Here is a 72,089-nt window from a genome sequence, read left to right as displayed (position 1 = left end):
TTTGACTTTTTTAAGCTTTAGTTAGTGTGTAATGTTGCTGTTTGATCATAAACAACATCTGCAAAGTTACGACGCTCAAAGTTCAATGCAAAGGAGATATTTTCTTTTACAGAAATCGCTTTTTAAACGGCTGCTAGGAACTACAACGAGCTTCTTCCTGGGTTAGTGACATCACAAACCCTCACATTTACATAAACCCCGCCCCTGAGAACACACAACAAAGGGGGCGGGGCCATGTTGAGCTGCTTTAGAGAAGAGGAAGAGTTGTTGTAGTAGAGTGTTGTTGTCATGCCATCATTTTACGCCAAACGAGGGTCAATTCAACACAAAAGATGAACATGACGGCACATGCTAGTGGATGAGTTGAATCAACTCCACAGCAACTACATCAATTTATCCACTAACCATTCAGAAACGTCTAAAAGTTGTAACTTCTTCCTGAGTCTCTCCATCAGTGTCGACTCCGGTTTGAACAATGTAAGGCTGAACACTTTCCTCATTTTGTCTGCGTGAGATTCTCCAGCTTTGTTGTTGTCGAGCTGTTAAAGCTCCGCCCTCTTCTGGAAAGCGGAGCTCATTTGCATTTAAAGGGACACACACAAAAACGGCGTGTTTTTGCTCACACCCAAATACAATAAATGATCTGTGGGGTATTTTGAGCTGAAACTTCACAGACACATTCTGGAGACACCAGAGACTATATTACATCTTGTGAAAGGGGTGTTATATGTCCGCTTTAATCATGCACTCATTTTACTAGACCTGCTTCATTCAGAAAATATCAGAGAGCGAGAGAGAGAGAGTCAACACTCTCAAACCTGCGTCACGTCTGACAAAAATAAACTTCCCAAAGCACCACCTACACACACACACACACACACAACAAAACAGTATGTAGACAACAGAAGCTGTCGTAGGTTCAGTCGAGGGCTGTTCTAACTCACTTCAGAGGAGGATTTCCAGGTTAAAAATACCTACAGCTTCAACAACCACATCTTACAACAGATAACGGCACTCGCTCACAACACTGCATCTACTGCACAGACGCACATGCACGCTTGCGTCACACACACACTGCAAAAAACTCTGTTCTTCCTCAGTATTTCGGTCTTGTTTTCCAGCACAAACATCTAAACATTCTTAAATCAAGAAGAGAAATGACTTAATGTCTTCTAGTAAATGTATCTTGCTTTAAGAATGTTTAGATATTTGTGCAAAAATACTGAGGAAGTATTTTACTTAAAGCCTTTATGTATAATAAATTATATACTTTATTATAATGCACTATATCATTTCATAAATAACTGTAAAATGCATTATAATATTTGCAGAATCCTTGTTAGATCTGAATTTGGTTGTTTGTTGTGTGTTTTAAGGCATTATACTTTCTAAAGGTGTAAGAATTAATAGAGAAGTTTTATAACTGTGCTTACAGTTATTCATTAGACCAATATAAGGTGCATCACAGGCATAATTAATGCATTAAAAATACTGTTATAATGCATTATATTTTAAGGCTTCAAGTAAAGTGTTCCTGATAGAGGTAAATAGTGACACAGACTGCAGAGAGAGGTTATAATAAGAGTTCAACATGAGTCTGTTCTAGGAAATCATTTATCATACTTGAGTGTTTCTCTCCAAGTCTAACCACACACACACACACACACACACACACACACACACACACACACACACAAACAGAGGCTGAACTGACATCAAACAGCTCTGCATAGCCAAAATGACGCACAGACCCACTGATGGGGCGGAGCACACACACACACACACACACACACACACACACACACACACACTTATATACACATATACATATACGCACATGTGGTTTCACAGATGCATCTGCTACACGGAAGATTCTTAAAAACTTTCAAATGTTAACGATCTGTTAAGCATAAAATGTTATGAAGACAATCTCATATTGGAGTTCTGTGAAACACGCGCGGCCCGCTGTGAGATTTGCATATATGCAAATACAGCAAAACACAGAACAACATTCATGAAGAGCAGCAGCCCGTTGAGAATCCATCCTGCAGTTTACCGCTTGTTCTCAATGAGCATGAGTGTATTTGTATACAAGCGTGGGCGTATTTCACTAGTTATATTCAGCTGCTGGTGGGAAATGCGAACTCATTAGAATAGTCATTGTGTGAGTTCTTGTGAATGAGTGTGTGCTGGTAGAAGAGGAAGTGTGCGACCGCAGCGAGAGCTTCACCTGCGCATCTGTGAGACTCTCCAGCGCCTGCAGGACCGACTGCTCCGGCCGCCACGACTGCGACTGCAAACACACAACAACAACAACAACAACAACATCAACATCACAAACCGAGCAGATCTTCAGGGCTCCAAAAGAGTTTACTTTACACTTTAGTTTACAATGAACTGATGCTGCTGAACTGAATCAAGCTGAATAAATGACACTATATACATTGAAATTGATTCATAATTGATGAAATTTCCAAAATCAACATTTATTGAACTGAATTGAATCAACATTGAACAGAATTGAGCTGAATAAATGACACTAGTTAAATTGATTCATAATTGATGAAATTTCAAAAATTAACAGTTATTGAACTCAACTGAATTGAAACTGAAATGAATCGAGCTGGAAAATAATGACACCATTTAAATTGAATTTGAGTCATAATTGATGAAATTTCCAAAATCAACAGTCATTGAACTGAACTGAATTGAAACTGAAATGAATCGAGTTGGAAAATAATGACACCATTTAAATTGAATTTGAGTCATAGTCGACATAATTTGCAACATCAACAGTTATGGAACTTATTTGAATCAACATTAAACAGAATCGAGCTGAATAAATGACACTAGTGAAATTGAAATTGATTCATAATTGATGAAATTTCCAAAATCAACAGTTATTGAACTGAACTGAAACAACACTGAATATGAATTAAGCTGAATAAATGACACTTTTGTCTTTTTAGAGCTGCTTTACAGCTTAAATTGAATTTGATTCATAATTGATGAAATTTGCAGCATAAAGTTATTGAACTGAACTGAATCAACATTAAACTGAATTGATCTAAATGACACTACTGAAACTGAATTTGATTCGTATAGTTGATGAAATTTGCAACATCAACAGTTATTGAACTGAACTGAATCAATATTAAACCGAATCAGGCTGAATAAATGACACTATTGAAATAGAATTTGATTCATAATTGATGAAATTTGCAACATCAACAGTTATTGAACTGAACGGATTCAACAATGAACAGAATCGAGCTGAATAAATGGAAATAGTGAAATTGATTCATAATTGATAAAATTTCCAAAATCATCAGTTACTGAATTGAACTGAATCAAAAAAAAAAAAAAAAAAAAATCACACTATTTAAAATGAATTTGATTCATAATTGATGAAATTTGCAACATCAACAGTTATTGAACTGAACTGAATCAACACTGAATAGAATCGAGCTGAATTGAATTTGAATAATTGATGAAATTTCCAAAATAAAGAGTTATTGAACTGAATTAACACTGAAATGAATCGATCTGAAAAATGACACTATTTGAATTGAATTTGAATAATAACTGATGAAACTTCTAACATCAACAGTTATTGAAATGAACTGAATCAACATTAAACTGAATTGATCTGAATGACACCATTGAAATGAATTTGATTCATAATTGATGAAATTTCCAACATCAACAGAATTGAACAGAATTGAATCAACACTGAATATGAATTAAGCTGAATAATGACACTATTAAAGTTGATTATAGCTGAATTGAACTCATTTCAAAACTGATGAACTTTACACTAATTGAATTGAACTGAACTGCACTTCTGTAGAGCTGCTTTACAGCTGAATCTGAATCTTCTCATATTTGATGAAGTTTGCATCTCTGAGTCGGTTTATTACTGTAAAGCCGCTGTAGAAATAAAGCTGACTCGACTTCACAGTTTGCGATTCCAAAGTCTATTTTAGTATCATGAGGTCTTTAAATATGAAAATGCTATAAAAGAGTGTCATTTATGAGGAGGAGGAGGAGGAGGAGGAGGAGGTGTTATTTACCATCAGTCCGGCTTCAACGGTGGGCATCAGCGTCAGTCTGCTTCCGTCAACCACACCGAAATCCAGCAGTTTTCCTGAGCTTAACCTCCTGGAGACGGAGAACACAATCACTGACATTTCCCATCATGCACCTGACAGACGCATCAGGACATTATTTTCCTGTTTATGGACTGCATGAAGCTACTTGAAATGTTCAATGCTGATTTAAGAAGAATCAATTCAGTAAAACAATCCACATGATTCTGTCAGAATCTGGAATCAATCCTACAGGATCCACACTGGAATACTTACAGGATTCCAGCATAATAAGTTCGAAAATCATACAAATCTTATTTTAGTTCTTTTTAGTTCCCAAAAATCCCATAGGAATCTTAATTGATCTGATTGTTCCTCAAGGGTGTGGATTTGGTTTGAAGTGTTTTATCAGAGTTCTTGTGAAAATTTGTTTTGCAAAATGCATTTTTGTGGCAAACCACACATGCAAAGTTGCAATGAATTAATATGTAACATAATTCCTTGTTTGCATATGAAGTATTTTTATATTATATTTAAGCATCTAAGCTTTTCGCTTTGAAATGTTTATTATCTGCTCGTTTTATCAGACTCTCAATGATTCATGCCATATTTTGGGATATCTGAAAGCCAGGCATTTCCTGATATCAATCATCATTAGAAGAGAACACATTTTACACACAGATGAAAGTATCTTGATCAATTATTCATGAAGGTCCAGAAGCTTGCCCTTATAAAGACGAGGCTCTTTAGATGATTGACGTTTTATGGTGGTGAATTTCTTTAGTAATCACATGAGTTGCACAATTTATCATCGGCTTCGCTCAAATCTTATCACACTTTTGGTGCGTGCTGATGATTCACTCATGAAAAATGAAATAAACGGGCTTCAGTCATGCTGCGAGAACCCATTAAAGCTCTGAGCGCGTGGAATATATCATTCAATAACAACATGGTTTAAATATTAGGGGTTGCACTTGCTAGTATTTATCTATCCCATCCCAAACTACGCCCCTATTATAAAGCTACTTGATCCCGTTAGGAACTGATTCCAAATCAAGACTGGGGATCAGATGAGCGGCGCGTCCCGGACTCACGCGTCTCGGTGCAGCAGCAGCAGTCTGTCTTTGGGAACCCGGAGTCTCTCCGCCAGTCTCCTCTTCAGCCCGTCCACGGTCTCCTCCAGGGGAACGGACAGCTCAAAGCGGGTTCCTGTCGTGGAGTTGATCGATACCTTCATGGATGTGTCGCTGTGGAGGAGTTCCGGACACCGGGACCTGCTGCAGCTCCGCGCCTCGGTGTTCCGCTCCATCCGATAATCCCGTAAAAAGCGTAAAATTCCTTCCACGTCGGTGCTTCTGTGTTTTCGGGATGTCTCCGTGTCCAAAGTCTCGCGCTGCAACAGTAACACGCGAAAAAGACGCGAAAAAAGTCAATATCAACAGGCCATTAGGATCCAAATATTTATATGGGGAAAAGTGCCTGGTTTTCCGCTCGTAGCGCAGCTCTTTTCTCTATAAGCCTAAGCCGATTGCTCGGTCTGCGGTGTGTGCACAGATACTGCTGCTGCTGCTACATTTGTTGCGACTCCGCAGCTGACAGATCCCGCCCACCACCTCAAACAACCAATAGCGTAAGCGCATACGCTTCCCTTCTACGTGCCAGCCAATCAGCTGTCCGCTCGTAACGCCCACATGTACGCAGCGCTCCGCCCACCCACCCTCTCCTATGCGATGGTGACCAATCAGAGTGTCAGCGCAGCGATCATTCATAACAGTGAAACATTTCATTAATTCAAATATGTTCTTATTCCTGGATAGTAATTGGACTGGATTAGACACTGTAATTGATAACATGATACAATTATCACCTCCTTTTAGGGACACACACACACACACACACACACACACACACACACACACATATATATATATATATATATATACACACACACACACACTCATATATGTATATCCAAAAGTTTGGAACCACTAAGATTTTTAATGTTTTTAAAAGAAGTTTCGTCTGCTCACCAAGGCTACATTTATTTAATTAAAAATACAGTAAAAAACGGTAATATTGTGAAATATTATTACAATTTAAAATAACTGTTTTCTATTTGAATATATTTCACAAAGTAATTTATTCCTGTGATGCAAAGCTGAATTTTCAGCATCATTACTCCAGTCTTCAGTGTCACATGATCCTTCAGAAATCATTCTAATATGCTGATCTGCTGCTCAAGAAACATTTAATGTGTACAATTGTACAAAATATTTGTGTACAATATTTTTTTTCAGGATTATTTGATGAATAGAAAGTTCAAAAGAACAGTGTTTATCTGAAATCTAATCTTTTGTAACATTATAAATGTCTTTACTGCCACTTTTGATTGATTTAATGCATCCTTGCTGAATAAAAGTATTCATTTCTTTAATTTCTTTTCAAAAAAATAAAAATAAAAATTCTTACTGACCCCAAACTTTTGAACGGTAGTGTATAATGCTACAGAAGCTTTGTATTTCAGATAAATGCTGTTCTTTTGAACTTTCTATTCATCAAGGAATCCTGAAAAAAAAAGTACACAACTGTTTTCAACATTGAAAATAATCATAAATGTTTCTTGAGCAGCAGATCAGCATATTAGAATGATTTCTGAAGGATCATGTGACACTGAAGACTGGAGTAATGATGCTGAAAATTCAGCTTTGATCACAGGAATAAATTACTTTGTCAAATATATTCAAATAGAAAACAGTTATTTTAAATTATAATAATATTTCACAATATTACTGATTTTTACTGTATTTTTAATTAAATAAATGTAGCCTTGGTGAGCAGATGAAACTTCTTTTAAAAACATTAAAAATCTTAGTGGTTCCAAACTTTATACATATATATGCACTGCCCTCCAAAAGTTTGGAAACGCCCTAGAAAAGTGGGGTTTTGGACAATATTGGCATGAATCCTTTTTAATTTGTGATAATTTTGCACTGATAAGGGACAACACAAACTACAAAAACATATTTTATTACATAAACAGTTTATACATAGAAAAAACTTCCTCAAAATATCCAGCATTAGCAGCTATCAGAACCCAGTTTAGGTCAGATTGGTTCATTGTATTCTAAACTTAATTGGCAATCAATTGTTGAAGCTATTAAGGTGTGCTGACCCAAAAATCTTTTACAAACCTGGGCCAAGATTAAACCAGTGACCAGCATCACAGCTGGCAAAGGGGCATGTCTGACTTTGACATGTATATATTGCCATTATTATGTAATCAAAATGAAAATTAATATTACTGGTCTTCAATGATAATGTCAAGTTACTTTAATGCATTTGCACCAAAAAATGATCAGGATTCATGCTGATATCGTCCAAAACCACACTTTACCAGGAGTGTTTCCAAACTTTTGGAGGGCAGTGTACATGCACAAAAATATATACATACTGTATGTAGCCTTTCTTTCTTTCTTTCTTTCTTTCTTTCTTTCTTTCTTTCTATAATATTTATTAGGGCTGGGTTGAGAATATCATTTCTCGATTCTCGATATCTATTCTTATTTTGATGAACCAATATCAATATATATATATATTTTCACACTGTACCTGATACATATAAAAAATAATCAATATTTAATCAAAGTTCTAGTTTCACGTACAGGGTGAAAAGCAACGGTCCTCGTACTGAGCCTTGTGGTACTCCACACTCCATACCTCTGCATTTACTGCTACAAACCGATAACGGTCAGATAAGTATGATTTGAACCAATGCAATTCCACTAATGCCAACATAATTTTATATATTCAGCAATATTATTGATCTGACTGTACTGACGCTGCTGTGTGAGAACGAAACTGAGCTGGACGATGACATCATCTTTTGCAGAACTGCTTTATAGATGAAAGGAACTAATTAAATAATTGATGATCTTCACAACAGAACTGAATCAGCGCTGAACTGACCTCAGCTGAAAAACTGCCAAAATGGATCATTTTCCTGTTTTGAAACAGTCTGTATTGTATAAATAAAGCTGACTCGACTTGAATGAAGATCAGAATTGAATTGAAAGCTTGTAAATCGCAAATGAATCATGTCCTAATGTTTACATCGCATTTGAACTGTACTGAATAGTTGACAAAGAGGATTACTATGAACACATGAATCCTCCACTTGATCTGTAGAAACTGTGATCTGTCAAACAGGCCTGATGAGTTTATGTGTTTGACCGCATTATCAGCAGTTCTTATGTGATATTTGGACACAGTCAGCAAGAACATGATGAATCATCGCATCCCATGATGCCCTGTTTACCCATCAAGTGTCACTCGTCTGCTGTACTATTTGTCAGGTGTGACTCAAGATCACTTCCTTCTTTTTCCAAGAGCTGCAGAGTTTAGGAATTTGCCAAAGTTATTCTTCACATCGGGTTCATATCTGTAGCGTGTCTGTTCAAGGTTACGGGAGGAGTTTGCTCAAAAACTCAAGCGCGCCGTGCCAAAACGGCTCCGAAAGGAATGTAGAACATTTGTGCAAGTGGAATTCCCAGCCCTGTTCCTGAAACAGAACATTCCGATAGCATGATGCGTGTTGTTTTATGATCGCTTTACAATCCATGCCGGGGTGTATTATGCAAAGGTTACAGTAATACGGGTTACTCACGGGTTAGTCAGAATGTGTGTAAAACACATTGTGATTGTTTTGATAAGCCACAATACGGATCATTGACTGTCACACGTTTCCTCACCAATCACATCCGTCCCAGCTGATGTTCTCTGAACGTTCTTGCAAGGTTCTCTCAAAGTTAAGAACAAATGCTCTTCCAGTAACATTAATAGAACGTTTAGCTTGAATAATGTTCTCAAAATGTTAACACAAAAACACTATTTATACATCATGCATAGAAAGCGTTTTTTAACCTTTTTGTTCTTCTAATGTTTTTTGGCTGGGATTTAAAGGAGCAGTTCACCAAAATAAAACTTGAGTCATTTCCTCACAGTCATGTCTTCTCAAACCGGTGTGCTGTTATCTGCTGAACACAAAAGGAAGATTCTTCACGCAACTCTTTTCAACACATTAACAGTTTTGTGATCACAACGGTCACGCTCCAAAAGAACTAAATGAGCCATATAGGCTCTGTAAAAAATGATTTTTTTGAAGATTATTGCAGTATGTTTTACAAGAAAATATTTCTACTTCAAAATTTGATGGTTAATTCAGTTGTCCTGTGTAACATTTTAGTGGAAACTGTGATACAATGATAAATATGAAGTTCAAAAGAACAGCGTTTATTTGAAATAGAATCTTTTGTAACATTATAAAACTTTTTTTTAATTCAATGTATTGCTTGCGGTTTCTTTGTAATTACTTGTGAAATTAGAAATTTCTGAGTAAGAATAGTTTCAAAGTAAATCCTGCAGCATTTAAATTCATGATACTTTTATGGTGTTTTGTCTTTTTTGGAGCTCGACAGTGATAGTCAAAGTTAAGCAAAATACCTAAAGACATCAAATGCATCTATAATCATCTTCAAAGAACATTTTATTCCAAAAAGGTTCTATTTAGAACTCTAGGGTTCTTGACTCAATTTTAAAGAACATTTTATTCCAAAAACGTTCTATATAGAACTCTAGGGTTCTTGACTCAATTTTAAAGAACATTTTATTCCAAAAACGTTCTATATTGAACTCTAGGGTTCTTGACTCAATTTTAAAGAACATTTTATTCCAGAAAAGTTCTATATAGAACTCTAGGGTTCTTGACTCAATTTTAAAGAATATTTTATTCCAAAAAAGTTCTATATTGAACTCTAGGGTTCTTTTACTCAATTTTAAAGAACATTTTATTCCAAAAAAGCTCTATATAGAACTCTAGGGTTCTTTGAGTCAATTTTAAAGAACATTTTATTCCAAAAACGTTCTATATAGAACTCTAGGGTTCTTGACTCAATTTTAAAGAACATTTTATTCCAGAAAAGTTCTATATAGAACTCTAGGGTTCTTGACTCAATTTTAAAGAACGCTTTATTCCAAAAAAGTTCTATATTGAACTCTAGGGTTCTTGACTCAATTTTAAAGAACGCTTTATTCCAAAAAAGTTCTATATTGAACTCTAGGGTTCTTTTACTCAATTTTAAAGAACATTTTATTCCAAAAACGTTCTATATTGAACTCTAGGGTTCTTGACTCAATTTTAAAGAACATTTTATTCCAAAAACGTTCTATATTGAACTCTAGGGTTCTTGACTCAATTTTAAAGAACATTTTATTCCAGAAAAGCTCTATATAGAACTCTAGGGTTCTTGACTCAATTTTAAAGAATATTTTATTCCAAAAAAGTTCTATATTGAACTCTAGGGTTCTTTTACTCAATTTTAAAGAACATTTTATTCCAAAAAAGCTCTATATAGAACTCTAGGGTTCTTTGAGTCAATTTTAAAGAACATTTTATTCCAAAAACGTTCTATATAGAACTCTAGGGTTCTTGACTCAATTTTAAAGAACATTTTATTCCAAAAACGTTCTATATAGAACTCTAGGGTTCTTGACTCAATTTTAAAGAACATTTTATTCCAAAAACGTTCTATATTGAACTCTAGGGTTCTTGACTCAATTTTAAAGAACATTTTATTCCAGAAAAGTTCTATATAGAACTCTAGGGTTCTTGACTCAATTTTAAAGAACATTTTATTCCAGAAAAGTTCTATATAGAACTCTAGGGTTCTTGACTCAATTTTAAAGAACGCTTTATTCCAAAAAAGTTCTATATTGAACTCTAGGGTTCTTGACTCAATTTTAAAGAACATTTTATTCCAAAAACGTTCTATATTGAACTCTAGGGTTCTTGACTCAATTTTAAAGAACATTTTATTCCAAAAAAGTTCTATATAGAACTCTAGGGTTCTTGACTCAATTTTAAAGAACATTTTATTCCAAAAACGTTCTATATTGAACTCTAGGGTTCTTGACTCAATTTTAAAGAACATTTTATTCCAGAAAAGTTCTATATAGAACTCTAGGGTTCTTGACTCAATTTTAAAGAACATTTTATTCCAAAAAAGTTCTATATTGAACTCTAGGGTTCTTGACTCAATTTTAAAGAACATTTTATTCCAAAAAAGTTCTATATAGAACTCTAGGGTTCTTGACTCAATTTTAAAGAACATTTTATTCCAAAAACGTTCTATATTGAACTCTAGGGTTCTTGACTCAATTTTAAAGAACATTTTATTCCAGAAAAGTTCTATATAGAACTCTAGGGTTCTTGACTCAATTTTAAAGAACATTTTATTCCAAAAAAGTTCTATATAGAACTCTAGGGTTCTTGACTCAATTTTAAAGAACATTTTATTCCAAAAAGGTTCTATTTAGAACTCTAGGGTTCTTGACTCAATTTTAAAGAACATTTTATTCCAAAAACGTTCTATATAGAACTCTAGGGTTCTTTGACTCAATTTTAAAGAACATTTTATTCCAGAAAAGTTCTATATAGAACTCTAGGGTTCTTGACTCAATTTTAAAGAATATTTTATTCCAAAAAAGTTCTATATTGAACTCTAGGGTTCTTTTACTCAATTTTAAAGAACATTTTATTCCAAAAAAGCTCTATATAGAACTCTAGGGTTCTTTGAGTCAATTTTAAAGAACATTTTATTCCAAAAACGTTCTATATAGAACTCTAGGGTTCTTGACTCAATTTTAAAGAACATTTTATTCCAGAAAAGTTCTATATAGAACTCTAGGGTTCTTGACTCAATTTTAAAGAACGCTTTATTCCAAAAAAGTTCTATATTGAACTCTAGGGTTCTTGACTCAATTTTAAAGAACGCTTTATTCCAAAAAAGTTCTATATTGAACTCTAGGGTTCTTTTACTCAATTTTAAAGAACATTTTATTCCAAAAACGTTCTATATTGAACTCTAGGGTTCTTGACTCAATTTTAAAGAACATTTTATTCCAAAAACGTTCTATATTGAACTCTAGGGTTCTTGACTCAATTTTAAAGAACATTTTATTCCAGAAAAGCTCTATATAGAACTCTAGGGTTCTTGACTCAATTTTAAAGAATATTTTATTCCAAAAAAGTTCTATATTGAACTCTAGGGTTCTTTTACTCAATTTTAAAGAACATTTTATTCCAAAAAAGCTCTATATAGAACTCTAGGGTTCTTTGAGTCAATTTTAAAGAACATTTTATTCCAAAAACGTTCTATATAGAACTCTAGGGTTCTTGACTCAATTTTAAAGAACATTTTATTCCAAAAACGTTCTATATTGAACTCTAGGGTTCTTGACTCAATTTTAAAGAACATTTTATTCCAGAAAAGTTCTATATAGAACTCTAGGGTTCTTGACTCAATTTTAAAGAACATTTTATTCCAGAAAAGTTCTATATAGAACTCTAGGGTTCTTGACTCAATTTTAAAGAACATTTTATTCCAGAAAAGTTCTATATAGAACTCTAGGGTTCTTGACTCAATTTTAAAGAACATTTTATTCCAAAAAAGTTCTATATTGAACTCTAGGGTTCTTGACTCAATTTTAAAGAACATTTTATTCCAAAAAAGTTCTATATAGAACTCTAGGGTTCTTGACTCAATTTTAAAGAACATTTTATTCCAAAAACGTTCTATATTGAACTCTAGGGTTCTTGACTCAATTTTAAAGAACATTTTATTCCAGAAAAGTTCTATATAGAACTCTAGGGTTCTTGACTCAATTTTAAAGAACATTTTATTCCAAAAAAGTTCTATATAGAACTCTAGGGTTCTTGACTCAATTTTAAAGAACATTTTATTCCAAAAACGTTCTATATAGAACTCTAGGGTTCTTTGACTCAATTTTAAAGAACATTTTATTCCAGAAAAGTTCTATATAGAACTCTAGGGTTCTTGACTCAATTTTAAAGAATATTTTATTCCAAAAACGTTCTATATTGAACTCTAGGGTTCTTGACTCAATTTTAAAGAATATTTTATTCCAAAAAAGTTCTATATTGAACTCTAGGGTTCTTTTACTCAATTTTAAAGAACATTTTATTCCAAAAAAGCTCTATATAGAACTCTAGGGTTCTTTGAGTCAATTTTAAAGAACATTTTATTCCAAAAACGTTCTATATAGAACTCTAGGGTTCTTGACTCAATTTTAAAGAACATTTTATTCCAAAAACGTTCTATATTGAACTCTAGGGTTCTTGACTCAATTTTAAAGAACATTTTATTCCAGAAAAGTTCTATATAGAACTCTAGGGTTCTTGACTCAATTTTAAAGAACATTTTATTCCAGAAAAGTTCTATATAGAACTCTAGGGTTCTTGACTCAATTTTAAAGAACGCTTTATTCCAAAAAAGTTCTATATTGAACTCTAGGGTTCTTGACTCAATTTTAAAGAACATTTTATTCCAAAAACGTTCTATATAGAACTCTAGGGTTCTTGACTCAATTTTAAAGAACGCTTTATTCCAAAAAAGTTCTATATTGAACTCTAGGGTTCTTGACTCAATTTTAAAGAACATTTTATTCCAAAAACATTCTATATAGAACTCTAGGGTTCTTGACTCAATTTTAAAGAACGCTTTATTCCAAAAAAGTTCTATATTGAACTCTAGGGTTCTTGACTCAATTTTAAAGAACATTTTATTCCAAAAACGTTCTATATAGAACTCTAGGGTTCTTGACTCAATTTTAAAGAACATTTTATTCCAAAAACATTCTATATAGAACTCTAGGGTTCTTGACTCAATTTTAAAGAACGCTTTATTCCAAAAAAGTTCTATATTGAACTCTAGGGTTCTTGACTCAATTTTAAAGAACATTTTATTCCAGAAAAGTTCTATATAGAACTCTAGGGTTCTTGACTCAATTTTAAAGAACATTTTATTCCAGAAAAGTTCTATATAGAACTCTAGGGTTCTTGACTCAATTTTAAAGAATATTTTCTTCCAAAAAAGTTCTATATTGAACTCTAGGGTTCTTTTACTCAATTTTAAAGAACATTTTATTCCAAAAAAGCTCTATATAGAACTCTAGGGTTCTTTGAGTCAATTTTAAAGAACATTTTATTCCAAAAACGTTCTATATAGAACTCTAGGGTTCTTGACTCAATTTTAAAGAACATTTTATTCCAAAAACGTTCTATATAGAACTCTAGGGTTCTTGACTCAATTTTAAAGAACATTTTATTCCAAAAACGTTCTATATTGAACTCTAGGGTTCTTGACTCAATTTTAAAGAACATTTTATTCCAGAAAAGTTCTATATAGAACTCTAGGGTTCTTGACTCAATTTTAAAGAACATTTTATTCCAAAAAAGTTCTATATAGAACTCTAGGGTTCTTGACTCATTTTATTCCAAAAAAGTTCTATACTGAACTCTAGGGTTCCTGACTCAATTTGAAAGAACGCTTTATTCCAAAAAAGTTCTATATTGAACTCTAGGGTTCTTGACTCAATTTTAAAGAACATTTTATTTCAAAAAAGTTCTATATAGAACTCTAGGGTTCTTGACTCGTTTTATTCCAAAAAAGTTCTATACTGAACTCTAGGGTTCCTGACTCAATTTGAAAGAACGCTTTATTCCAAAAAAGTTCTATATTGAACTCTAGGGTTCTTGACTCAATTTTAAAGAACATTTTATTCCAAAAAAGTTCTATATAGAACTCTAGGGTTCTTGACTCATTTTATTCCAAAAAAGTTCTATACTGAACTCTAGGGTACCTGACTCAATTTTAAAGAACATTTTATTCCAGAAAAGTTCTATATAGAACTCTAGGGTTCCTGACTCAATTTTAAAGAACGATTTATTCCAAAATATTAAAAAAAAGGTTCTATATAGAACTCTAGGGTTCCTGACTCAATTTTAAAGAACATTTTATTCCAAAAAAGTTCTATATTGAACTCTAGGGTTCTTGACTCAATTTTAAAGAACATTTTATTCCAGAAAAGTTCTATATAGAACTCTAGGGTTCTTGACTCAATTTTAAAGAACATTTTATTCCAAAAAAGTTCTATACTGAACTCTAGGTTTCTTGACTCCATTTTAAAGATCCCTTTTTTCCAAAAAGGTTCTATTTATAGAGAAATGTCTTAAATGACTCCATAATACTTTCATGTTTAATAGGTTATTACGTTATGTTTATTATGTTTACGAGCTGTTTGGTTCATAAAATGTAACCAAAATAAAAATATTATTAATTAACACTAAATACATAAAATGATCCCATGGTGAGAAGCCCTAAAAGGTTCTATATATATGAAGCGTCTGACGGAACCCTTTAAGCTTCTAAACAGAACCATATATATTATATTATATATTCCATATATTTTCTTCTAAGAGTGAACTGTGATTCTGCTCAGAGAACTGATGCTGAAGAGGGAGACAGATCAGAATATCAGGCCTGTGATTCTTTCACAGACAGTATTAATACAGCATCACTGTGCTTGCAGGTGCTGCACTATTGTAATGCAATCACTGCCGGAGAAGGTCAGTGTGTGTGTTTGGCAGGATTCTGTGGAGGAGTTTGCCAGAGCCGTGACGTCAGAGAGCAGTTCAGCAGAGACACGCCACTGTATTCCCTATCGCAGGATTAAAATAGCGCTGCGCCTCCCCTTCTCTTCCTGCGTCACTCTATTCCCGGCCCACATCCACCTCCTCATCGCTCCCACATGGCTTTCTGTCCAGCTTTCCTCATGTGTTTCTCCCTGATATTTGACAACAAACTCTCAGTTCTGCTCATGATGCATCTCATATCTCTCTGCAAACACAAAGAGTAGCTCCAGTACGGTTATTTTAATATCTAAATATCCTTAATTCAAGATACATTTACTGGAGAAGCAATCATAAATGTTTCTTTCTGCTATGATTATTATTAATGTTGAAAACATCTTCATATTTTTGTGGAAACCGTGACCTATTTTATTTTTCAGGATTCTTTGATGAATAAAGAAGTTCAAAAGCATTTATTTGAGAATCTTTTGCAACATTATAAACGTCTTTACTGTCACTTCTGATCAGTTTAACGCGCTCGTACTGAAGCTCGCAGGAGCCGCTGGTCAAAGGTCAGTTTTGCAGCAGCTGCACATACAGCCGTTTTTGACGCTCCACCTGATAACTTTCACTTCCTGTTTGCTCTTTGATTTCTGTCACTTGAGCAAAACCAGATGAGAACGACTGCAGGTTCTGGACCGAAAGATGCTGTTCGGTGCCGAGCCTCTGCAGATGCATTCCTCTCTCGCTAAATGAAGTGAAACACAATGAAACATTAAGTTGTTTTCATTGTTGCACTGTGTCAAATGATTTCATTAGCACAGGAAGTTGACAGGAAGCCGCTTCAGCCCACGGTTATGAAGACTTCCAGTAATCAGTGTGCGTCGCACATCTGATAGAGCGCTGACTGATGAGGGTGCGTCTCTTGAACTCGAGGGTCACTGACTGTCTGGAGTCCCCGGAGCCACCAGTGACGTGGGATATTTCAAGCATATGCGTATGCATGCATATTTCAGATTTTAGGAGGAACTTTTATGCCAGTCTTGATGTTGTTTTTGGGCTTTTCTCAGTCACACTCTTTGCTATGTTTCACTTGAAACTGGCTTTGCAAAAAAAGCGGGCGAGGATTGAAAAAGAGCCCCACCGTCAAACCAGAGGTGGAAATGAACAGGGGCAAAAATGCTACCATAATTAATAAAAATGCTTCCAAAAACCAAGATATGTTTGAAAAAATTGTCTCTGTATTATCGTTTTTAATATTTATAAGCAATATCACATGAGCACAAGTGCTGTTTTCCTGAATATCAGCACATTTGCAAATGTAATATTGGTTTTATACAACAATTCAATAAACAATAAGTTAATTGGACATTAAGTGACTTACATCTTAGACACAATATTGTCTGGTTTTCCTCTGTTTTGAAAACAAAAATAGCTCCAAACATTAGAGCCATTTCCCGAGCAACACAGTTTCAGTTTCTTCACTGAATAAATCTGCGTTTTTGAATGAATCATTCAAATGAATGACTCGACGACTCACTCAGTCACTTCTGCTTTGTCCCTGAATGAATCAGCCGTTTTGAACAAATTGGTTGAGTGAATGATTCAATGACTCACTTGTTAAGACTACTAGAACAGGTTTTCCTGTTTGAATGTTGATTATTCTCCTCATATTCTCCATTGTTGCAGCTCCTCTCTTCCCAGTCTGTCAGTAACGCTCTGTTTAGTTCCTGTCTCTATGAAGCCCCTCCTTCTGAAAAGCACAATGTGCTCTGATTGGTCGGCTGGAGCAGTGTGTTGTGATTGGTGTTTGGGAAATGTCCCGCCCCTTACCATAACTGCCAGTTTCAACACACTACTAACTAACTCAACCAGGCCCCGCCCCTTTATTCTGTGCATAAATTATTTAAATGAGGTATATTGTGAAGAAAACTCAAGACTACAATGGAGGTGTTTCAGGGAGTTCAGAAACACTGACACTGATATAGAGAATAATAATAATAAGCTTTTTCATGCTCAAACATCAGCATTACACACTGAAGACAGATGAAGAACATGCAGTTTTTAAGGATCACAGTGTATTTTCTGAGGACGCTGCTTAAACAGTGACATTCTGACTAATGATGCTGTTGATCTGAGCAGCACATGATCTTAAATGAAGTGAAACAGTGACACCGTGTGTCAGTCGTAGGAACTGCAGCACTACAGTAGAGAACAAGACTTTTATATAGAATAAAATAGAAAAATAAAATAGAAATTCATGAATTGCTTTTAAAAATCAAAATGAACTTACATGTCCAGGAATCACTGAAAGTGTAATCATACGTCATACGAGCTCATCAGGGGACCTGGAAGAAAACACAGATCTATTAGAGAAAACAGAGCAGGGTTATTATCATCCATAACTAAAGCTGCAAACAAACATCAGATTCTTCTCTTCATTTCAGCTTTTTTCACACAGAAATATTTACAGAAATTTGAATTTCCAGTTAATCAGCAGGTGTTACTGGCTGTTCTTTGAACTATACGCTCTTTTTAAGTTCATTTTATCAAAAGTTTGTTTACGGTTCTCTGATGTGAGTTAAGGGTCACGTGATGTGCAGGTAAACAAATAAAAGAAGCTTTTGTCAGGGTTTTATTTTGATTGTGTTCATTATTAAATTATTTTAATTTTACATTTTTATGATTCAATTCCTTTTAGTGTTTTATTTTTCTATAAAAAAATATTTTTTATGATTAATTCATTTTAGTAAATGTTTTATTTTGATGTTTTTATTTTAAAATATTTTTGTTACATTTTTATGATTCAATTAATTTTAGTAAGTTTTATTTATTTATTTATTTTTCTTCATAAAAATCATTTTAGGCTACAATTTTATGATTTAATTCATTCAATTCATTTTAATATTTTTTATTTTAAAATTACTTTTTCACATTTTATGATTTAATTAATTTTTATTATTTTTTTATTTTTATTTTAAATATATTTTAATTTAACATTTTTATAATTTAATTAATTTGAGTAAATGTTTTATTTTAATTTTTTTATTTTACATTTTATGATTTAATTAATTTTAGTATAAGTGTTTTATTTTTATATTTTGTATTGTAAAATTATTTTAATTTTACATTTTTAGGATTCAATTAATGTTAGTGATTTATTTTGATTGTATTATTTTAAAATGATTTTATCTTACATTTTATGATATAATTCATTTTAGTAAGTGTTTTATTTTTATATTTTTATTCTAAAATAATTTTTATTTTACATTTTTATGATTTAATTAATTTTAGTAAGTGTTTTATTTTTATATTTTTATGATTTAATTAATTTTAGTAAGTGTTTTATTTTGATTGCATTCATTTTAAAATTATTTTAATTTTAGCCTACATTTTTTATAACTAATTATTAGACTGAATTAATTATTCGACCCCTGGTCTGTAGAATGTGGAGTTTCTTTGTAAATGTAAGTTGCATATTTGTATGCAATATTTGTCATCTGCATAACCACTGCCAGTCCCAGAAACTAGTAAATTTCGCAAATAGTTACAAAGAAATGCAACTGAATTAAACATTAAATTTTGAAGTACAAAGACTGAAACCACAGCTAACAATGTGATGAACAAACATTCTTCCAGTAACGTTAACAGAATGTTTGCTCAGTGTTATCTGGCCTTTAATAATGTTCTCAGAACGTTAGTGCAGAAACATTATTTGCACATGTTTTTCTGAAACATTTCAGTAGGGCGTTTGTTTAAATGCTACTTATTTCAGAACGTTCAGAGAACATTGAAAAGTAACGTTTGTACAATGGAATGTTCCCTTAACGTTTGCATAACTAAGAGAAAACGTTTTTAAAACATTCGCCTATAATGTTTGTTTTATCTGAGCATGAGCTGTGTAAATGTGCATCAGTATAAAGTGCACGCGCACCTGCTGCAGTGAAACACCTCGCGCTGCTCGAGCTCTGATTCTCACTGTAGACACACTTCATCTGCAATTCCCAAAATACATGATATTAATTAGAAAGCAAACGTGATTACCATAATTGGCTGTGATTGAACACTGGCGGTTTTGTGAATCAGTGCATTTCTGCAGTGCACAATGAAGCACCATCATCATCATCATCATCCTCCTCTCTGACGCACATCGAGGAGGAATCCCACCGCTCGCATCATCAACCCCCAGTGGGCGTGGCTTCATCTCCAGGCTTCATTCATAAACTCCGGCTGCCATTAGGATGAAATGTAACGCGCCTGCTGGAGCGTCGTGCCATTGGTGAGCGCTTATAACGCGTCCCTCGCGCGGACAGCATGCATTACAAATAGGTGAGTGATTCCCCCATTCACGCGCGCTGATGTTTAGCGACACATCTGGCACTCATCTGTCTGCCTGCATTTAACGCGTTTGATTTAAAATGCATTATTGCATTGAGGACGAAGCGCGCTCTGAATACGCGTCTCTGGGTTCCGCTAAGAATGTAACTGTGTCCGTGATGGTGGAAATGTGTGTTACGCGCGTCTCTCGTGATCATCGACTTTGAAGGAGCGTCATTTCACCGCCCTGCGCGGGACGCGTCGCGATGCATCAACATTTCAAAGCCACTCGATCAAAACAGAAATAGTGACGTAAGCGCCGAACAAACCTCGCGCTTTACCAGCCGCGCGCTGGATTAACTGTAAAACGCTCGTGCCTCAACGAGCAACAAAAGACTGTTGTGTGAGTTTCACACTGCAGAGGAATCATTCACCTCACACTGGCTTTATGTAATGCTCTCAATGCATTCACATGTACAGATCTCATGAAACCAGCTTACATCATCCCATCACACACGTCACTACTGATTTCATTTAGCTGAGGAGTTAATTATTATAACTGACTAGTGATAGACTTGTACATACTGGCCAATGTTTGCATATTCTGAGGTTATTCAAATTTTAAAAAAGTTTAAAAATATTAAATATTGTGCATAATTTATGTTTAGCATAGGCCTATATATAGAGATATATTATTAGAGATGCAACGATATATCGGCCAATAATCGTTATCGGCCGATAAAAGCAAATTTTCACACTATCAGTCGATAGTTTTAAAACAGCAGGGCCGATATATCCTGTCAATCAAGAGAGGGCCGGAAAATGCACCGAATTTGTGCTTTGTGTAACGAAAATGCAACGAAACCAGTTTGATGTTCAATATTGTTAGTAATCATATGAATTAATAACATTCAGTAGTTCATTTAATCTTCATAATTTAATGCGTGTTAATATTAATTTGAGTAATGTGTTTGTTTGTAACTGATAGCAGTTACTCTGAAACAAGTTGATGAAATGGAGAGAATAAAGTTTTTATTTGCATTTCTGTCAAAATATAATAATTAAAAACATAATGATTAATTAATGAAATTATCAGTTTAAAAGAAGGTATAAAAGGCAGAGCCCCCAACCTATCGGTATCGTTATCAGGATCAGCAGAATAATGAACCCTCTACAGCACAGCGCTGCCCTCAGGCAACGGAGAGTTTTCTTAAGCCCTGTGTTTAGTACATTTTTATTTAAATGATTACAACCCATTAGAAAGGTTGAGAAAGTACCAAGGAACAGTCCAGTAAGGTGTGAGAGTCACTATCAAGCACCATTTAAAGGTGGGACATCCTGTTCTGACACATGGTCACAGGAGCACATGGTGTGAGAAGAAGGTGAGATTATTTGCTTTAGTTATCTTATTTAAAAGGACATGAACTGTAAAATATGTGTGTGTGTGTATGAAGGTGTAGAGAAGACTTTTGTCAGGTTTTATGAATTTAATTTATTTTGCATGTTCAGAAATTCAGTTTTTCTTTTCGTTGCCCTGAGGGCAACGTTGTGCGATAAGGTGTACTTTTCGAGGATGTTTTAGACAGTACCTCGCATTGGCCATAATGTGTTATAAGAAGGGAAGATGCAGGTTCCTGGGTGTGCAGAAACACCCAAAGTGATGTGCAACAATTGTAACATAAACCACAATTTCACAGCAGAGAAGAACTGCTTTGTCAAGTTTCGTACGGAGTGAAATCTTATTACATGAAGTACATTATATGGCATGACATGATACAGACATATGCATGTATCAAATTCAATATATCAATGTCTTTCAAGTGTTTCCCCCTTTTTATGTAATGATTTCTTGAAAAATTTTTTTTTTTTTAAATGTGATTTTGATCATTTTCTCTATGCTTCTGTACCACTGTTGCACAACATTGCCCTGAGGCAACAGAAAAAATATTTTGGGGTGTGTTTAATTTAAAAAAAAAAAATTTTAATTAAAATGTTCCCAAATGAACCAAAAATTTTTCATGTGGCATCAACATGTATGCAGTAGAGGGTTAATCGGCTAGTATCCGTGCATCTCTCTCTCTCTCTCTCTCTCTCTCTCTATATATATATATATATATAAAAATGTAAATTCTGGTATTTTATCAGCTAATTTTTACTTTTAGCCTTTACATATATAATAACTATATAAAATATAGGCCATCGTTGCATTAGTCATGTGACATCCTGCTCTCCAGATTTCAGTCATTAATGAAGGCAGCCGGCTGCAGATGTGCAGTGTCCTACTTTTCTGCAGCTCTCAGCACTGCTTCACTGACCGCCACAGCATCCTCCATCAATCCCATAATGCCCCAGATGACATCAGCGGGCATCTCTTGCTCTCCTCCAGGAGTGTGTGTGTGTGTGTGTGTTGGAGCAGTAGTTTTCCTCATGAATACTCAATGTTCCGTTGGACGCTCAGTTTCCCAGCATCACACATGCACAGGAAACATCGGCTCAGTGTTTAATTGCGATTGTGTGTGCGGTTAGAGTTAAAGAGCTCTAATGAATGCAGAATGAAGCGGACGTTTGAGTGTTTTTATGGCTTCTAGTTCACTGGAAGTATGTGTGTGTGTGTGTGTGTGTGTGTGTGAGCTGCATCAGTCCTACCAGAGCGTCACAGTCCGGTGCGTCTTGACCCGTTTCACTTCAGGACACACATCACATGACCTACATCATACAAAAATAATAAAAAATCACATTTATTAACATCAGCATGACCTGCATACATTCAACAATAATATGTAAAAGTATTAATGACATTTAGACTGAGGTGTACGTGATTTAGCAGCCGAACACAGAACACACACTGGGTTAATGTTGCATCACAATTAGCCAAATTACCAAGTGAAGGATGAATGTGTGTCAATATACAGAAGAGTTCGATTCTAGACACAGTCTATGAGAAGTGTTGATTAACTTATTAACTGTGCTGTGCTTAATTGAGTTTATGGTTGTATTGTATGATTTGCATTCAGTGATGCGTTTCTCTGCTGTCTGTGACCCATTAGAACGCACACACACACACACACACACACACACACACACTCACTCACTCACTGTCTGACTGACTGACTCACTCACTGAATGACCCACTCACCGATTCACTCACTCACTCACTTACTCACTCAATGACTGATTCACTCTCTGACTCACTCACTGACTGACTCTCACTGATTCACCCACTCACTGACTCACTGATTCATTCACTCACTGTCTTACTCACTCACTCACTGATTCACTCACTCACTGACTCACTAATTCACTTACTCACTCAATGACTGATTCACTCTCTGACTCACTCACTGACTGACTCTCACTGATTCACCCACTCACTGACTCACTGATTCATTCACTCACTGTCTTACTCACTCACTCACTGATTCACTCACTCACTGACTCACTAATTCACTTACTCACTCAATGACTGATTCACTCTCTGACTCACTCACTGACTGACTCTCACTGATTCACCCACTCACTGACTTACTGATTCATTCACTCACTGTCTTACTCACTCACTCACTGATTCACTGATTCACTGACTCACTTACTCACTGATTCACTTACTCACTCACTGACTGACTCACTCACTGATTCACTCACTCACTCACTGACTCACTTGCTTACTCGCTTACTCACTCACTCACTGACTGACTCATTAACTCACTGATTCACTCACTCACTCAGTCACTGACAGACTCACTCACTCACTCACTCACTCACTGTCTGACTGACTGACTGACTGACTGACTGACTCACTCACTGAATGACCCACTCACCGATTCACTGACTCACTGATTCACTCACTCACTGACTCACTAATTCACTTACTCACTCAATGACTGACTCACTCACTGATTCACTCTCTGACTCACTCACTGACTGACTCTCACTGATTCACCGATTCACTCACTCACTGATTCACTCACTCACTGACTCACTAATTCACTTACTCACTCACTCAATGACTGACTCACTCACTGATTCACTCCCTGACTCACTCACTGACTGACTCTCACTGATTCACTGACTCTCACCTGACTCACTCACTCACACTCACTCACTCAATGACTGATTCACCCACTCACTGACATTCACACACTGTCTGACTCACTCACTCACTGATTCACTGACTCACTCACTGATTCACTTACTCACTCACTGATTTACTCACTTACTCACTGATTCACTTACTCACTCACTGACTGACTCACTCACTGATTCACTCACTCACTCACTGACTCACTTGCTTACTCGCATACTCACTCACTCACTGACTGACTCATTAACTCACTGATTCACTCACTCACTCACTCACTCACTGACAAACTGGCTGACTGAGTGACTCATTCACTGATTCACTCACTCACTGACTCGCTCACTGATTCACTCACTCACTCACTGACTCATTTGCTTACTCGCTTACTCACTCACTCACTCTCACTGACTGACTCATTAACTCACTGATTCACTCACTGACTGACTGACTCATTAACTCACTGACTGACTCAACTCACTGATTCACTGACTGACTGACTCACTGACTCAGTCACTCACTGACTCATTAACTCACTGATTCACTCACTCACTCACTCACTCATTGATTCAGTCACTCACTGATTCACTCATTCACTCACTCATTGATTCACTCACTCACTGACTCACACTCTCACTCATTGATTCAGTCACTCACTGATTCACTCACTCACTCACTCACTCACTGATTCACTCACACACACATTCACTCACTCACTGACTGATTCAGTCACTCACTCACTAACTCATTAACTCACTGATTCACTCACTCACTCACTGACTGATTCACTCACTCACTGATTCACTCACTCACTCACACGGTCTGACTGCCTGTCATTTTCTCCTCTGTTCTTGCAGGCGTCACACACACGCTTCTGGATCATGAGTGATGAGTCTCCATTACAGACCCGTCTCACCACTGTGAGTACAACAGTCACAACTCTAACACCGCAAACACACTCCCAAAAAACACGTGTCACACACACATACTGGTTACCACACTTACCCATTCATTTCTATGTGTAAAATGGTGAGAAGTCCAATAAATAGTTGTTTTTTGGTGCTTTTTTCAATTCAAGTAAACAGAAACACAATAAACGGAACATTAATATATGATCACAGTTAAACTTTAATGATCAGAGGACAGTGTTCAGATGTATTCAATGTTATTTGATTTGCATGTCAAATGCAGGTGAGAAAATGTTCAAACTTTTTGGAAGTGTGTCTTCATTTCCCTCATAGAAATGAATGGGTAACTATTGGATAACATGGAAAAACACACACAAAACCTGCAGAACATCATCATGAGAAACGGCTTCAGTGCTGCCCGGAAAACTGCAGACTACGTGTTTTTCTCTCTTTTGGCATTTCTTCACTGAAAGTCCATCTTGCTGTTTGGAGACGCACTGAAAATCTGTGAGAGAATCTGTTTCATTCGCTGCGGACGAGAAAAACAAGAACAGCTTGAGTTATTGGGTGTGTTCAAAACCACGTCAACCTGTACCACATATAAGAGTACTCAGTATGCAGCATGTGTTCGTCCACAGCATCCCACCGTCAGCAAAACCTGGAACAATCCGGGGATTCGAAAACTCTGGGAAAGGCATAGAAATTAATACATCTTTAAAAATCATGGACATTTTTAGCTCAAGAAACATTTATGATTATTATCAATGTTGAAAACCATCATATTTTTGTGGAAACTGACATTCTATTTTTCAAAAGAACAGCATTTTTTTTTAAAATTGAATCTTTTGTAACATTATAAACACCTTTACTGTCACTTTTGATCAATTGAATGCCTCCTTGCTGAATAAAAGTAGTAATTTCGTTTTAAAAAATCTTACTGACTTCAAACTTTTGAAAGGAATACAGTTAGTTCTAGTTCTCGAATCTGATTGGCTGAGAGCCTTTTCCTGTCATGCAATAGTCTACTATATCACACGCAAACCGTTTCACAATTTGCATCACTCTGAGTGTTTCTGCCGGATCTACACTGGCAGCATTTCTCACAGCGAGCGTCAATGGTGGAGGATCAAACCCACTGTAATTTTACAAATACTACCGTTATTGTGTCACGTAATGTAGTTTTAAGAGTTTTTAGGCAAGAATATAGTTGTTTAGACCTAAAATATGAGATGTATATATAGGCATACAGGCAATTTATTTAGACGTTTTGGGAGATGTGAGCTCCAGGCGGCCGTTCAGTGCTCGTGTACCCGCCGAGAACAGCTTCACCTCATCCAGTCCTTCAGGAAGTATGTCGATAGTGGTTGAACATGAGATATAATAAGTTTTAGGTATATCAAAAGGGCAATCTTTGGTCTTATTAATCAAATACTTTGCCAAATTGACTTGCTCTGGAACAAGGGCAAAGTTAAGTTTCATAATTTTTTTTTTAACTTAATCCTGTACTAGAGTGCTCCTTTTGTGCTTTTGACTTGTTTGTTGTGTTTATTTCCTATTGTACAAACTTCTTATACGTTTCTACTGGCTATTATTGTTTATTTAAATATTATTGTTCATAAATAATATTTTATGTCATACAAATAATACGCCGTATTTGCGATTGTGATTTTGACGTGCCTATGGCCTAATCTCAGTCGTGACCGAGCTATGTTGCGCTCCTGCTCGTGATCTGAAGTCAGTTTGTATTTCACCTGCTCTTCAATGAGGAAGCACCTCAGGTGAGGGAGGGGCCACGGGGAGGCTGTTGCCATGGAGACACTGATCCAGGTTGCTCCCACTGGATGGAAAGTTTGACCTCACATGAGGGAAGCCCCTTGGAGGAGCTTGTTTTTATCAGTCGTGCACACAAGCGTACACACGTGCACATTAAAGAGAAAGATCGCTAATAATGTTTCTATTCTCCACAGAAAGTGAAATCAGATTCACACAGACTCTCTCCTCAGTGAGCGCAGCACATGCGTCGAAGCTCAAGGCCTTATTCTGTCTCTAATTTTAGTGCACTGTGTCCTGGTTTCTCATTCAGAGAGAGACAGAAATCGAGCTGAGGATCTTTCATTAGAGATTTGATTATGAACAGTCTGTCAGCGCTTATTAATCAATCATCTCTCACAAAGGTAATTGTATAATCCAGCGCTGCTGAGACACTCGATAACTCTCAAACGTCTGCAGTACAGACTGTACATTCTGCAGACGTATTGGACAGATGAATAATGTATATTTAATGAAGGATCTTACAGTATATCAGTGCTGCAGTGAGACCGAGAGTAGTAAACAAGGTAAAGAGATACTAAGATCATTCTGTCATCATTTTTGGGTGTTTCAAAGCAGCTTCACAGTAATAAACAGAAAAATAACAGAATCAATGATGCAAACTTCATCAGATATGAGAGAAATTCAGATTCAGCTGTAAAGTAGCTCTACAGAAGACAATAGAGTCATTATTCAGATCAGTTCAATTCAGTGTTGATTCAATAAAGGTGTCGATGTTGCAAAATTCATCAATTACAAAAAAATAAACAAAATCAGAAAAGCTATCGATTAATCGTTTTTTTTTTAGTTCTATTAATTGGTTTTGTTCCTTTAAGAGTTTTAAATATTAATCAGTTTTGTTCTAAATATTAATCGGTTTTGTTCTAAATATTAATCGTTTTGTTCTAAATATTAATCGGTTTTGTTCTAAATATTAATCAGTTTTGTTCTAAATATTAATCGGTTTTATTCTAAATATTAATCAATTTTGTTCTAAATATTAACCGCTTTGTTCTAAATATTAATCAGTTTTGTTCTAAATATTAATCGGTTTTATTCTAAATATTAATCGGTTTTGTTCCAAATATTAATCGGTTTTGTTCTAAATATTAATCGGTTTTGTTCTAAATATTAATCGTTTTGTTCTAAATATTAATCGGTTTTGTTCTAAATATTAATCAGTTTTGTTCTAAATATTAATCGGTTTTATTCTAAATATTAATCAATTTTGTTCTAAATATTAATCGGTTTTATTCTAAATATTAATCAATTTTGTTCTAAATATTAACCGCTTTGTTCTAAATATTAATCAGTTTTGTTCTAAATATTAATCGGTTTTATTCTAAATATTAATCGGTTTTGTTCCAAATATTAATCGGTTTTGTTCTAAATATTAATCGGTTTTGTTCTAAATATTAATCGTTTTGTTCTAAATATTAATCGGTTTTGTTCTAAATATTAATCAGTTTTGTTCTAAATATTAATCGGTTTTATTCTAAATATTAATCAATTTTGTTCTAAATATTAACCGCTTTGTTCTAAATATTAATCGGTTTTGTTCTAAATATTAATCGGTTTTGTTCTAAATATTAATCGGTTTTGTTCTAAATATTAATCGGTTTTATTCTAAATATTAATCAATTTTGTTCTAAATATTAACCGCTTTGTTCTAAATATTAATCAGTTTTGTTCTAAATATTAATCGGTTTTATTCTAAATATTAATCGGTTTTGTTCTAAATATTAATCGGTTTTATTCTAAATATTAATCAATTTTGTTCTAAATATTAACCGCTTTGTTCTAAATATTAATCGGTTTTGTTCTAAATATTAATCAGTTTTGTTCTATTAAGAGATTTAAATAATTGGTCTTGTTCAAAGCAAGAGTAAGTGATTGTCAAAAACTATTAATCTCAATCTCAAATTATGTATAAAGCACAATTAAAAACAACAGCAGTTGAGCATTGTGCTGTAATGACTCAAGTTACAAATACAATTAAAATTGAGTGATGCGAGACAAAAAAAAGCACTCCGACATGCGGTTTCTTGTGTGTTCTGGGGGTTTCTGACTGTCCGAGTCCTGTGATCTTCTGCCTCCTGACCAGTACGTTGGAAGAAATGCACAGAAAACTGAAAAACTGAAAGTTTTCTGTGAAATGCACTGATGTGTGGAGCATGACACTGATCTCAGACTGACAAGCGTGTGCATGTAACAGGACGTGCCTCTGGTGTCGGGTTCTCAGGAGAACTACGTCCTGCTGCTGGTGATGCTGTGTGTGTTCGCCGGCGGGACGCTGATCGTTCTGTCCGTCCTGCTGATCTTCTGTCACCGCTGCTGTCGAGGAGAACGACGCTACTCCAGGTGAACATTCACACATCAAAACCTCCTCATTCATTCACACTCGCCTGCGTCACGTCAGCGATCTGTCCAGTTCACACAGGAGCTGTTATTCCTGAAGAGCAGAAGATGACGCTGTTATTCAGTCAGTAGAAACATCTCTTCATGCATGAGGGTCCATCAGCACAGAATCCTCTAGAATGTCATTTTATTTACTGGAAAACTGGACTAGACAAACTTGTTCATCAGCACATTTAGTGTGTGTGTTTGTGTGTGTGTGTGTGTGTGTGTGTGTACAAACTATGAACAAATCAATAATCTCAGATGCTTGAGTTCAACAGATGAATGACATTGATATTCTCACATGATGTTGTTTGTGTTTGTTTCATGTTCAGAGCCAGTGATGACCTGGAAAAAACCAACACTACATACGTAGAGGAGAGTCAGCCGACACAAGGTGCCTGAACACGAGTTAATAATGATTCACAACCAAATTAATATAGTCAAGGCAATAAGGAGATTTTGTTGGTCGGTTTGGTTCTATTAAGAGATTTAAATGTTTATCGGTTTTGTTATATTAAGAGTTTTAAATGTTTATCGTTTTGTTCTATTGAGAGTTTTAAATATTTATCGTTTTTGTTCTATTGAGAATTTTAAATATTTATCATTTTTGTTCTATTGAGAGTTTTAAATATTTATCGTTTTGTTCTATTGAGAGATTTAAATATTTATCGGTTTTGTTCTATTGAGAGTTTTAAATATTTATCGTTTTTGTTCTATTGAGAATTTTAAATATTTATCGTTTTTGTTCTATTGAGAATTTTAAATATTTATCGGTTTTGTTCTATTGAGAGATTTAAATATTTATCGGTTTTGTTCTATTGAGAGTTTTAAATATTTATCGTTTTTGTTCTATTGAGAATTTTAAATATTTATCGTTTTTGTTCTATTGAGAATTTTAAATATTTATCGGTTTTGTTCTATTGAGAGATTTAAATATTTATCGGTTTTGTTCTATTGAGAGTTTTAAATATTTATCGTTTTTGTTCTATTGAGAATTTTAAATATTTATCATTTTTGTTCTATTGAGAGTTTTAAATATTTATCGGTTTTGTTCTATTGAGAGTTTTAAATATTTATTGTTTTTGTTCTATTGAGAATTTTAAATATTTATCGGTTTTGTTCTATTGAGAGATTTAAATATTTATCGGTTTTGTTGTATTGAGAGTTGTAAATATTTATTGGTTTTGTTGTATTAAGAGTTTTAAATATTTATCGGTTTTGTTCTATTGAGAGATTTAAATATTTATCGGTTTTGTTGTATTGAGAGTTGTAAATATTTATTGGTTTTGTTGTATTAAGAGTTTTAAATATTTATCGGTTTTGTTGTATTGAGAGTTGTAAATATTTATCGGTTTTGTTGTATTGAGAGTTTTAAATATTTATCGGTTTTGTTCTGTTGAGAGTTTTAAATATTTATCGGTTTTGTTCTATTGAGAGTTTTAAATATTTATCGGTTTTGTTCTATTGAGAGTTTTAAATATTTATCGTTTTGTTCTATTAAGAGTTTCAAATATTTATCGGTGTTGTTCTATTGAAAGATTTAAATATTTATTGGTTTTGCTGTATTAAGTGTTTTAAATATTTATCGGTTTTGTTCTATTGAGAGTTTTAAATATTTATCGGTTTTGTTCTATTAAGAGTTTCAAATATTTATCGGTGTTGTTCTATTGAAAGATTTAAATATTTATTGGTTTTGCTGTATTAAGTGTTTTAAATATTTATCGGTTTTGCTGTATTAAGTGTTTTAAATATTTATCGGTTTGTTCTATTGAGAGTTTTAAATATTTATCGGTTTTGTTCTATTAAGAGATTTAAATATTTATCGTTTTGTTCTACATATTAATCGGTTTGTTTTATTAAAAGATTTAAATATTTATCGGTTTTGCTGTATTAAGCGATTTAAATATTTATCGGTTTTGTTCTATTAAATGATTTAAATAATAATGTGTTTTGTTCTATTAAGAGATTTAAATATTTATCGGTTTTGTTCTATATAATTAGTTTTGTTCTATTAAAAGATTTTAAATATTAATCTTTTTTTCTATTAAGTCTTAAATATTAACCAGTTTTGTTCTATTCATTTGTTTTGTTCTAAGTGAGAGTAAACAATTCTCAAAAAGCATCAGTGAAGATATGATCAAGTGTCTTAAGTAAAAAACAGTGAATTTCAAAGTCTGATGTAACATTTATCAAAAATAATTAGCAGTCATTTAAACAACATTCATAAAGCTCTTATGATCATCTTCCCTCCCTCCACAAATGTGCATTATTGAGGTTTTTCATCTTCTTCAGACATCACCATCAGACTCGAGAGTGGCGAGTCGCTGTCCACTTCCAGTTGTCATGGCGATACGGACACGGATCATTTCCTGTCTGCGTCGTGCACCGGACGACGTGTCTCTTTCAACGAGGCCGCCATCTATGAGCAGAGCGCCAAAGACCAGGAGAAAGGTCGAAGGTCAGACACACTGCTATAAAGGTCAAGGGTCAGATTTCCAAAGCACTGCTGAGCGTCTGTCGTGTGTGTCTGTATTCAGCTGATGGTGATCACATGACCAGTCGAGTTCATGTTTTAGTTCAGAACCATAAAGAACAGAAAGGTGTGGAATGAAGAGGAGCTCAATACTGATCTCTCTTTCTCTCTCTTTCTCTTTCTCTCTCTTTCCCTCTCTCTCTCTCTCTCTCAGGTACACTCTCACAGAAGGAGACTTCCATCACCTGAAGAAAGCTCGTCTGACACACCTGCACATCCAGCCGCCGGCGCTGAAGATCCTCACCATCATGGAGTGTGATTCACCAGAGAACAGCATCACGGTCACTGAACAGCCCTCACAACACCCGTCCCTCTCCATATTCCAGGTGACACACGTCAGTCTGAAGAACATCACTAATGTTGAAAATGCTCTGGAAAGCACTAATTTGTCCAAAGGTTTCTTCGTTACACTGGCTATATTCTGGAGTCTGATGCTCATGACGCCTTAAAATGCAGCCTATGTAGTCAGTGCACTAGGTTGAGGAGCAGAGCAAATAAATGTGTGTGTGTGTGTGTGTGCAGCCCACTGAGGGCCCCGTGCCAGAGGCTCCAGGATTGTGGAGCAGTCAAAGCCCCAGCTGCGCTCTACCCGGAGACACACTCAACTCCACCCTGAACACCAGCGCCGAACACACCGGAAAACCTGCCCGATCACAAACCGTGAGTTGTTTTGCCTTCCGGGTGGGCGTTTCTATAAAGGTGTGACGTCATGTGAAAACTGCAGATGTTAAATTCAACCCATATTATCCTCATTAACAAGTTCATTATTTTATTTTTGAGGACTGCTAGAATACATTTACACTAAAAGATCTGAATGCTCTGTTTTAAATCCTGTCTCTTTAAAAGTGAAGCTTTTTTAAGATTTGTAAGATTTATTATGTTAAAATGCATTCTCTTAACCCAGTTTATTGTTCGTTGACTACTATTAGTATCCCAACCATGGGTTTATATTCCCCAAAAGTGTAAACATTGAGCCCCTCAGGCACCATCAGAACATTGAGAGTGTCCGCTCAGCCTATAGTGAGAGTTGGGGCGTGGCTACTGTAACAGGCTCAGAGTTTGTGGGCGTGGCTTCTGTAGCAGGATGTGTGTTTGGGGCATGGCTACAGTAACAGGATGAGTGTTTGGGGCGTGGCTACTGTAACAGGCCGAGTTTATGGGCGTGGCTTCTTTAGCAGGCTGAGAGTTTAGGGCGTGGCTTCTGTAGCAGGCTCAGAGTTTGTGGGCGTGGCTTCTGTAGCAGGCTGAGAGTTTAGGGCGTGGCTTCTGTAGCAGGATGCGTGTTTGGGGCGTGGCTACTGTAACAGGATGAGTGTTTGGGCCGTGGCTACTGTAGCAGGATGCGTGCTTGGGACGTGGCTATTGTAACAGGGTGAGTGTTTGGGGCGTGGCTACTGTAACAGGGTGAGTGTTTGGGGCGTGGCTACTGTAACAGGATGAGTGTTTGGGCCGTGGCTACTGTAACAGGATGAGTGTTTGGGCCGTGGCTACTGTAGCAGGATGAGTGTTTGGGGCGTGGCTACTGTAACAGGGTGAGTGTTTGGGGCGTGGATACTGTAACAGGGTGAGTGTTTGGGGCGTGGCTACTGTAGCAGGATGCATGCTTGGGGCATGGCTAGTGTAACAGGATGCGTGTTTGGGGCGTGGCTACTGTAACAGGGTGAGTGTTTGGGGCGTGGCTACTGTAACAGGATGAGTGTTTGGGCCGTGGCTACTGTAACAGGATGAGTGTTTGGGCCGTGGCTACTGTAACAGGATGAGTGTTTGGGCCGTGGCTACTGTAACAGGATGAGTGTTTGGGCCGTGGCTACTGTAGCAGGATGCATGCTTGGGGCATGGCTAGTGTAACAGGATGAGTGTTTGGGGCGTGGCTACTGTAACAGGGTGAGTGTTTGGGCCATGGCTACTGTAACAGGATGAGTGTTTGGGCCGTGGCTACTGTAGCAGGATGCGTGCTTGGGACGTGGCTATTGTAACAGGGTGAGTGTTTGGGGCGTGGCTACTGTAACAGGGTGAGTGTTTGGGACGTGGCTATTGTAACAGGGTGAGTGTTTGGGGCGTGGCTACTGTAGCAGGATGCGTGCTTGGGACGTGGCTATTGTAACAGGGTGAGTGTTTGGGGCGTGGCTACTGTAACAGGGTGAGTGTTTGGGACGTGGCTATTGTAACAGGGTGAGTGTTTGGGGCGTGGCTACTGTAACAGGGTGAGTGTTTGGGGCGTGGCTACTGTAACAGGGTGAGTGTTTGGGGCGTGGATACTGTAACAGGGTGAGTGTTTGGGGCGTGGCTACTGTAGCAGGATGCATGCTTGGGGCATGGCTAGTGTAACAGGATGCGTGTTTGGGGCGTGGCTACTGTAACAGGGTGAGTGTTTGGGGCGTGGCTACTGTAACAGGATGAGTGTTTGGGCCGTGGCTACTGTAACAGGATGAGTGTTTGGGCCGTGGCTACTGTAACAGGATGAGTGTTTGGGCCGTGGCTACTGTAACAGGATGAGTGTTTGGGCCGTGGCTACTGTAGCAGGATGCATGCTTGGGGCATGGCTAGTGTAACAGGATGAGTGTTTGGGGCGTGGCTACTGTAACAGGGTGAGTGTTTGGGCCATGGCTACTGTAACAGGATGAGTGTTTGGGCCGTGGCTACTGTAGCAGGATGCGTGCTTGGGACGTGGCTATTGTAACAGGGTGAGTGTTTGGGGCGTGGCTACTGTAACAGGGTGAGTGTTTGGGACGTGGCTATTGTAACAGGGTGAGTGTTTGGGGCGTGGCTACTGTAGCAGGATGCGTGCTTGGGGACGTGGCTATTGTAACAGGGTGAGTGTTTGGGGCGTAGCTACTGTAACAGGGTGAGTGTTTGGGACGTGGCTATTGTAACAGGGTGAGTGTTTGGGGCGTGGCTACTGTAACAGGGTGAGTGTTTGGGACGTGGCTATTGTAACAGGGTGAGTGTTTGGGGCGTGGCTACTGTAGCAGGATGCGTGCTTGGGACGTGGCTATTGTAACAGGGTGAGTGTTTGGGGCGTGGCTACTGTAACAGGGTGAGTGTTTGGGACGTGGCTATTGTAACAGGGTGAGTGTTTGGGGCGTGGCTACTGTAACAGGGTGAGTGTTTGGGCCGTGGCTACTGTAACAGGATGAGTGTTTGGGAGGGTGAGTGTTTGGGGCGTGGCTACTGTAACAGGGTGAGTGTTTGGGGCGTGGCTACTGTAACAGGGTGAGTGTTTGGGCCGTGGCTACTGTAACAGGATGAGTGTTTGGGCCGTGGCTACTGTAACAGGATGAGTGTTTGGGCCGTGGCTACTGTAGCAGGATGCGTGCTTGGGACGTGGCTATTGTAACAGGGTGAGTGTTTGGGGCGTGGCTACTGTAACAGGGTGAGTGTTTGGGGCGTGGCTACTGTAACAGGATGCGTGTTTGGGGCGTGGCTACTGTAACAGGGTGAGTGTTTGGGGCGTGGCTACTGTAACAGGATGAGTGTTTGAGCCATGGCTACTGTAGCAGGATGCGTGCTTGGGGCGTGGCTATTGTAACAGGGTGAGTGTTTGGGGCGTGGCTACTGTAACAGGGTGAGTGTTTGGGGCGTGGCTACTGTAGCAGGATGCGTGCTTGGGGCGTGGCTATTGTAACAGGGTGAGTGTTTGGGGCGTGGCTACTGTAACAGGGTGAGTGTTTGGGGCGTGGCTACTGTAACAGGATGAGTGTTTGGGGCGTGGCTACTGTAACAAGGTGAGTGTTTGGGGCGTGGCTACTGTAACAGGATGAGTGTTTGGGCCGTGGCTACTATAACAGGATGAGTGTTTGGGCCGTGGCTACTGTAGCAGGCCAAGACAGAGAGTGTTCAGCCGCTGTGGGACCGTGACTGATGCATTACATGCTGAAGTTCATCTTTGGTTCCAGAAGTGCAAGCCGAAATTCAGTTAGACCTTCAAACAGGTCAACATCAAAGTGAACAGGTGCATTGAGATGCTTCATCCCACAGCTACATGCTATACCTTTTAAATTCATTCACTGAACGTGTCTTCTTATGTAGGCCTTTTTTATATTATCATTATTATTTGTTATATTTTGTATTCATTTTTATGTATTTGCTTTGTTTTACCCTTCATTTCATGGATCTCTTTACCTCCAGATTGAGGTGATGAGCAGAAGCCTGCTGATGGACAGAGATTCCACTTCCTGTCCGGCTCAGGGCACCATGCTCCACTTCCTGTCTAAGCTCAGACGACATGCCAGCCTGGAGGGAGCGGGTCCGTTCTTCAGCGTCAAGAAATGGAGACTCGACACCATCCAGAGAGCAGCGAGCCTTGACATGAGAGGTGACGACCTGACACATGTATATAAAAAAATCATATTCTTCCTCAGTATTTTTGTCTTGTTTTCCAACATAATTATCTAAACTTCCTTAAAACAAGATATATTCACTTGAGAAACAAATTGACAAGAATTGACGGCTTGATTTCTGAGAAATCTCACAGAATTTTGTTAAATTAATGCACAAAAACTTCACAAAATGTTGTTAGAATTCTCCAAAAGAATTTTGCTTCGTATCTAATTATCTATTTTTTTAACAGATGTTTAGATAATTGTATTGGAAAACAAGGCAAAAATACAGAGTAAGAAAAACTGTTTTTGCGGTGTAACAAATAGACTGTCCATATGTGTTGGTGATGTATCTGCAGTTCAGTTACTGAAATCATAAATAATAAATAATATTATTCAATAATAATTTAATTATTAAACAATTAATTCATATTAACCATATAATAATTAATAAACAAATAAATGAATTGAACAAACTGTCCATAAGTCCAAACTTCAACAATGATGATTCCTCATATGAACTGCAATATTGTTCAGAAAACACACAATCCAAAAGCAGTCTCCTTAAACAATGTTTTACACCAGGAGAGCTTTTATTCAGCTCTAAATGAGCCTGGAGATGAGGAATCAATACTGGATCAATACAGGTAGTAGCTCAGTCTAGTTAAAGTCATGTGACTGTTGTTAGATCTGATTGGCTCACAGACTTTAACCAAGGACAAAATCTGCTTCCTGATGAATGAATTATAAAATAATTGCATTATTCTTCACCTGATGTGAAAGGTCAGTCAGTACGGCTGCTCATTTCCTGCTTATGAGCAATAGATTGCATTACATGCGGTCATTAGTGAGGCCAAGGAGCTTCTTCACCTCTCCATTTCAAAAGCTGCTGATCTGCTGACGTGAAGGCTGTTCCTGAAGAATAAGATCTGTTAAAACAATCAATGCATTTCAAAATGCACTGATAAAAATAGTTCCCAATTAAACACACCTGAAACAGCTAATCAAGGTCTTCGAGATTACTAGATACATTCAGCCAAGTGTGTTTGGGCAGGTTGGAGCTAAACTCTACTGGATGATTTGAACATCCCTGGCCTAATTCAGGGGTGTCCAATCCTGATACAAAGGTAAATACTATAACAGTATATAAATAATACTAAAATAACACTGTCACAGTATCACATGATAACCTTATATTTTATTATAGTGTTATTTCTGTGATGCCTCAGATGCGGCCTATGTAGAGTGTTTCAAATCAGATTTTTTTCGTAGTTATGATGCTGCCTTAGAAGGTTTTGGAACAGAGCTTGTTTCTTTTCTGTCTGTGATTAAGTTAGTCAACAAAGGTCATCTGTGAATATTCTTACCTGGCTATTCCTGTTCTTTTCTTGTATTCTTTTAGTTTCTCCACGGAGACGTGCATTTCAGAGGCAGCGGGCGGCCAGTGAGACTCTGGATCAGGGAGAAGAAAACTTACAGGGTGGAGTCAGTGACTTTCTGTTGCGAAAACCTCCTGCTCAGCCACAGATGGAACCGCCTAGACGCCTCTCAGCCGGTTCTTTGGACGCCACTGCAGGAGCTCCTCCTGCCCTCAGCAGGTACAGCCATGGCACCTCAGGAGCTCCAGTCAAAATATCCTAGAAATTAGGGCAGGGCGTCCAATCCTGCACGTTGGAGCAAAACTCTAGTATCAGGATTGGACACCCCTGAATTTGGCCAGGGAGGTCCAATCCTGCTTTCGGTGAGCCAATGTCCTATAGAGTTTAGCTCCAACCTGCCCAAACACACTTGCTTGAATGTTTCTTTTAATCCTGGTGACCTTGAATAGCTGTTTCAGGTGTGTTTAATTGGGGTTGGAGCTAAACTCTGCAGGACAGTGGATTTCCAGGATCAGGATTGGACCCCCCTCAATTAGGCCAGGGTTGTCTAAACCTGCTCCTGGAGAGCCAATCTCCTACAGAGTTTAGCTCCAACCTGTTAAAAACACTTGCCTGAAAGTATATAGTTATCCCGAAAACCTTGATTAGATGGTTCAGGTGTGTTTACTTGGGGTTGGAGCTAAACTGTGCAGGATAATGGACTTCCAGGATCAGGAATGGACTTCCCTAAATTAGGGCAGAATTGTCCAATCCTGCTCCTGGAGGGCCAATGTCCCATAGAGTTTAGCTCCAACCTGTTAAAACACATTTGCCTGAATGTTTCTAGTTATCTTGAAGACCTTGATTAGATGGTTCAGGTGTGTTTAATTAGAGTTGGAGCTAAACTGTGCAGGATAGTGGACTTCCAGGATCAGGATTGGACTCCCTTAAATTAGGCCAGGGTTGTCAAATCCTGCTTCTGGAGGGCCAATGTCCCATAGAGTTTAGCTCCAACCTTCCAAAACGCACTTGCCTGAATGTTTCTAGTTATCTTGAAGACCTTGATTAGATGGTTCAGGTGTGTTTAATTAGGGTTGGAGCTAAACTGTGCAGGATAGTGGACTTCCAGGATCAGGATTGGACTCCCTTAAAGGTCCCGTTCTTCGTGATCCCATGTTTCAAACTTTAGTTAGTGTGTAATGTTGTTGTTAGAGTATAAATAAAATCTGTAAAATTTTAAAGCTCAAAGTTCAATGCCAAGCGAGATATTTTATTTAACAGAAGTCGCCTACATCGAACGGGCAGTTTGGACTACATCCCTCTACTTCCTTCTTTAATGACGTCACTAAAACAGTTTTTTGACTAACCTCCGCCCACAGGAATACACAAGAGTTGCGTTTGTAGAGTGTGTTTGTTGCCATGTCGTCGAAACGCTGTTATTTTCATCCCGCGGTCCAATCACCGGGTCTGATTCCGGCTCAAATTGATAGGGTAAAATTAAAGACATGTTTACAATAACACTGAGCGCGTGCATCTCCACGTTATGGTAAGAGGCGTGACCTTTCCGGGCACGGTGCGCTCAGAGCTGTCGAATCACAACACAGGAACCGCTGGCACAATCAGAACTCGTTACGTATTTCTGAAGGAGGGACTTCATAGAACAAGGAAGTCATCAGCCCGTTTTTATGACAGTGGAAACAGCGGTATACAGATAAGTAAATTATGTGAAAAATACTGTGTTTTTTTTACACACGAAACATGAACACATGTTATATTGCACACTATAAACACAATCAAAGCTTCAAAAAACCACGAAAAACGGGACCTTTAAATTAGGCCAGGGTTGTCCAATCCTGCTTCTGGAGGGCCAATGTCCTATAGAGTTTAGCTCCAACCTGCCCAAACGCACTTGCCTGAATGTTTCTTTTAATCCTGGGGACCTTGAATAGCTGTTTCAGGTGTGTTTAATTGGGGTTGGAGCTAAACTCCGCAGGACAGTGGATTTCCAGGATCAGGATTGGACCCCTCTCAATTAGGCCAGGGTTGTCTAAACCTGCTCCTGGAGGGACAATCTCCTACAGAGTTTAGCTCCAACCTGTTAAAAAACACTTGCCTGAAAGTATATAGTTATCCCGAAAACCTTGATTAGATGGTTCAGGTGTGTTTAATTGGGGTTGGAGCTAAACTGTGCAGGATAATGGACTTCCAGGATCAGGAATGGACTTCCCTAAATTAGGGCAGGGTTGTCCAATCCTGCTCCTGGAGGGCCAATGTCCCATAGAGTTTAGCTCCAACCTGTTAAAACACATTTGCCTGAATGTTTCTAGTTATCTTGAAGACCTTGATTAGATGGTTCAGGTGTGTTTAATTAGAGTTGGAGCTAAACTGTGCAGGATAGTGGACTTCCAGGATCAGGATTGGACTCCCTTAAATTAGGCCAGGGTTGTCAAATCCTGTTTCTGGAGGGCCAATGTCCCATAGAGTTTAGCTCCAACCTTCCCAAACTCACTTGCCTGAATGTTTCTAGTTATCTTGAAGACCTTGATTAGATGGTTCAGGTGTGTTTAATTAGGGTTGGAGCTAAACTGTGCAGGATAGTGGACTTCCAGGATCAGGATTGGACTCCCTTAAATTAGGCCAGGGTTGTCCAATCCTGCTTCTGGAGGGCCAATGTCCCATAGAGTTTAGCTCCAACCTGCCCAAACGCACTTGCCTGAATGTTTCTTTTAATCCTGGGGACCTTGAATAGCTGTTTCAGGTGTGTTTAATTGGGGTTGGAGATAAACTCCGCAGGACAGTGGATTTCCAGGATCAGGATTGGACCCCCTCTCAATTAGGCCAGGGTTGTCTAAACCTGCTCCTGGAGGGCCAATCTCCTACAGAGTTTAGCTCCAACCTGTTAAAAACACTTGCCTGAAAGTTTATAGTTATCCCGAAAACCTTGATTAGATGGTTCAGGTGTGTTTAATTGGGGTTGGAGCTAAACTGTGCAGGATAATGGACTTCCAGGATCAGGAATGGACTTCCCTAAATTAGGGCAGAATTGTCCAATCCTGCTCCTGGAGGGCCAATGTGCTATAGAGTTTAGCTCCAACCTGTTAAAACACGCTTGCCTGAATGTTTCTAGTTATCTTGAAGACCTTGATTAGATGGTTCAGGTGTGTTTAATTAGAGTTGGAGCTAAACTGTGCAGGATAGTGGACTTCCAGGATCAGGATTGGACTCCCTTAAATTAAGCCAGGGTTGTCCAATCCTGCTTCTGGAGGGCCAATGTCCCATAGAGTTTAGCTCCAACCTGCCCAAACGCACTTGCCTGAATGTTTCTAGTTATCTTGAAGACCTTGATTAGATGGTTCAGGTTTGTTTAATTAGGGTTGGAGCTAAACTGTGCAGGATAGTGGACCTCCAGTATCAGGATTGGACTCCCCTAAGGCCACATTTACACTGCAGGTCTTGATGCCGTTTTGTTGACGAAATCAGATTTTTTGACAACCAGCTTACATCTTCTATTAAAAGTGACCCATATCTAATATCTGCATTTACACTATACACTTGGCGAAACAACCCACGGTGCACGTACTGACCTGGAAAAGCTTAGGCCGAAAAGGAAGTAAAAACAGCGTGATTTGCAGTGGACACAGACGAAATATTAATACAAGATTTTGCTTTCCGTACCATCTTTAAAGGTCAGCAAAACATTGGGTTGAGCCTTTGTTCTCCATTGCTGCATTTAAAAGAGTCATGTGATTGCGGTTGGTGTCCACCTGAGTTGATGTCATTCGCCACTTTCGCTTTTTCAGTCACATATGACTCGCATTGACAGAGGAATATCCAATCTGTCCGCTTACATGGCAGACGCAAATGTACATATTGTGTTCATGGGTCATATCCGATCTGTGCCACATGGGAGGAAAAAAAAAATCGGAATTGGGTAAATTGAACTATTTAATGTAAATGCAGCCTAAATTCCTATAGAGTTTAGCTCCAACATGCCCAAACACATTTGCCTGGTAATCCTGAAAACCTTGATTATATGTTTCAGGTTTGTTTAATTAGGGTTGGAGCTAAATATATTGACCCTCTAGGAGCAGGGTTGGACTCTCCTGAATTAGGGGATCTTAAGGCACCTTACCATTCAATTTCAGGAGTCACAGTCTAATTTCAAAACAGTCCTCCATGCATCTCAAATTTTCAGCAACTGCATATGGTGGCAAATCTTTGGCAAATTGAAATGGCTTGTTGCTAAATTCTTTGAAAAATTCTGCAATTTTGTCAGGAACAATCTAGAATCATCTGTGATTCCATTTTCCCCACCACGTCTATTAGAAATATAGCACATTTTCATTTACCTTAAAATTACAATGTTTACCTTTCTGTCTGGAGAGTGTGTTGGCAAATGACATCATGCTTTGGGCTCTGTTTCCTGTCTGTGCAGGTTAGAGGTAGAGGCTGTAATGGAGCTCAAATACAACACAGATGCAGTGACGAAAGACACAACTACAGCTTTCCACTCATCCCAGGGACCTCTGGATGGTGAAGAGGATGGACAGGAGATGATGGCTGGAGCATCAGGAGGTAGCGGTGAAGAGTTTGGTCCGGCGAGTCGTCAGGAGAGTCTAGAGCAGCCCAGCCTGTACCGAGACATCTGGAGCTTGAGAGCATCACTGGAGCAGTACGCCTCCTCCGACCTGAGCAGCAATGATAGAGACTCCACTCGCAGCGATGCAGACAGCGTTTGCTCGGCAGGAGCATCAAGAGCAGGTGTCCCCAACTACCAGTCGCAAGACATCGATGACGACATGGACGGGGATGGTGAGCTGCCGTATGACGATGTGGTCAGGGATGCCGGGCAGAGGAGAAATGGACGGGACAGCGTAGACTCTGAGAGAGGCAGCGACGGAGAGACAAACAACCGGAAGCTTCTGCAAATGGACAGCGGCTACGCCTCTATCGAGGCTCCTTGCAAGGCTCCAGAGGAATTCAGACTGTTCGGAAGTGGCTCTGCAAAGACAGCTTCAGAACGTCGTCGCTTTTTCACCAATTCTGGCCGTAAAGGCACGGTTTGCGAGAGTTTTGAGGCTCGGCTGTTTAAAGAAGAGCTTGAAGATGAGGCATCGGAGAGCAGTGTAAGTTTGGAGGCAGAGGCTTCCCAAGAACAACAACCTGCGACCAAACCCAGGCCACGCTTCCGTCGCCGAGACTACAGCATCGATGAGAAGACGGAGGCGCTGTTTAATGAATTCCTACGCCATGATCCCCAGTTCGACCAGCAGGGTTCACCTTCATTGCGTCACCGCCACCGTTCCCGTATCCATCTCCGGAAGCAGTGGCAGCGCAGCAAACAGTACAGCGACCCTGGTACCGCTAGATACTCGCCATCTCTAGAGCGACAGCGCTGCTACCCACTACGCAGAGGCGACAGCGCCAATTACCCCTTGGACACACGCTACCATAGTACCTTGCCTCGCATCGCTAGCGCAGCGGATGAGGAGGGCAGTGAGGGAGCAGCAGGTACAGAATCGCCCGAGCCGGAAACAGCTGGTCCGGAGCAGGAGGGTGCTGGTCCGCCCTCAGCTGCAGAAAGCTCTGGTCCAGACTTGGAGGAAAATGCAAACAACAGCAGCAACAACACAAGCCGACATTTCTTTTCATCGCAATCGCAGGACAATGGTGCCAGGGACTGTGGGATACTGGAGAACTTTGGGACAACTGCTCATCAAGCTGATTCACATAAACATTCACAGATGGAGGTCGTGGACCTCGGTGGGTCGATGACCACATTTAGTTCTCATTTGCATTCACATACAGACAAACTCATGCCAGACCCTACTGATCTGGATCAGGATTCAGACTACATGCGTCACACCTATACTGACATAAGTCCGTCAGACAAACTGGTGTCCACGCTGGGCGATCGGCTCTACTCTAACCTGAGGACTCAAAGAGGAAGTCAAGAGTGTGTCGTGACAGTAAGCCGCACCTCACCAGATCTAGAAGAATAAAGGGCTGGTTACACCAAGAATGATAACTATAACCATAAAGTTTTAATAATCTCTCTGTAACTGTAACGATAACGACACAGAGGAAAAATATTGTTGGAATCTCTTCCAGAGTTTTTCCTCCCCAGCTGATGAATGATAAAAACATTAACTTCCAATCAGAATCCATTTCACTTTAAAGACTTCAAGCATTTAGAGCAGAACAAGACAAAACTGCAGCATGCATTTATATTAAACAGAATGTCCGCTGATGTGGATGCTAATATAGTAATTGTTATAGTTAGCGTTCTTGTTCAGAATAGTTTGGGCAATGTTTTCAGATCTGTTTTTTGAATGACACTAACTTCGTTTCCACCGACAGGGTGCTGGTGCTGTGCTGATAACGTCTTCATCACGTAAAAACAACAACAAAAACAACAACTCAATCTAGCAACACTGACACCAAACAAAACTAATATCACGCTCATTATAATTAACATTCGTCACATTGCACCATGGCTCCGGCTGCTTATTTTTGCCATAAAAAAAAAAAACAAAAACAAAATTTTATTGATAAATATCCAAAGTGATAATTTATTACTAGGAATTTTATTTGTAAACAACATATAATATAATAAATGATGTTAAAAGATGTGTCAAAAAGAATTGTAAAAAGTGATAGTTTGTGGATAGGTTGTGCAGTAACGCTTACTCAATGCCGGTTCTGAGTGAGTTCTGTAGATCCGGTGGGCGAGCACCAGCACCGGCCCTGTGGAAGGAGAAGAGCAAACATTACAATGAGAGAAATAACTCTACTTCAGTAGAACATGAAACAAGATGAATACGTATGCTGGGAACAGTAGCAATAAATAGGTGAGGCGTGTAATTTTTGGATGTTAAAATACCTTCTCGTAAACTGCAAGTCAAATACAGGTGCTGGTCATATAATTAGAGTATCATCAAGAAGTTGATTTATTTCACTAATTCCATTCAAAAAGTGAAACTTGTATATTATATTCATTCATTACACACATACTGTTAGATTTCAAATGTTTATTTATTTTAATTTTGATGATTATAACTGACAACTAAGGAAAATCCCAAATTCAGTATCTCAGAAAATTAGAATATTACTTAAGACCAATACAAAGAAAGGATTTTTAGAAATCTTGGCCAACTAAAATAGTATGAACATGAAAAGTATGAGCATGTACAGCACTCAATACTTAGTTGGGGCTCCTTTTGCCTGAATTACTGCATCAATGCGGCGTGGCATGGAGTCGATCAGTCTGTGGCGCTGCTCAGGTGTTATGAGAGCCCAGGTTGCTCTGATAGTGGCCTTCAGCTCTTCTGCATTGTTGGGTCTGGCATATCGCATCTTCCTCTTCACAATACTCCATAGATTTTCTATGGGGTTAATGTCAGGCGAGTTTGCTGGCCAATTAAGAACAGGGATACCATGGTCCTTAAACCAGGTACTGGTAGCTTTGGCACTGTGTGCAGGTGCCAAGTCCTGTTGGGAAATCTGCATCTCCATAAAGTTGGTCAGCAGCAGGAAGTATGAAGTGCTCTAAAACTTCCTGGCATATGGCTGCGTTGACCTTGGACCTCAGAAAACACAGTGGACCAACACCAGCAGATGACATGGCACCCCAAACCATCACTGACTGTGGAAACTTTACACTGGACCTCAAGCAACGTGGATTGTGTGCCTCTCCTCTCTTCCTCCAGACTCTGGGACCCTGATTTCCAAAGGAAATGCAAAATTTACTTTCATCAGAGAACATAACTTTGGACCACTCAGCAGCAGTCCAGTCCTTTTTGTCTTTAGACGCTTCTGACGCTGTCTGTTGTTCAAGAGTGGCTTGACACAAGGAATGCGACAGCTGAAACCCATGTCTTGCATACGTCTGTGCGTAGTGGTTCTTGAAGCACTGACTCCAGCTGCAGTCCACTCTTTGTGAATCTCCCCCACATTTTTGAATGGGTTTTGTTTCACAATCCTCTCCAGGGTGTGGTTATCCCTATTGCTTGTCGCCTTCGCCCTTCACCTCTCTATTAATGTGCTTGGACACAGAGCTCTGTGAACAGCCAGCCTCTTTTGCAATGACCTTTTGTGTCTTGCCCTCCTTATGCAAGGTGTCAATGGTCGTCTTTTGGACAACTGTCAAGTCAGCAGTCTTCCCCATGATTGTGTAGCCTACAGAACTAGACTGAGAGACCATTTAAAGGCCTTTGCAGGTGTTTTGAGTTAATTAGCTGATTAGAGTGTGGCACCAGGTGTCTTCAATATTGAACCTTTTCACAATATTCTAATTTTCTGAGATACTGAATTTGGGATTTTCCTTAGTTGTCAGTTATAATCATCAAAATTAAAAGAAATAAACATTTGAAATATATCAGTCTGTGTGTAATGAATGAATATAATATACAAGTTTCACTTTTTGAATGGAATTAGTGAAATAAATCAACTTTTTGATGATATTCTAATTATATGATCAGCACCTGTATAAGCCCTGGTACGCTGACCAATGAAAAGCAGTAATTATTTTAGCGACAGAAATTACACACTTCACCTTTTAAAAAATATAAGAGTTTGAACAACATGAATGCATCCATACTGACCCAGTGTGAAATGCTAGAAAACCTCATTTAGCAGGATTTGAACTTCATCTCATCTTCTAAGGGACTATAGATAAATGAACTTTCACTGTGAAACAAGCGGCAGCCATTTGTTGCTTTGAGTTGCGTTTCAGAAATCAGAACTGATCATTTCTAATTAAACCGATCTAGATCACACTTTCTGTGATGTGCTTCGAACCATGAAGGTTGAGATCATCGAATAAACTCCTATCATCACCTATGCTTATATATCCCACAATGCACTGTCCAGAACATCACAACTTTACTAAAACATTAATGCTAAGAATATCAGCCTCAATATCTCAGTTTTCGTATCATACATGACACATTTATGACCATAGTTTTATTATGACATTCAGATCATGTTTAGCATTGAAGAACGCAGGGTAGGCTGTAGGAAAATTGTATATACGTGTACATCTACATCACTCTGAATGGCCATTTTTGAATGATAATTCCTTTTCAATAAAGGTAATTTTGTTGGTTTTATGCAAAAATCATGTTTTTTGTGGGGGAAAAAATCATGTTTTTTGTGGGGGAAAAAATCAGGTTGACTGATTTAAATCAAAGCAAATGAGACGTACACATGTATGTTGAATTAAATGATGATATTTTTTTTTTTGACGAAATCTGGAATTGTTTGGAAACAGAAGTGATTCCTTAAAAAGGCTCATGGTAAACCATTACTTTAACCTCCAAATATTGGCCTATAGCAAACCGGTAGAAACATGTTGGGTAGTTTAAAGGGTTCGTTCACTCAAAAATGATCTACAAAAATGTTTTTCTGTGGAACTGAACTCTTGGTATTGGCGGTATAAAGGGGTCGTTGCCATGGAAACAGCCGTGTAACTGGCCAGAGGTCACACGCCAGAGATGAACCGCCACAGCTCTGCTGATTCTTGCCTTTTCCTCTCGCAATAATAATAGCAGATTCTTGAATTAATCGTGTAAAGAAAGAGTTTCCTGCAGCTCTAAAAATAATGAAGAGGTTTCCACCAGCCTCAGCTATCCATGACATCACTTCCTGTAGAGTGAATCTCTCAAAAAATCTGAGCTTGATTTCACCACTAACACAAAATTTTAAAAAAGCCAATTTTTGCGTTGAGACATGTTTAATTGACATTTTGCTCATTAAATGTCATTACTGCAATGCAGGGTTATTATTGCCACCTAAAACTAAAACATTTCTGTTAATAATAAAATAAAATATAGATATTAGTTGAAAAACTTCAAGCAAAAAAATGTGAAATGTTAACTGAAATAAGTTGAAGTTGAAGCACTAAAATTATGAACTGGAAATAAATAAATGATGTTGAGCTGAGGATCTTGATCTTCCGATGATCTGATGAGAGTCATTCTGAAATGAAAACAGATGAAGAAATTCTCACCAAAGCCACACTTGTGCTAAAGGACATCAGTGTGAGCCGTCGAAGGTCAAACAAACATCTTCACTTAGATTTGGTGGGACCAAAAAAATGTGGTTTTATTCTGAACCAGGTTTTTGCTTGAAGAATGTTCGCTTTGATGCATCCAGTTTAAACTGCTGGATATACAGTACAGTCCAAAAGTTTGGAACCACTAAGATTTTTAATGTTTTTAAAAGAAGTTTCGTCTGCTCACCAAGGCTACATTTATTTAATTAAAAATACAGTAAAAAACAATTTAAAATAACTGTGTACTATTTAAATATATTTCACAAAGTAATTTATTCCTGTGATGCAAAGCTGAATTTTCAGCATCGTTACTCCAGTCTTCAGTGTCACATGATCCTTCAGAAATCATTCTAATATGCTGATCTGCTGCTCAAGAAACATTTATGATTATTTTCAATGTTGAAAACAGTTGTGTACTTTTTTTTTCAGGATTCCTTGATGAATAGAAAGTTCAAAAGAACAGCATTTATCTGAAATACAAAGCTTCTGTAGCATTATACACTACCGTTCAAAGGTTTGGGGTCAGTAAGAAGTTTTTATTTTTATTTTTTTGAAAAGAAATTAAAGAAATGAATACTTTTATTCAGCAAGGATGCATTAAATCAATCAAAAGTGGCAGTAAAGACATTTATAATGTTACAAAAGATTAGATTTCAGATAAACACTGTTCTTTTGAACTTTCTATTCATCAAATAATCCTGAAAAAAAATATTGTACACATTAAATGTTTCTTGAGCAGCAGATCAGCATATTAGAATGATTTCTGAAGGATCATGTGACACTGAAGACTGGAGTAATGATGCTGAAAATTCAGCTTTGCATCACAGGAATAAATTACTTTGTGAAATATATTTAAATAGTACACAGTTATTTTAAATTGTAATAATATTTCACAATATTACAGTTTTTACTGTATTTTTAATTAAATAAATGTAGCCTTGGTGAGCAGATGAAACTTCTTTTAAAAACATAAAAAATCTTAGTGGTTCCAAACTTTTGGACTGTACTGTATATAAATAAATAAATATATTGTGTGCATGAAGAAAAATTATTTTTAAGCTGTTTAAACTGGATGCATTTGTCATGTTGTCGACAGACTCAAGCGTGAGTGTCAGAAACTGAACGCACATCTGTATCAGTGTAGACAGCGTCAGTCATTATAATGACTTCTGTTTGCTTTTGACGTGACGCTCACATCCAGTGTCGGCAAATGTCAGCCGTTAAGCATGGCTTATGGTATCAGTGGGTGGAGCCTATTTCACCAGTGGGCGGGTTCGATGTCTTGCTCTGGAGGCAGTCTTATGCAAATATACTTGCCCATGTGACATCACAGATCCCGCAATATCAAAAAGAAGCCAGTTTTGGAGCTTTATTAAGTAAATGCTTTGACATTTTAAGCTCTGAAACTTGCAGGATGTTTTAATGGTGCAAAGACCTCTTATATGTCAGAAGATCAAGGTAAATTTATTTCTCATGTCATGGCCCTTTAAATTTTTAAATGGCAAAAAAAAAAAAAGAGTGAAAAACGAATTAGAAATGTTAATACAAACTATAATAGCATCTGAATGATGGTTAAATAACGTGATGCAACAGCAATTATACAACCACGGCTCATCCAATCAGAATCCAGAGTCTCAACGATGTTATTTTTTAAAATCTGTTCTGGGCTCATTTGTTTTTTCGAATGGTTTGTGTATAGATTACACTGTACCATGGGAACACTTGCTCGCTTAAAGATCTGAAGATGTGCAGAACAGCCAAACCCTGCAGAACGTGAAGATGCTGAAGATGCGTAACGGCAGCTGGAGCAGAAGATCAAAGGCTCAGTGTTTGAGCAGCTGAAGGCGTCACGGATGAGTCAATGTGTTCGAGTCCTGCATGCAGAAACACTGATGACACACACAGAAGAACAGACTGCGGATACTTCACTAAAGCCTGACCGATCTGCCACCATCTATTCATCCACGTGTCTCTTTATGTAGAGCGGAAAGTGAGATGTTTCACAGAATGTTCAAGTTAAACTTTTTAGGTTCAGTGAGATTATATATTAGTCTTTCCTATACATTTTCAATTTCAAATTTCCAAACCTCTAGATTTTTCAGACTGTATTTAAAAGTGCACTCAAAAGTGAGCGATGAGCAGAACGTCACATGTTGGCATTTTGAAATTACGGTAATTATGACGTGAAAACAGCAAAACATTAATGGTTAAGCAAAACACCCAATACTTCCCATCCAACTCCTTTTTCCAATCATACAAGCATGCAAATAAAGGACCATGAGCCTCAGCTTCAGTTGGGATGTGTTTTATATAAATAATACTTAAAAAATATTTATCGGGAAAAACAAACCAAATGGGGAAAAATGAACCCAAACGTCCTGCGGCGAGCAGCTCTCCGTCCACCGTCCTCTCCGAACGCGTCACAGCATGCAGTTTTTAGTTTTTAACATTGGTATAATCATCATCATCATCATCTGCAGCATATTTTCTCTACAATAACTGATGTCATTCTTTACATCAAACCATCTGCATTTAAACTGCAGGTAATAACTGTAAATTAAAAGACGGTCTAAAACTAAACGGAAGGTGCGTCGTCCACACGTCTTCGGGTGCTGATGGGGATCGAGGCGCGAGGAGAAACCGAACGGATGATCCTCAGTGACAGAGGAGGATTGTGGGAACAGCATTCTCAAGTCAAGTCAGTCCCTTCCAGATCGAGACAGACGAGAGAAACGAGTGTCCTGGCACCGTGTTTGAGTTCATCGTCATGGCAGAAAAATGTGCGTCGGGAACAGCGTTCAGTATCGACTGCTGGGAAACAACATAAACCTGCGGAGAAGAGAGAGAGAGAGAACAAAGACATGAACACTGATGAGGGAACGTCTGGCGGAGTGACTGTATTAACACAACAGAACCAATCAGCTGATCGTTCAGTAAGAGCAGAAACAAACACTGGAAAACAATGATTTTTCTAAAGTTGTAAATAAAAGGAGGTTTTACTATTTTAATTTCACATTTGATTAAATATTATTATTAAACATATATCATTTTTTTTAATAACATACATATTTATACTTATTTGAATTGTTTTATTTGTAAAATGGTATAAATCGCTAGTACAAAAAGAAATTATTCTCGGATGTTTTCAACAAAATGTCACTGATTCAAAGCACTGATGAGGTAATAATAATAAAAAAAATTAAATATTAAATGCTTATAACTTAAACATTGACTGATATGAAAATTTTGGCTGATACCGATAATTCTTTATATTTGAAAGCCAATAACCGATATATTGGCCGATAAATCTAAATCATTTTTGAGAGCCTGATTACAAAACAAAAGTCTCACCATTGAAAGCCATGTCCCAAACACACAATTATAGGTTTATGTAGCTTATATGACAGACATGCACATGTTGCACTAAACTGTATTTTCCTTTTTGTAGTGATTTCAATCATATTTCAAGCAATTCATAACCATAACGGTGAACAGTGCGCATCTGAAGTGTTTCAGCTGAAGGAAATAATCCATTATTTATCAGCTTTAATATCTTCTTATTGGGTTGATAATGATGACATTAAAAACGAACATATATCGGCCGATACCGATATGGTGTCCGATATATCTCTAATTTCATCCCAAAATCAAAATATTTGCATAAAGAAAATCAAGCTTATTTTCATATTATAATAGAGCAATGTAAATATTATATATACAGTACAGTCCAAAAGTTTGGAACCACTAAGATTTTTAATGTTTTTAAAAGAAGTTTCGTCTGCTCACCAAGGCTACATTTATTTAATTAAAAATACAGTAAAAAACAGTAATATTGTGAAATATTATTACAATTTAAAATAACTGTTTTCTATTTGAATATATTTCACAAAGTAATTTATTCCTGTGATCAAAGCTGAATTTTCAGCATCATTACTCCAGTCTTCAGTGTCACATGATCCTTCAGAAATCATTCTAATATGCTGATCTGCTGCTCAAGAAACATTTATGATTATTTTCAATGTTGAAAACAGTTGTGTACTTTTTTTTTCAGGATTCCTTGATGAATAGAAAGTTCAAAAGAACAGCATTTATCTGAAATACAAAGCTTCTGTAGCATTATACACTACCGTTCAAAAGTTTGGGGTCAGTAAGAATTTTTATTTTTATTTTTTTGAAAAGAAATTAAAGAAATGAATACTTTTATTCAGCAAGGATGCATTAAATCAATCAAAAGTGGCAGTAAAGACATTTATAATGTTACAAAAGATTAGATTTCAGATAAACACTGTTCTTTTGAACTTTCTATTCATCAAATAATCCTGAAAAAAAATATTGTACACAAATATTTTGTACAATTGTACACATTAAATGTTTCTTGAGCAGCAGATCAGCATATTAGAATGATTTCTGAAGGATCATGTGACACTGAAGACTGGAGTAATGATGCTGAAAATTCAGCTTTGCATCACAGGAATAAATTACTTTGTCAAATATATTTAAATAGTACACAGTTATTTTAAATTGTAATAATATTTCACAATATTACTGTTTTTTACTGTATTTTTAATTAAATAAATGTAGCCTTGGTGAGCAGACGAAACTTCTTTTAAAAACATTAAAAATCTTAGTGGTTCCAAACTTTTGGACTGTACTGTATATATAAATAAAATTTTAAATATTTTTTAAATATATATATATATATATATATATATATATATATATATATATATATAAAAAAGTACTTATACAGCATGGTATTTGTTCATTTTAATTATAAAAATTGCATCCAAAAAAATGTATTACTGTATTAATGACAATAACATTTTCCACATATTAGAGTGAAAAATTAGACATTTTACTGCAAATTCTCATTAATGTCCAAATGCCAAAATAGGCGTCTACAAATGATGATTTCTATCACGATCAATCCTTTAAGCATCAGCGCGACCTGCTTTAGATTCATTATGCGCCGTTCTCGTTACACATTGATATTTGAGGCCTTTGCGAGATGAAAGTGTAAACAGGTTTCCATCCAACTGCATCCAATCGAGCAGAGCTGAAGATGAGAGCTCTCCAGAGCGCTATATATAGACAGACGCAGAGAGAAGAGTCTGAGTCACCGGCTCCATCAGCCATGAGCACTGAACACTGAGAGTCCAATCACAACACAGAGAGAGACAGAGAGAGAGAGAGAGCGATGGAAGAAGACTGAGTCATCACATTCACTGCGGCATCTCATCAGCATGAGAGGAACCCCACCCTGAACACACACTTCCCGTTTAGTCGACTATTGGATGGCAGACCTAGAACAAGACGTCATTTATTTGATCAAAAATACAGTAAAAAGTTTGAAAAAAAAAAGTACAATTTAAAACCAGATGAAAAAGTTCATCATGACAAACGCTGATGTTTGACCAGAAAGTTTGAAGTAGTTTTAAAAAGCTGGAAGACACTGAAGACTGGAGTAATGATGCTGAAAACTCACAGGAATAAATATATATTCACATAGAAAACAGCTGATTTACACTGGAGTAATATTTCACTGTATTTTTGCAGAAGAGACGTGACACAAGCACATGATGAAGAGCATTGAGCAGTGGTCTCTCACCTGTACAGAGGAGGCGCAGGTGTGCAGCACAACAGCCGGATCGGGTCATTGCTGCTTGCAGGTGGAAAGTTTGCGGATCTTGCTGGCGGCAGAAATTCCCTTCCTGGATGGATTGGAGGAAGAGCTGGAGCGCCGCTCGGATTTGGGTTTCAGTGCCGCCGACTCCGTCCCGTTCACACACACCGGCTTGGCCACAGCACAGGTGCGCTCCGGAGCGCGCTCTTCCTCATCCTCCTCATCCTCTGGAACCTGCCCTGTTCGAAACAACACGTCTGGAGGTTTAGTGACGAACACACTACCTACTCTAACACTTCCTGTCTGACCTGACCCCTTAACCAAGATCACTTCAGAATGACAATTTCCTGATAATTCACTCACCCCCATGTCACCCAAGATGTTCATGTGTTTCTTTCTTCAGTCGAAAAGAAATTTAGGAAAACATTCCAGGATTTTTCTCCATATAGATGAGAGATGAGAGTTCCAACATGATTACGTAATGCGTGGCGCAGTGCAAGACGAGCATTTGTGGTTAAAAAGTATATAATTTTTATTTTTTGTAGAAAATGTCCGATGGTTTCTCTGGATAAGACTCTTATTTCTCGTCTGGGATCATGTAGAGCTCTTTGAAGCTGCACTGAAACTGACATTTGGACCTTCAACCCGTTGAACCCCAGTGAAGTCCACTATATGGAGAAAAATCCTGGAATGTTTTCTTAAATTTCTTTTGACTGAAGAAAAAAGACATGAACATCTTGGATGACATGGAGGAGAGTGAATTATCAGGAAATTGTCATTCTGAAGTGAACCTCATTATAACCTGATCCCTAAAACCGAGTCTTGACCCTCAAACGGGCCTCTGTGCACATGCAGACCACTAACCAAATGTGTCAATTAGACTCCGCCCCCTGTGACCCGCTTACCTGGTACCGTGAAGTCCTGAGTGTATATGATGTCATCTTCCCCATCGAACAGCTCGTCATCGTCCTCTTCCTCAGCGTAACCATGGAGATCCTCCAGGTACGGCACAACTGTCATGCTGCGCCAGGGGTCCCGTATTTCTGCGCTGGGCGGGATGGGGACGGGCGGCTCCGAGGGCGGGTGTTTCTTACGGACCCAGCTAAACAGGAAGAGGAAATAACCGTTGGGGATCATCTGTGGCCAGTTGCAATTTGAATGTGAAATGTCAGACTGATCACCCATCAGATAAAGTCTAAACACAGTTGATTAATTACTCTTCAAAAAACACTAAAATCATCTACTTCTTCAATGTTTCTTCATATTTATGTATAAAGAAACATAGAAGTGGATGATTTTAGTGTTTTTGAAGTGTAATTACATTAATTTCACCTGCTGCCAACCAGCCAAAAGATTGGAATAATTATGATTTTTTTTTTTTATGTTTTTTTGTCTCTTCTGCTCACCAAAGCTGCTTTTATTTGATCAAAAATACAGTAAAATTGTGAAATATTATTCCAATGTAAATCAGCTGTTTTCTATGTGAATATATAGTAAAATATAATTTATTCCTGTGATCAAAGCTGAATTTTCAGCATCATTACTCCAGTCTTCAGTGTCACATGATCCTTCAGAAATCATTCTAGCATCTCAGAGCAACACTGTCCTCAGGTGAGATCAAACATCGTTTCTGCACGTCTTCTCGAGCTCTTCCGTATCCATGGAAACCGCATCAGTTACCTCATCCTGAAGATCTCCTCAAATCCAGGCCATGTTTATTTCTAGCTCATCTCTCCCACTCTCACTATTCTCCACTTCCTCTTCCTCCCACTCCCAGCTTTGTGTTCACGTAATCCGTGTTCGCTGGAATCAAACGGAATTCACTGATTCTGTGATTTCCACTTAACGATTCCAGCGCACTAATGATAACGTTTCTTATCAGAATTACTGTCTTTTGAGGAGGAAAAAATGAACAACGTTCTGAAAATGATTCGAATTTTGCAACATCGAGCCGATCAACGACACTATTGTCTTTACTGAATGTCTCATACTTAATAAAGAGGTGAAAAACAGAATAAAGGGGCGGGGCCTGGTTGAGTTAGTTAGTAGTGTGTTGAAACTGGCGGTTATGGTAAGGGGCGGGACATTTCCCAAACACCAATCACAACACACCGCTCCAGCCGACCAATCAGAGCACAGAAGGAGGGGCTTCATAGAGACAGGAACTAAACAGAGCGTTACTGACAGACTGGGAAGAGAGGAGCTGCAACAATGGAGAATATGAGGAGAATAATAATAACCTGTTCTAGTAGAGCACAAAAACAACATCAAGACTGGTATAACAGGTCCTCTTTAAAACAGGGAGGGCCAAAACTGCATATTTTCCTATTTAACTAATCAGCAGGTAATCTGAATGACAAGAATTATGTCAGTTCTGGACTGTGTCTGTCAGTATGAGGACTGATGGACTCACTTGTGTTGTCTGATGCGCTGTATTGAAAACCTCTTCACAGGATCATATTCCAGCATCCCTGCAGATAAAAACACGTCAGATGAAGGAACAGCAGTGTGTGTGTGTGTTAGTTGAAGTTTCATCAGTGTTTGCTCTGAGATTGTGATGATAATGCTCTCAAACGCAACATCAGTGCTGAACATTAATGTCACAATGTCGCCATCTAAAGGTCAAAGCTATGAATTACAGCACAGCCAAGACAAATAACAATGCTGATAGTGCACAATAAGGTAAAGCACATTTAATAATCATCATCTTTAACATGAACTCAGGATGCATTTCTATAAATCACAGAATGACTGAATGATTGCCAGCTACCGCAGCTGTATTTAAAGGGATAGTTCACCCAAAAATGAAACCCTCACCCTCAGGTTCATTTTTTGGGTGAGCTAAAAGTCAAACGAGTCATGTGGTTTAACGCGCTCACCTCTCAACAGGTCTGAGAGCAGCGGGCCGCACTCCTCCGGAATAGTGTAGTCACCCTTCCCAATGTTCTCAAATAGCTTATAGATGTTGTCCCCTTCGAACGGGTACAGGCTCGTCGTTATGTTGTATCTGTGAGTGGGAAAGAGAAAGGTATTGTGGGTTACTGGCTTCAGTGACATCAGAATACATTCAAACGCAATAGAGAAAATGAGAAAAGCAAAGAATCAGAGCGTCTTATAGAGAGCGACTGTCTGATTCCGGAAGTAAATACTCAATTTTCTCCATAAAGTACTCGAAAACCATACTTGAGTAAAAGTATAGATATCTTACCAGAAAATGACTTTGGTAGAATGTTTAGAATGCTACTTGAGTAAACGTTTTAAAGTATGTGATATTTTTTGTACTTAAGTAAGAAAAGTATTTTTTTTATATATTAAACGTAAAGTAAATGTAAAATACAAAAGGAGCAAAAAAAATATTAAAAATTGTTCTATACACAGTTTGAGCAGCAAGATTATGTTCAGTTTTAACGCTTTCTTACATTGTTTCTTTGAATTAAAAAAATGGCAAAATGTTTATTGTAATTTTTTTCAATATACAAAATACTAATATATTTTATTTATTCATTGATCGTTCATGTTAATTCATAATGCATTATAACTAATGTAAGAGACAACTTTAAAATGTTAAAATGTAAATGTTGAAATTAACAATTGTAAAGTGTTTCCATTTCATATAAATCCAAACAGTCACGCTTAAAAATGACCATCTTTACACACAAAGGCATTGCATGGGTCTATTATACACTACCGTTCAAAAGTTTGGGATCGGTAAGATTAATATTTTTAGAAGAAGTTTCGTCTGCTCACCAAGATTGCATTTATTTAATTAAAAATACAGTAAAAACAGTAATATTGTGAAATATTATTACAATTTAAAATAACTGTTTTCTATTGGAATATAATATAAAATTTAATTTATTTCTGTGTTGGAAAAGCTGAATTTTCAGCATCGTTACTCCAGTCTTCAGTGTCACATGATCCTTCAGAAATCATTCTGATATGATGATTTGATGCTCAAGAAACATTTATGATTATTTTCAATGTTGAAAACAGTTGTGTACTTTTTTTTTTTTTTTTTTTCAGGATTCCTTGATGATTATAAAGTTCAAAAGAACAGCATTTATCTGAAATACAAAGCTTCTGTAGCATTATACACTACCGTTCAAAAGTTTGGGGTCAGTAAGAATTTTTATTTTTATTTTTTTGAAAAGAAATTAAAGAAATGAATACTTTTATTCAGCAAGGATGCATTAAATCAATCAAAAGTGGCAGTAAAGACATTTATAATGTTACAAAAGATTAGATTTCAGATAAACACTGTTCTTTTGAACTTTCTATTCATCAAATAATCCTGAAAAAAAATATTGTACACAAATATTTTGTACACCTGTGCACAATAAGTGTTTCTTGAGCATCAAATCATCATATTAGAATGATTTCTGAAGGATCATGTGACACTGAAGACTGGAGTAATGATGCTGAAAATTCAGCTTTGCATCACAGGAATAAATTACACTTTCAAATAGAAAAGAGTTATTTTAAATTGTAATAATATTTCACAATATTACTGATTTTACTGTATTTTTAATTAAATAAATGCAGCCTTGGTGAGCAGACGAAACTTCTTTATAAAACATTAAAAATGTTACCGATCCCAAACTTTTGAACGGTAGTGCATGTATACTTTCACACATTATTTGCCACTATTTTAGAAAACTTGATTATCTAATCAAAATGTGTGTTACAGTGCCGATAAACGAACTGAAATTGAATACATTTCTGATTTGTTATGTTTCTGTCGCTGCATGATGAGGGTTTACAGTTTAAATATGCAACTTCATTGGATAATGAATGCATAACAGCGAACAAATGCATATAAACTAATGCAAATGAATGGAAACAATTGTGACATTAAACAGTTGGTGTTTGTTTTAACCGCTTGAGGTACTAATGTTAGCGTCCTCTCAGCCTCGACGCCAAACATACTACCGCAGCATCTAGTCAATAAACTAATTATTTTATAATGATATGAAAACATGTACTGTAGTGTACACTGTATAACATATTGTTTTGTAGTCTATTGCTGCGTCCCAATCCGCATACTATCCGTCCTAAATAGTATTCGAAAAAAAAATTAGTGCGTCCCAAATTGTAGTATATTGAAATGAGTTTTCCAAAGATACCCGGATGGTCTACTTTTTCCGGTTAGAATTCGAAGTGCAGATCCGTGCACACTTCTAACGGCTAATATTGCCCATAACACATTCGATTAGAACTACAAATACAAAATGTTAAAAAAACTACAAACATGACGGATGTGCGAGACCGACGGTTAAGATAAAGGAGCTTGAATGATTAATAATCAGTATCTAACCTGACGAAAAGATTTTATTAAATGTTATCCACATTATATTTCATCTGCAACAGCATTGTGAACTTTTATAACGATGCGTTTGGTCATTAACTTTTAAATGCATCATTATGCAAAGATGAGGAGAGTTCTCTGACTGGCAGATAAACGTGCGACTACATTTCTCTCCGAAACGGTAGGAAATTAAATTTAATTCAATGTGGAGGATTTTAACTGTGACGAGATGATTGACAGGGTAGTTTAAACAGTTACAGGTTGCGACAGAACGTCCGTTAAAGACGCGATTATGACGAGGTAGTATGTCCCAAAGCTCGCATACTCTTCTGCTACACACTCAAAAGTATGTACTTTTTCTTTACAAAAACAGTACATACTTTTAGGGCGTAGTATAAGTAGGCGAATTGGGATGCAGCATATGTTTTAAATCTGTTTTTGAAGTGTCCCGCTCTGTGCAGCCTCACGTGTCAAAACAAACTCTACGAGCATCAGTGATAGTTTTATTTCGCCTCTAGAGGCCGCTCTCGTACTGTTTAATGACAGCGCACTCTTCTCATCCACTCCAGCAACGAACGCAACCCGGAAAATGAAACCAACGCGGTTGTGCGAGGATTGTTTGCACATGCGGTCTGTGTTCTTCCGACTTTATTTTGTAGTAAGTAACGAAAATGCTTTGGGAAAATGTATCTTAGGAAAAGTATACATTTTATTTAGGAAATGTAGTAAAAGTAAAAGTTGACAAATATAAAAACTCAAGTAAAGTACAGATTCTCCCAAAAAGTATTATTATTTCGTTACATTACAGCACTGTCCAAAGGGAAACTGATTTTTACAATAACTTATAAACACCTGCTGCAAGCGCTTCTTGGATATTTGGAACCTGTTCTAGATACCCATCCCTACCCATGATGCCGTACAGAACTTTTGACCAATCAGAGTAAAGCAGCTCTAAAAAGAAAAGTGTTTTAAATTTGATTGTCATTGGCAGTGCATCATGGGATTGTAGTTCTTTAGAGTCTTGTACCTGATTTTCAAATACTTTTTTTGCTTCAAACCAAACTTTGTGATGTTCCTCACAGCTGGATGGTTTGGTTCATGGCTCATCACGCTTTAACAAGGACTTTTTTTTAAAAAGCCCTATGGGGAAAAGTGGGCGGGACCTGATGCACTCTATTGAGTCTGACTCCGCCCACCAGCTCTGCAGGTCTGTTTACAATAAACCACAGTATGTTTGCACCACCAACAACATGAAGCTGCGCTGCTGATCGAGTCTGAGATGAACTCACAGTGTGACCCCAGCAGACCAGATGTCCACCTTAAACCCTGAAAACGTGTCCAGGCCGTTGGCGATCTCTGGTGGCTGAAACGCTGGCGACCCCTGGCTCGTCCGACACGTGTCGTCCTCCGCAAAGGGGTGGAGTGCCTGGAGGTCAAAGGTCAGAGATAAACGCATACAGTCTGTGAACACATCGAGTCTCAAGATCTTCCTTCTGAATTTCCTCTTTCAGCGTTTACAAAATCAAAAATTCATATTTTTTTTAATAGAATATTGCAGGTTTTATTATTAATGATTTATCAGTGCACATCATTGTTTTAAATTTATGTTTCTCGTAATCTAGAATATCTCTTCTCTTCTCTGATGATGAGGGCGGGGCAACCTGTCACTCACATGAGATCCACCAATAACAAACCACAACCATCCAATCAAAATCAAGCCCCACCCTACATTTGTTCTTGTTTGCAAAGCACTTAATTCGGATATACGGCACAATAGGGAAGAAAAGACCAGCGCAACTTCTCCTTCATGCCGACTTTAAGAGAAGTGGACACAAGAACGCAGACGGACGTCTCACCTCTGCTACACCCAAGTCAGAGATCTTCAACGCCCCGTCTGTAGTGAGCAGCAAATTCCCTGGTTTAATATCTTTGTGTACAATTCCCTGGCTGTGCAAGTATTCAAGACCATCCAGAAGCTGGCAAAAGTACCTGAAAGAGACACGGGAAGAACAAATGTGTTATTAATGTGTGAAAGAAATGAAACAAATATCAAAAAGCTAAAAATAGACCATGATGGATCATCTAAAGTGACAGACAGTTACGCATCAGAGACTCTTAAGTCATTAGAAATGCAGTGCAATGTGTTTTCAGACAAGTGTGTGTTTTATCTCACCCGTGAGCTTGAAATACTGGAAATCTTTTCTCTGGAACGCTATCCAACATTTCTTGCATTCCACAGACACAATACTCCATCACCATATACGTGAGCCAGCGGTCAAGGAACAACCAACCAAAATCACACATCACGTCACGTCAATTCACATTTAATTGTATAGCGCTTTCCACAATACATACGTCAGACTGTGTGAAAACACTTCAGAGGACTTCAGAGGGTTATTATCATTAAAAACTATTTTCATGGCTAGTGGATACCATGTTTTTTTTTTTGTGAAACTGGAAAAAGTAAGATGTTCTGGGGAAAAAAGTCATTTTTTCAATAAATAGTCTCTTAATATTCTACCTCCTAGTTAATATATGATAATGTATATATATTTTGTATTAAGTATATATTGTATTTTATCTATTTGCATTAGTATGACTATCATTTTCTATAATTAGTTGTATTTATTTTATGATTGTTTTGTATTGGTTATTTTATTAATTTTTTTCTCTGTTCTATTTTTTATTTTTTTATTTATTTTATTGGTTATGTATTATGTTTGGTCTTAAAATGTGTAAAAAATGTTAAATTTGTAATATATTTTCTTGTTGTAATAATATTTGCTTTAATAAAAAGTTTGAACATAACTATTTTCTTCATTGAAATAAAGCTGAAATAAAATATAAATGATATCTTTTATATTTAAAATGTATGTTTAAATGTAGATTATTAGTTGAAGCACTAAAATTATTACCTGGAAATAACTTAAAAAAAAAAAAAAGGAAGCTAAAACTAAAGCCAAAACAAAAACATACAAAAACTAAGAAATGCTAATTCAAAACTTACAACAGTATATAAAATATAATAATACTAAAATAACACTGAACTAATTACTGCCAAAAGAACCCACAATGCAACACTCTCCACCTTCCATTCTTGACTAAAGCTGTTTCCCAATGTGAAATCAGAATTAGTGTATCCCAAATCTTAATATGTTGAAATGAGTATTCCAAAGATAACCAGATGGTCTACTTTTTCCAGTTAGAATCCGAAGTGCAGATCTATTTCTCACTCTAATGGCTAATATTGCCCACAACCCATTGCGTGTTGGACAAGGATTCGAACTATAAAAAGTGTTAAAGTACAAACATGGCGGATGTGCGAGACCAACTTAAGTAGAGAGGTTTAGATAAAGGGGTTTGAGTGATTAATAATCAGTATCAACAGCATTGTGAACTTTTATAAGGATACGTTTGGTCATTAACTTTTAAATGCATCATCATGCAAACACACCTGAAAGACAAAAGTTTTTATACGAATACAAAATAAATTTCTGAGATGATCAACCGCCGGACGATCTGTTTGTCAGACAGTATCAGGGTGATCGATATGCACTAATGAAGACGGGAGCATAAAAGTGTTCTCAATGCTTTCAAAATAAAAGTCCTGCATGTGACACATCGGCCTTGGCGATATATCAGTCGACCACTAGTAGTCAGTAAATCGTACGCTTGTGTTCTGTTCCAAACACTACGAAAGCAGAACGTGAGCAAAAAACAAGACGCACTGGAATTGGAAGGTCCCGTTGAAAGCACTGCATTGTGGGGTACAGCAACTCAATACTGCACGTATGGCAAATTCAGCAGGTCATTTGAGCATTCGTCAAACTGAGACACTGAGAGCTGAAGACAGAGAGGCTGAATGCTGGGACACTGACGCAGCACAGCATGCTTAGTCACATCCGCATCACACATGCATCCATGCGCATCACACACACACACACACACACTCGGTGTAAAGGATATATTTTCTGCTTCTCTTCGTTGTACAGCACGTCCACCAGCTGGATGACATTTTTGTGCTGTAGTCGTCTTAGCAGCTGAATCTCCCTGCAGGAGAACAACAAAAAACATCAATGTAGACGCAGCAACAACAACCTGATGACGATCACACGCCATTTAATGCATCATAAAAACACTGAGGGATAATTCAACATGCAAAACATTCGAATTTGCTGCAGAATTAATAACATCGCAGTGAGAAGTATTCAAATTCAGCACATAATTCTCTATTATAAATAGGGTTGCAAAGGGGCGGAAAGTTTCGGGAACTTAACCTGGGGAATTTTGGAAATATTCCAATTTGGAAACTTATCAGGAATTTATGGGAATTAATTGGAAATTTATATAAATTTATAATATTTATATAAAAAGTATAATATAAAAACAAATATAAACATTTTGTTTGGTAATAACATGAAATAACAGTTATTTATTTTTCGCATTCAATTAATTCTAATTTAGTAAATATGTAAAATAATAAATACATTTTTATTGCAGCAATTGTTATGTGTTATTTCAGTGTCACATGATCCTTCAGAAATCATTCCAATATGCTGATTTGATACACAGTTATCATCAATGTTGTGCTGATGAATATTTTTTGTAACTGTAATACTATTTTCAGGATTCACCGTTTAACAAAAAGTTAAAAAGAACAGAATTTATTCAAAATAGAAATCTTTTCTAACAATATCACTTTAATGTCACTTTTTGTTTATCAATCTCAAACATCCTTGAATAAAAGCATTCAATATTTTCAAAAAAAGAAAAAACTTTGAATAGTAGTGTATATTGTTACAAAAGATTTCTATTTTAAATAAATGCTGTTCTTTAAAATTGTATTCATCAAAGAATCATGAAAAAAAGTATCACAGGTTATAAAAAATATTAAGCAGCACAACTGTTTCAAATCAGCATATCAGAATGATTTCTGAAGGATCATGTGACACTGAAGACTGGAGTAATGATGCTGAAAATTCAGCTTTGATCACAGGAATAAATTACTTTGTCAAATATATTCAAATAGAAAACAGTTATTTTAAATTGTAATAATATTTCACAATATTACTGTTTTTTACTGTATTTTTAATTAAATAAATGTAGCCTTGGTGAGCAGACGAAACTTCTTTTAAAAACATTAAAAATCTTAGTGGTTCCAAACTTTTGGACTGTACTGTATATTAAAATAGAAGACAAGTATTTTAAATTATAGTTATTTTCACAATATTACTGTTTTTTCTGTATTTTTGATGAAATGTGTATGTTATGGACTGGGGGAATGCAGGGGGTGTGGCCTCAATAGCCCTGCAGTAAGTCATGTGATGTGTGAATGTGATTGAGGAACGTGCAGGGTAAAAATTCAACTAAAATTGCATTAAATATTGTTTGTTTTAACCAAAATTGTGCTGCAAGGTGTTCTTTTCAACTACATTTAAGTACCCTGTTATAGGCTAACCTACAATTTTGCAAATTCCCTGTTTATTCCCATTAATTTCCGTTAATTCCCATGGAAAGTTTCCAGCTTTGAAAATTCCCAGAATTTTGCAACCCTAATTATAAACCACAGGAATCAGAATAAAAACAGTGCTGACGTGGAAACCAGGAGTGAACCTGGATTTAATTGTAGTTAACGTTAACTGTAATCATGGTATTGTGGCAGAAAGTCAAATGTTTTAACATTATTCATTTCAGGGTTCGTACAACCTTTCCAGAGTGAAATTCAAGCTTCACACTTTTTTCCAGCACTTCAAAGCTCTAAATATTGTCCAGTTTAAATGTTATTTTTAATGTGATGACCAAAAACATTATTTTTTTCAACCTTCAAAGGTTGTCCCCATTTGTAAAACTAAAAGTTTCAAGATTTAGGAAAACTAACACGTGGAAAACAAAAACTTTTTGACGTAGAACCTGGAAGCGCCGCACTGTGTTTACAACGTCAACGGCGTATGAAAATGACATGGAAGAAGAAATTGTTGAATTAAGTCATTTTTGTTTGTTTTTTGTGCACAAAAAGTATTCTCGTCGCTTCATGAGATTAGGGTTGAACCACTGCAGTCACATGGACTATTTTAATGATGTCTTTAGTACCTTTCTGAGCATTGACGGTGGTGGAGGGGTCAGAGAGCTCACGGATTTCATCAAAATATCTTAATTTGCTTTCTGAAGATGAACGAAGGTTTTACGGGTGTGGAGCGACATGAGGGCGAGTCATTAATGACATAATTTTCATTTTTGGTTGAACTAACCCTTTAATATTGGCAAAACAACATTTAAAGGCAGGGTAGGTAAGAAATTTTGTTCCAAATTTGTTTAAACTTTCTATATATACATGCATAATTAAAATGTAAGAACTCTGATAAAAAGAGTATAAAAATCGAGTGACTCTAGACCGTTTAATCTGTATTAAACACAGCTCATTATTTCCATCCGGGACGAAACATAGGATTGGCTTAGGCGGCTGTCACTCTCTCGCAACCATGGCAACCACCCTTTTGCCACACATGACCTGCCCACTTTCGCGCGCACGTTTGATTTGGGGAATTCAAGAGGCACGGATCCTAGGAATACCAAAACAATGGCAGAGAAACAGCAAGCTAAATTCAGAGTACCGGCCTATGCAGTTAGTGAAGGCAAACCAGGCAAAAAAGGAAGACAGTAACAGTACAAGAAAAGGCAATGAACAAAAAGTCTTTGGATAAACAAAGAAATAAAACGCGAGTTAATATCGGCGTGGCTCTCCAGCGATGGCGAGAACTGAGGGAAATCAAGGGGCTGAAAAGTGACTCCTTGATGGCTTTATTTCTGCTGGACAGGTAAATCTTTCTTTTTGTATTTTGATCATACATATTTTTTTGTTTATTTTTTCACGAAGCATGTGTCATTAGCACACGTAGCTGCGTAATATAGCTAACATAACATTACTTAGTGAGCCGTAGTAGAGACGATAAATAATCTATAGGCCTAGCTCAAGATGATAGCTATAGTGTTGAATTGTGCATAATTTTGCTTTAGATAACTAAATACATGTTTAACAGATAGTAGGCCTAACGTTACTCCGCATCTAGGAACTTTTCTTAGAACTATATTTACCCTCTGTCTAACTCTTTTACCATGTTCACCTGTAAGTTTACCTGCACGTTTTTTTCGCCTTTGTTTTGTTTTTATATTCTCTACCTATGTTTACTGATGTCTTTATCTTGTATCTGTGTGTGTCGTACACACTTTGTTGTATGTGTGTGTTATTATTTTGTGTCTGCAATGCAGTTGTGAGTTGATATTTGAGTGTATGTTACTCTGTGTATCTGTAGAACAACGTATATGTTATGAATCTTACACAAAATTCATCTTCATCACAGTGTAAATGATGGTAATGGAAAAACGTGTATCATGCAACCTGTTTTTAGCTTCGTTAGCGAATTAAATTATGTTTATCTTCATAATTATAAAGTTATTTTTATTACATGTGATTCTGACATGATGTCACTACATGCACTGTGCTCGTCTCAGGTAAATAATGCGTCTTCCAGCTCAGTGGTCGGAGTCGCACGTTCATGCGTTTTGGGGGCGTGGCTTTGGAAGGAGCCCAGAAGGGAGGGGGTGGAGTGAATGGAAATAATGAGCTGTCTTTAAAACAGTCGTGAGAGGTCTACAGACACTCGATTTTTATACTTTCTTTTTCAGAGTACTTACATTTTAAATATGTATTGATATATAAATAAAGTTTAAACAAATTTTGAAAAAAAAGTTTTTTTATACATTTTTTACCTACCCTGCCTTTAACTCAAATTCTCACTTAATCTTTATTATTTGGCCACTTCTTTACGATAGAAATGTGAGCCACAGTAATTTCTAGAACAAAAACATGTGGATATTAAACCATACAAACTCAGAGCGAGGGGTTAAACTTTTATTTTGAAATCGTGATGAAGTTTTAGAAAAGTATTAATATAATCGCAGCCTTCGTGATTTCACTATAGCGCTATGCGACATTATGATTTTTAAATGGTTTTAATATATTGTGCAGCCTTAAAAAAAAACTAATAATGCAGTTCATAGATTCTCATCGGTGGTTTAATCGACTTTTTTTTTTTTAAATAAAGCACTCAAAATTCTACTTTGAGTATGAATTATAATATGCAGTAAAAGACAAAAACTAAATAATGCAATAACTGGAAAAAGGTCTTGCCACAACATGACAGGTTTTGATACTGTATGCAACAAGATCTCGTCACACGCCTACTAAATATGATAAAAACTATTTGTCACAGTACTAAGACTATATTAAAACATAGCTGACGAAATTAACACTATTTGGATCCTTTGTTGTTAAGAGTGTCAGTGAACATTCAGACAAATCATGACTTTTGATCTCACTGAAAGTTGAACATCATCAGGACACGACGACTCTGAGACAGACATGAGAAAGTATGAAGAAAGAGTGAAATATGTGTAGTGATCAGCAGAGAGACGGACCGTGTTTCCACACGACTAAAATAGCTGCAGGCTGATGCAAACACACACTAGTGCATGTGCATGTGTTTATCAGCCATCTGACCGACATGGACAACAGCCAAAACACTGAACTGAGAAAACACGCTGAACCATTTACTTCGGAACAATGTTCACTCAGAACATTACATTTGAATTGCAAACATTGTCTGTATTACAAGTTTTCTGAAATGTTGTGTTTGAATATGTAAAAGAGACGGATTGAGATAGAAATCTACGGACGCAAATAGATCAAGTGCAATAAAACAGTGTATTTTAGTCACTGGCTGTGAAAAGCCAAGCATTAATTGCTTTGATTTTTCTTTAATAATCTCAAAACATTTAATTTTAAATTAGATTTAATTACTTCTAAATAATGTTTTCCTGCTTCTTAATTAATTACATTAAATATTTAATTTCTCGTGACATCTCTCGCCAACTATCTTGCATTTGTTTCTTCTACTGAGCACGTCACGTGCATTCTGGGATTCCCTTCTTTAAAGCATGCACACACACACAAAGCTGCTTTAGAATCTGGCTAAAACAACAAGATGTCTTTATCTCACATCGAGCACATGCTAGCCAAACAGAGCTTCATTCTTTAATGCTCAATGTCACTGAAGTCGTGCTGATGCGCTTCCCGTTTCCTTTTACTGCGTCTCGCTCTCCTGTATTCCACTGACCTCGTTCCCTGGTCAAGGCCGGAGGCTCCGCCGCATTCCTCCGGCGTGACCATGGGAACGGCGGACACGTTATGCAATGCTCGTCATGTTCCGCGTGCGCCTGCCAGTCGAGGCCTGCTGCCTAATCGCTGCTGTCAATGAACACGGCAGCCATATAAGGACACACACACTGCTAGATTCTTGCGGTAGCATGAATTTGCACATTTAAATTGAACATATTACAATACATTTTTAATGATGCTGTTTTTCTCCAGAAGTTATGATGGATAAAAATGTCTTTGCACTATTTTAAATAGGGCGATATGGAAAAAAATAAAATCTCGATTTGTTTCAAAATAATTGACTGATTCATGATTTAATTTTTTTTATGTTTAACTAGTCAACTTAAAAACGTATCTACATTATGATTATCTAAAAATGTGGCGGTCAAGTTAAAAAAAAGGTAACTTTGCTTTTTTCCCCCATTCCACTGCCCACGTCTTGTTTTTTCAACACAAAAACACATTTCAGCCGCTTAAGACTAGCGATGTGTTCTACGCCACACGAGAGCGGTTGATCAGGTGCGGCATCATGTGGTCGGATCATTTTCTTGTCTTAACTGTTATCATGGCTGAATTGTCAACATGGCTAATTGCAAAGTTTGTTAATAGGGATGCACTATATATCGGCCACCATATCTGTATCGATCGATATATGTTCATTTTTAATGTTATCGTTATCGGCCCAATAAGAAAAATTGGCTGATGTATTAAAGCCGACAAATAATGGATTATTTCCTTCAGCTGAGACTCTTTAGAAGTGCACTGTTCACCATGATGGCTTTGAATTGCTTGAAATAGGGCCCTATGAAATCAGTTTTATTTTTTCCCAAATTCTGTTTTTTTCCGTTTTAATTTTTCTGGAATCCGTTTTTTCAGTTTTATTTATTTTTTGACTCCATTTTAATGGTTAAATTAAATTTTAGTAATCAAAAAGCATGTCTAATTAATTGAAATAATGAATCTTGTCCAATTTACCAACAATTTAAAAAAAGTTTAACAAAAAAATTACATTTTTTTTTAGGGCCGTGTGATAAATGTTTTATTCTTTCCCCTCAAATTTTATTTTTTACCAATTTCTGTTTTCGGGATTCCATTTTAATGATTTAATTCCATTGTAATAATCAAAAGCATGACTAATTAATTTAATTCTTAAAAACAACAATATTTATTAATTAAAAAATATATTTTTATGGATTGTTTTTCAGAAGTTCTGTTGTGTATTTAAATTTTTCTGGCAATCAAATGAACGAATACCATTTAATTTATCTTTTAATCATGAAATTAAACTTTTTTTTGTGCTGCACAACAGAGCTTTACTGTTAAAATGAAAACATGGAAGAAACATTGAGATTATTTGTTTAAAAATATATTTTAATAATTTATTGTTAAATTAATTTATCTAAATTCTACTGTACAAAAGTAATGTTTCTGTCAAGTTAAATCGAACTTTTATTTTGACGGTTTGCCAAGAGCTTTGAGTTTCTCTGTGTTTATGACGGTAGTTTTCTCAAACGAAGCGGTTAAATGCTGATGAAGTGACTTTCAGAGTAGCTCTGGAGATGAATTTGTGCGTTCATATAGTGAGGCGACAGAGGACGAAAACACCGCGAGCGTCACGTGTGCTTCAGCGTGCGTGCGCCCCCCCGCACGAGTGTGTGTGCATCCCTATTCGTTACTTTTTTTTATTATTATTCAAAAACCAGATTTCTAGACTTAAAAATTATAAAATCAAGGCAAAACATTAAATTTGAATTAATAATAATAATAAAAAAGCCCTACTTTTGAAATAAAGTTGCGTCTATCTATTAACCCTTATCTCAATGCGCAATTGAGACCTGCGCGGTTACAAAAATTTGCAGAAGTGCGTATTATGCTAGTGATGAAATTTAAGCTTTAAACTCATTAACGTGTTTTTAAAAATGTGTCACACTGCAAAACGTTTAAGACACGTCTTCAGGCAAACGTTTTTTTTTTTGCTTGTTTTTATAGATTTTGGTCTAATTTGCTCCCATAACGTCTTATTTCAGACTAGTGGAAAGAAAACATCCATTTTATTGCACTTTATCTATTTGCAGATAGACAGATTATTCTAGATTTCAATTACAATACATATTAGAAATGCACGATTCTATATAAATAAATAATTTTTTGCTTCAAACACGATTCTCCCATGATTCTGAACAGACAACTAAACAAAACAACATGTAATTTACTACAGGTTTCGAAAAAAAAAAAGTTAATTGCTGCAGTCTATTTAAAATGTTTAATTTATTCGAATGAAACAATCAGGTTGAATGAATGATTCAATGACTCACTCATAACTTCATTTGTTTCTTTACTGGATTAATCAGCATTTTTGAAAAAAATCTCTTGAATGATTCAATGATGAATACATGTTTAACAGTCACTTGTCGCCACCTACTGGTGTAACGATGTAATCGACCCATCGTTATTTGAAGTGCCAAGTTACTTTCAAAAGGTGATTTTGATCGCTGCCGTAGACATCAGTGATTATATCTGAACTATAAACTTTTATTCCAGTACTTCTGTGATAATATGAATATTTGTATCACAGAAACAATGATACTGTGTGGTTGAAAAACTGTTTGTGAAGCTTTTTCATAAATGACAACTGCTCTCTCTGGCTCAGCAGCAGCGTGAACGCAGACCTGAATGTTCCAGTGTGATTTTGTCAAAGGTTTAACAGACGCATGCGAATCGTCATTTAGGAATGAGATGACGTGTGTGTTTGAATCTTTTAACGGTTAATCATGCAGCTCTAATACAGATCTTCACAGGCGATGAGTTTGAGTCAGAAATCTCCATTTCAACATCTTTACATACAGCAAACTTTACTCCTATCTATATTCTAAAGGGTTTTACAGCGTGCTTCAGAGTTTGATCGATGTGACGTGTGCAAGTCGCTGCCTACGTAGAGTGTTTTAAATCAATCATTAATGAGGTTAATTTCAGATAGGATGCTGCCTTATTAGGGTGCTGTCTATGTAGCTCTGATCTGGTCTCTCTCACGGTCAACACACGTGGACTAATCGTCTAACAGTCTTACTTTCAGCCAAGACAGACCAAACACACGTGTCCTGGCATGCGAGGGTTTTGAAGCCGGTCCAAAAGCTCTCGTCTATTTAAAGCAGAAGCCCGAGGCTTCACTGCACATTATTTTAATTAATTTAACTGCTCTGTGTGATTAAACAGCAAGAAGATGATATTTCAGAGCACAGGAGGAACAGAATGTCAGAAAATACCTCCAGAAAACAAAAGATGAGACATTTCTAAAGTGAAGTTAAAGTCAACATGAACATTCCACTTCTGTCATGTGACGTCATACGGACGTTCAATAAGGGAAGAAAAGAACGACGGTAGATTTTCTCATGGTTAACCACCAGCTTTAAGTGAGAAAGGCTGCATTACAATGATTAAAAGCCGTTTGACATTAACCAGCAGAAAGGCAAAACCATATTTGAAATCTGTGGTAAAAAGGCTGCCATCTTCCCTTTTGCCAAATAGGAAAACTTCAACACCCACAATGCACTGGGCATGTTGCTTTCCAAGGCCACTCCCACCTGTCTGCTCTGGATACGCTTACCAGAGTCGCCTAGATTTAGTAGGAAATACTTCACAGCAAACTTTTAGTCATAACGGTGTCGGCTTGTTTTGTTCCCGAGAGCAAGAATTCAAAGAGTAAACGTTTAGCGGGAGTGAGTTACTTTTGGTTTCCAGCGGCTAACGAATCGTAAATTCGGAGAGAACGCCACAATAAACATTTCAAACCGGATGACCATAAACACACTGAACCCTCATAATGCATGACAACATTGTGTTCAGTGTCTGTAGAGCAGAATGGATTCTGATTGGCTGTCAGTGTTTTTATCGTTCATCTAATGATATTGCTCCTCTGTGCTGTTATCGTTATAGTTGTGGTGTGAACACTATTCTTACAGAATTCGATTTTAATCAATTCTCATTTTGACGAACCGATTTGGATCGATCTTTTAGTCCGTGCTGTTTTCAGTTGATGCGTTTACAAAACTTTACTAAACATTATTTGTAGCACCTGCCATCCAAAGACAACAAATGTGTAAAAAAAATATTACGAAGTCTGTAAGCGCCACCTACTGTCAGAGAGTGAATGTGCATTTTTATACAGTCCGTGTGCTGTTTTTGTTTTGTGCAGGTGTGTCTTACTGTATGTAGCTTAATTTCACAAATCTAAAGTCACACCATTCTGTTTTTACTTTAAAACGTGAAATTATACAATCTCAAATTAAATTCAAATAAAAAACAACTGATCATGCTACATGTGTGTATCTTTGTTTGGATCATAATTAAAACGCAGTGGTTGCATCTTATTTCAAATGGCTACAGATATTTTTGTTAAAGGCCGGTTTGGTCTGTAATTACGGAAGCTTGTTTCCGCCACAGAATAAAAAAAATAAAAAAGGTAGTATTTTTTATCTCACGATTCTGACTTTATTTCTCACAATTGCGAGTTAAAAAGTCAGAATTACGAGATACTGACAATTTTGAGGAAAAAGTCAGTCTCTTTTCCTCAGAAATGGATTTTATAGCTCACAATTCTGAGA

The 72,089-nt window shown here is 37.0% G+C and overlaps 3 protein-coding genes and 1 long non-coding RNA gene across 6 annotated transcripts in view; 1 reads left to right on the top strand and 3 right to left on the bottom strand.

Annotated features, from left to right (window-relative positions):
* The window catches only part of LOC125250888 (midnolin-like), a 16,396-nt gene extending 10,744 nt beyond the window's left edge, over nt 1-5,652 (bottom strand). Inside the window, exons 1-3 of the mRNA XM_048163695.1 lie at nt 5,183-5,652; nt 4,074-4,161; nt 2,231-2,293 (exon numbers count right to left, since the gene is read on the bottom strand). Of these exons, the coding sequence (XP_048019652.1) occupies nt 2,231-2,293; nt 4,074-4,161; nt 5,183-5,397 (366 nt within the window). The 5' untranslated portion in view covers nt 5,398-5,652. The remainder of the gene's footprint in view (nt 1-2,230; nt 2,294-4,073; nt 4,162-5,182) is intronic.
* Nucleotides 5,653-19,533: 13,881 nt separating this feature from the next.
* LOC125251449 (voltage-dependent calcium channel beta subunit-associated regulatory protein) lies at nt 19,534-44,291 on the top strand. Of its 2 annotated transcripts, none has more exons than XM_048164467.1 (10): nt 19,534-19,902; nt 24,823-24,885; nt 28,925-29,043; nt 29,415-29,476; nt 31,375-31,540; nt 31,770-31,941; nt 32,138-32,275; nt 35,744-35,930; nt 37,337-37,532; nt 41,728-44,291. In XM_048164467.1, exons 2-10 carry the CDS (start codon nt 24,847-24,849, stop codon nt 43,292-43,294), a joined length of 2,646 nt encoding a protein of 881 aa, XP_048020424.1. In that variant the 5' UTR covers nt 19,534-19,902; nt 24,823-24,846; the 3' UTR covers nt 43,295-44,291. The 2 variants fall into 2 exon arrangements, with proteins under 2 accessions (XP_048020424.1, XP_048020423.1); XM_048164466.1 differs by having other exon boundaries at nt 28,898-29,043.
* LOC125251450 lies at nt 35,805-37,435 on the bottom strand. The gene is made up of 3 exons (XR_007181003.1): nt 37,302-37,435; nt 36,706-36,849; nt 35,805-35,938 (listed from the first exon to the last, which is right to left on the bottom strand). It is a non-coding gene; the product is annotated as an uncharacterized LOC125251450 (long non-coding RNA).
* A 5,344-nt stretch (nt 44,292-49,635) lies between the features above and the next one.
* Nucleotides 49,636-72,089, bottom strand: part of stk11 (serine/threonine kinase 11) — a 26,380-nt gene continuing 3,926 nt past the window's right edge. For both annotated transcript variants that reach the window (XM_048163305.1, XM_048163306.1), the window contains exons 3-11: nt 62,241-62,324; nt 60,448-60,537; nt 60,131-60,263; nt 59,564-59,700; nt 55,849-55,976; nt 55,383-55,440; nt 53,875-54,071; nt 52,955-53,208; nt 49,636-50,175 (exon numbers count right to left, since the gene is read on the bottom strand). In XM_048163305.1, the coding sequence (XP_048019262.1) occupies nt 53,000-53,208; nt 53,875-54,071; nt 55,383-55,440; nt 55,849-55,976; nt 59,564-59,700; nt 60,131-60,263; nt 60,448-60,537; nt 62,241-62,324 (1,036 nt within the window). In that variant the 3' untranslated portion in view covers nt 49,636-50,175; nt 52,955-52,999. The remainder of the gene's footprint in view (nt 50,176-52,954; nt 53,209-53,874; nt 54,072-55,382; nt 55,441-55,848; nt 55,977-59,563; nt 59,701-60,130; nt 60,264-60,447; nt 60,538-62,240; nt 62,325-72,089) is intronic.

Source organism: Megalobrama amblycephala, linkage group LG17, assembly GCF_018812025.1.
Source record: "Megalobrama amblycephala isolate DHTTF-2021 linkage group LG17, ASM1881202v1, whole genome shotgun sequence".
NCBI classification, from domain to species: domain Eukaryota; kingdom Metazoa; phylum Chordata; class Actinopteri; order Cypriniformes; family Xenocyprididae; genus Megalobrama; species Megalobrama amblycephala.
The sequence above is the reverse complement of the archived record's forward strand: the minus strand, read 5'-3'. Positions and strand labels throughout refer to the sequence as shown.

Coding starts and splice junctions, on each gene's coding strand:
- LOC125251449 (XM_048164466.1), top strand. CDS start 24,847: ATGAGTGATGAGTCTCCATTACAGACCCGTCTCACCACT. Junction 29,477..31,374: donor GGAGAGTCAGCCGACACAAG/GTGCCTGAACAC, acceptor CATCTTCTTCAG/ACATCACCATCAGACTCGAG. Junction 32,276..35,743: donor AACCTGCCCGATCACAAACC/GTGAGTTGTTTT, acceptor CTTTACCTCCAG/ATTGAGGTGATGAGCAGAAG.